Source organism: Enhydra lutris, unplaced genomic scaffold (genome assembly GCF_002288905.1).
Source record: "Enhydra lutris kenyoni isolate GAN:26980312 unplaced genomic scaffold, ASM228890v2 scaffoldscaffold10, whole genome shotgun sequence".
NCBI lineage: Eukaryota > Metazoa > Chordata > Mammalia > Carnivora > Mustelidae > Enhydra > Enhydra lutris.
This window is the reverse complement of record NW_019154094.1, coordinates 2,329,448-2,391,449: the sequence shown is the minus strand read 5'-3', so window position 1 is coordinate 2,391,449 and position 62,002 is coordinate 2,329,448. Positions and strand designations below refer to the sequence as shown.

The following is a 62,002-nucleotide window of genomic DNA, read 5'->3' as shown; positions in this document are numbered from 1 at the left end:
TGGGGCGCCTGGGTGACTCAGTGGGTTAAAGCCTCTGCCTTCAGCTCAGGTCATGATCCCAGGGTCCTGGGATCCAGCCCCACATTGGGCTTCTCTGCTCAACGGGGAGCCTGCTTCTCCCTCTCTCTCTGCCTGCCTCTCTGCCTACTTGTGATCTCTGTCAAATAAATAAATAAAATCTTAAAAAAAAAAAGACTTTATTTACTTATTTATTTTTTAAAGATTTTATTTATTTATTTGACAGAGAATACAAGTAGGCAGAGGCAGGCAGAGAGAGAGGAAGGGAAGCAGGCTCCCTGCTGAGCAGAGAGCCCAATGCGGGGCTCGATACCAGGACCCTGGGATCATGACCTGAGCTGAAGGCAGAGGCTTTAACCCACTGAGCCACCCAGGTGCCCCAAAGATTTTATTTATTTATTTGACAGCAAGAGAGGGAGCGCAAGCAGGGGGAGTGGGAGAGGGAGAAGCAGGCTCTGCTGAGCAGGGAGACCATGCGGGGCTCAAACCCAGGACCCTGGGATCATGACCTGAGCCGAAGGCAGACACTTAACTAAGCCATCCAGGCGCCCCCAACTCCCTTTTTAAACAGGAATAGGTATGGCTCTGGGCCAAAAAAAAACTTTATTTATTGGCACTGAAATCCAAGGGTCATGTAATTTTTAATATGTGTGCTGCCGAAGCAAGCACAGGGTCATGTAATTTTTACCTGCCATGAAATCTTCTTCTTCTTTTGATTCCCCCTGCGCCGTACCCCACCCCCCTGCCACAAACCATTTAAAAATGTAAAAACCATTCTTAGCTCTCAGGCTCTACAAAACCAGGCCAGATTTGGTCTGTGGCCCATCGTTTGCAGAGCCCTGGTCCAGAGTTTTGAGTATGAAAATTTGAGGGTACTCAGGTATGTGGGAGTCTGGGTTTGACGTGGAATTGACAGACTTCTCAGAGGAACACACCAGGAGCAGGAAGGTCAAAAGCCCCAGAAGTTCCCAGATCTTTCCAGCCGCTGCCATTCCCCCTCCACCTGGCTGCGCAGTGCCCCCCAGCACACACCTTTTTGTGCAATTTGAGCTGCTCCTCACTGTAGCGGAGCACATCCTTGATGAGGTCCTGTAGCTTCCGGGTCAGCTCCAGATGACAGAGTGCCAGCTTGTCTGAGGAGACGCGGAAGACCTCCCAGAGCGGGGCGAAGGTCCTGGAAACAGGGCACACCCAGGGTCCATCAGCCCCAACTCCCCAGGGTCCCCTCAGAGAGGCACCTACTGTGCCCAGACCCTGCTAAGCACCTGCACCACAACTACAAGGCAGGCCTGGGACGGATGGGGAAACAGAGGCATAGGAGCCTCCACAACTCACCCAAGGCCCCTTTGGAAATGAATTATCAGAGCTGGAATTTAAACCCAGGCCCCAAGGTCCTAGAGTCCTCACTCCGGACTCCAGGCCCTAGCTGATACTCAAGGGCACCCAGGCCCTGCAGCCATGCCAGCCTCTTTGCTCTTCCTTGAACATGCAGAATCTATGGATGCCTCAGGGCCTTTGCACTGGCTGAGCTGCCTTCCCAGGTCTCTGATCCAGATACCCCTGTAGCTGGCTCCATCTCATTACTAAGGTCTCAGCTCATGGAACCAAGCCTAATGCCAGAGGAAGCACCTGACCTCTCACGCTCCTATTTCATCCTCTTCCTGAAGCTTTTCACTCTAGGAAAGGACTTTTGTTCATGTTTGTAGTTAACACCTGTTTTGCCACACACCCCACAGGTAACATGGCATGAACATGGCATGAAGGGGACTGGGGGCTTTATCTGTCTTGATTGCTGCTGTGTCTCGAGTACCTGGAATGGCACCCGGCACATAGCAAGTACTCAGTAAATACGAGTTGAATGAATGAATGAGGTAGTAAGTGAATGAATGAATTACATTCCTCTGTCTATTGAGCCCCTTAAGTGGGGGAGGGTTGACTCCCTAGTCTACATATCATTTGTGTGAAGAGACGTCCACCCAAGAGTGGGCTCCTGATACCCCAGGACCCTGCAGCCTCGGTGACCTCCCCCCACAGCTCCAGCCTACTCACCCCATGGGGGTCCCATTGCTGGCTAGTTTGGAAAGTTTTGCCATTGCCTTTGAGTAGGTCTCCTCGATGGTGGCCCTGAGTAGAACAGAGAAAAGATGCAGAAGGTTCTGGGCCTCCTTGGGAGACACTCCATCCCCCTGGGTCTCAGTTTCCTCATCTCAAATGTCTGAGCAGTAGCTCTCAAAATGATGCCTCTGTCCTGTACAGCTTGGACAGGTCTTGCGAAACAGCCACAGAGAGAAAAACCTGGTTATAATCTTTTGAACTTTGCTTGGATTTAATGGGCGTTCAGCTAGTGAGCGGCCGGGATGCAGAAGGCTGTCTGACAGTTTGAATGTATTATGTTTTCTGGGATATGGATGTTGGAGCAGTTATGGGCCAGAATGGAGATGACTTCATCATACATGTGTTCTATCGTATGAAACTGAGTTTTCAAAATTCCCTTTGTAAGTAGGTCATATCATCTCTTTAGGAGGAGGCGTCAGAAACCTGAGAATGGTTGACAGGCGGGCATTGGGGCTGACAGTGCTGAGAACCCCTGGTTTCCAGGACGTTCAAGCAGGTTGGGTGTGGAGTGGCTGTAGTGGCTTGGGCAGGGGAGAGGTGTGGAGGAGCCAGGGCGGAGCCACGAGGTAGGGGAGGCTGCGGGGGACTATGGGGCGTGGCCAGGGGTGGGCGGAGCGTGGGGACCTCACCTCTCCCGGATGAAGTCGGCCAACTCCTTGGTGGAGATAGGCCCCTGCTTCACGCTGTGGTACAGGACCTCAAAGCCATGGTTCTTCTCACCCTGCAGGGGATGGGGGCGGAGGCTGAGTAAAGGGCTGGAGGAGACCTCACGGTTGCTTAGCAACGGGGGCGTGGCCGGAGGAGCCAACCAGCAGAAGCCCAACCCCTTGGCAGCAGGGATTGCTTCAGGCCTGAGCCAATCAGCCTGTGGCCTATCCCCTTGGTCACAAGGATTGGCTCATGGGCCTTACGTTGGCCCAATCAGAGAGAAGCCTGGAGGTTTTGTCCCATGGTTGAGGGAGAGATGTTCTCTTCCGCGGGTTGTCTCTGTTCCTTTGTTTCATTGTCTCTCTATGTTTCTCTGTGTCTTTCTGCCTCTGTTTCTGTCTCAGTCAATCTCTTACCCAGCTTTTCTGTCTGCGCCTTTCCATAAATGAGGAATTATGGGAGCATAGAAGATATTGGAAGCCACGTGGAAACCATGATACTGGGAAAGAAGCTGAACCTGATGGAGTCTGAATAAAAAGTACGCTGAGTCGAGTTACTGGAACAAACCAAGCCTGAAAGCCGCATTTCCCTACAACATTTCACCTTTGTGAGCCAATATAACCCTTCTTGGTTAAGTCGCTGTTTTGTGTTTCCCTTTAACATAGAAACACCCTCTCTGAGACCCCCTAGAGCACAGTCTGGGGCTGATGCCTCTCTCGGGACCCAGCAATGTCCAGTATAGGGTGAGGCCAAAAAGGGGATTGGAGTTTGTGGAATAAATGAACAAATGAGCTATTCTGCTGTCACCTAGGGCTTTTGGGAAGAGTGCCTCTATCCGGGTGCCTCCCACCAAACCTCTTTCCTCCCAGTCCTGGGGTCATCATGGTGGGGGACACAAGGACTGTGCTGTGTGATCTGAGCAAGTTACTGTCCCTCTCTGAAGTTTTAGTGGCTTCATGTTAAGATGGGACAGGGAAGTCATCCACCATTCATATGAAGATGAAGTAAACACCAAGGTGATCCACATCAGGGTTCCCCAAATTCCCAAAGGCAACCCTAGTTTTTGCTGATTAATGGTATTAGTTAACATTTTGTGTTAACTTTGCTCATTTCTTCTCCAAATATGTTGACTTAAAAAGGCAACTTTTACCACTATTCTAATTGGAAGCCCTGGACCTGATGCCATAATGAAAGGAATAGGGAAAAATAAGGCAACAACTGTTTTTATCCCAGCCAGATCCTGTGACATGTGAAAGGCATCACGTCTGAACACTGAGCTGTTCATCAAAAAGGGAGATCAGCTGGGGAACTGGAGACATCTTAGCACCAAACAGGGCCTTGTGAGTAGGACCAAAAGAAGATGCTTGTGGGGCAATCTAGCATTATTCAACGTCCAACACAAATCACTGAAGTGATTAATAGTGGTTTCCTCCATCTTCCTCCAACCTGCTGAGTTTACCCTCTCACTTACCTGGAAACCAGAAGGCTGAAACTAGAAGTCATAACAAGATAACGCCTCTTGCTGCATAAATGGAGAAACGAGGCTCAGACAGGCAGACCCAACCCAGCCTGAAGCTCAAATCTCCCAAAGGTCATGCCTCATTCTAGAATCGTTGATAGCTCCCTATTTCCCACCAGCTGCTTAAGTGTAAAGCCCTTAGCTTGAAATTGTCTTTCCAACCTCATCTCCCAGAGTCCTCTTGGCCTCGCCATAAAATGGCAAGGAGTGCAAAGACAGGCTGTGCCTTCCTACCACAGTACATTTGCCTAGGCTGTTCATGCAAACCAGCTCACCAGGCTACATCTCTTCCCACCCATCCAAATCCTTCCACCTCTCAAGGATCATTTCCAGGCCCACCCCCTTCAAGAATTATCTCAGACCCTCACTTTCCTGAATGTTCAGAGTTGTTCCTTCTAGCTCCCCAGGAATATGTTTCAGAGCCTCCTTTTATACATTGGGTCACTTTGAGCTGGTGACTTCCCCTCTCTGAGCCTCGGTCTCCTAACCTGACAAAGGGGGCCAATGACAGTACCCACCTCCGAAGGGTGTTGTGAGATGACGCTAGGACAGTGCTGAACCCAGGGCTTCCGGCACCATGGTGAGGGCTCAGCAAACAGACCCAGTGCCAATCCCCCCAACCCCACCCAGGGGATCCTCGGGTAAGGCTGCACCAGGCACTGCCGCCCAGGCCAGCATCTGGGTCTGACTTGGAGCCAACCACTGGCCTGTTTCCCAGACCTGGCAAGGCCCCCAGTGGTATCTGCCTCTCTCAGGCTGTGCTGGCAGCGAGGGTCTTAGGAGGGGCTGTCTTGGGTCTGTGTCTCTTATCAGAACCTCTGGACTCCAGTCTCGCCCCTATGTCAGCCCCAGAGGGATCTTTCTAACACAGCTTGATCGTATCCCTCTCCTGCTCATACTTCCCCCATGGCTCCCCAGTACCCTCAAGGTCTCCTGCCTTGGCCCAGCAGGATGCGGGCATCCCTATCCAGCTTGATGTCCCCTAACTGGAACCTCCTTCAGGCCAGCCAGGGCACCAGTGCCACCCAGCTAAAGAGTCACCAATACAAACAATTGATCAAAAGAAACATTGCCAGTGACAGACATCCCAGGATACTCCCTGAGACCTAGGGAAACAGGAAATTCATCCCCTTTCTCAGATGGGAAAACTGAGGCTTGCTGGCACAAAATCACTTGCCTAAGGGCTCTCAGTAGAGCCCAGATCAAATCCTCAACTCAAAGCCCTTATCCACTCCGCACCAGGCTATCTTTGGGTGGGGAGTGCGCTGTGGGTGGCTTCTATTTTCTCTCTGCTGATCTGAATTTTCTGCAGCAAGCTTGCATGCCTTATGCAATTAAAAAGAATTTAAAATAAATGTAGGTGCCTCACGCCATTAAACAGATTTTAAAATAAATGTAGGTGCCGTTGTCAGGGTTCCAAAACGTGGGCAACAAATTGATCATCGAATAGTCAACCCCTCTTACCTAGAGGCACCAAAAGGGGGCTCAGAGAGGAGCACCCCTTGCTGGGGTCACACATTCAGAGACAAATCCAGGGAATCTGACCCTTGGGCAGAAGATGGAGATCAGGCCCCATCCCCCCTCTGCCCTCACCCCACAGCCCTCCCTGCAGGTGGCAAGGGGGTGAGGCCCCTTTAAGAAAACAAGTGGCAGTAAGAGGAGCCCCAGCTGGGGAGGGAGAAAGGGAGGGAACAGGCCTGTTGCCAGGGGCAACCAGTTGCCTAGCAACAGGCTTCTTCTCATGCAAGCTCAGGGCCCAATTGGGGAAGGGGCTTACAGCCCTGGTCCTTCCTAGACCCTTCAGTTCATACATCCTCTGTGGCTCTCCATTCGCCTGCGCCTGTAAGAGGAGTCCTTGTGCCCTCAACTGGTCACTCGTGTCACACTTCTGGACTTTCGCTCAGGCTATTCCCCCTGCTGAAATGCCTTTCTTACATCTTGGAAAATCTCAGCCCTCAAAGCCCAGAGGAAACATAGCTCAGTTTCCTGACGCCTCCTCTGGTTGCCCCCAAGGCTGAGCCCAGCCCTGACCCTGGAAGGCTAAAGACTTCTGACTGGCTCTATGTCTCCCAGATTGCGAGCTCCTTGGGGTCAGAGTCAGCCTCTTGGGGGCTTCATGGCACCTTCCACAGTTGGTTGGGTGTGGAGTGGTAGTGGCAGGGAGGGAGGGAATGAATGAATGAATGAATGAAAACAAGTTTGTCTCAGCCCTCTTGGGTCACAGTATGTGTTCCTCAGACCAGAAGGCAGAGGGGTGAGGCGGCCACTAGGGGCCAAGTCAAGAAAACCCCCAACTCTCCAGTATGGGAAAGATGTGGAAAATCCCTGGCTGAAATGACCCTGGATCCTGGAAGTTCACTCTGGCCCAGCTTGGAGCCCTGATGCTGCATTGTCTCACCGGGCAATTTGAAATAAAAGAATCCTACTCTGGGCCTTAGTCTCCCCATTGTTCAAGCTGTGACTTGCTTAAGGTCACAAGGCCCATGAAGTGGGAGGGTGTAGATTCAAACCCAGCCTGACTCCTCCCACTTTAATTTCTATGAGTCACAGAACCTTCACCTGTCCAAGGCTCTGCCCCTGAGCCACCAAGTCCCCTCATCTCCATAAAAGGCCCCATAGCCCTTCCAGAAGCCCTCATCAAAATAAAAGTGGGTCTTACTTACCCAAAAATGCTCCCCAAAATACGACATCCTGATGCCCTCTGTGGAGACCCCCACAGGCTCCTGTTTAGTGCCTGTCCAAAGAGAGAAGCAAATCTAAAGCTATGGCCAGCTTGGGTCGAAGGAGGGGAAATTCCAGTTGTCCTCCCCATGGAGGAGGAAGAGAGAGGATGGAGGAGGAACTAAAAGCCCCAAAGTTGGGAGCATGCCAGGGCCCATGAGATGATTCATCCCCAGCCCTGGCCCCCAAGTAGCCCCCATTCTAGGGGGACAGATCTGGATATAGATGCCCCAAGTTCTATGGGGTCAGAGTTGGACTGGATAGAGGAATAGGGGCTGGGGAGCCTAGTCCAGAGGAAGGGGCATGGGAGTTGGGGTTTTCAAGCTCAAATAAGAGTTCACTGGGGGGCAGAGTACTGGATGAGCTCCAGCCTAAGCAGAAAATCTCACAGATGGGAAAACCAAGACCCTCCCCTCCACCCCCATAGAGGGGAAGCCACTTGCCAAGGTCACAGAGACAGGAAATGCCAGTAGATATGCACCCTGGGCAAGCTGAATCAAGACCGGAGCACTCAGCTCCACGCTGGGCAGCTCCTGTGGGGAAAGGGTCTGCTGAGAGATGGGCACTGGGACTGTGATCAGCCACATGGGGGCTGGGGTCCCTGAAGTGTCCCCAAGGATCCCTTGGGATCTCCCCGATCCCTCTACAACAGTCCCCGCCCCATGCACACTGCTGGAACGGAGAGCTTACCCCTCACCATGATGACCCATCTGGCAATGGTGACCCAATGAGTCCCAACCCTGACTCCCAGAAGCCAGTGTTCACCTGATATCTGAGTCACTCTATCCAGCTCTGTGCCTCAGTTTCCCCATCTGCAAAACAAGAGGGAATGCCTAGAAGGGGTCTTGCTGGGGGAATCCAGGCCTCCCTGCAGAGGGGGCTGGGCCAAGCCGCCCGGCAAGGGAGGGACACTTGGTGTCCTTGGCACGTTCTAGAGGCTGGGCTTGTCACAGAAGCCCACAGGCCTCATCCATAATTCATGACCCCTCAGGCAGCTCAGCAGCAGCTGGGAGCCCTGGAGGCACAGTGGCAGCAGGGACAGGACTGGTGACAGTAAATGGGAAAACTCCTTGGGTCTCACAAGGAAAGGACCAAGCAAGGACCTTGGACAAGGCTGCCTTCACTGAGCCTCCGTTTACCTAATCTTGAAAGTGAGTTTAATTTGAACCATTGTCCTCTAGCCCCAGGTTCGTTGACTTCTATAAGTTACCCAGCAACCACTATGTATCCATAAGACAAGGACAATGTCAGAGTCTGTGAGATGATTCACTCCTGGGTCTGGTCCCTGAGAAGCCCCCAGTCTAGGGGCATAGAGCTAGATGCAGACATACCAGCCTTGCAGGCTCAGGGCTGGGCCAAATGGAAGAAGGGGCTGTGGGAGCCTGGACCAAAGGAGTGGGCATGGGAGTTGGGGGGGTTGAAGCATGAATAGGAGTTCACCAGGCAAAAAATTATTTGATTCCACAAATATTCCCAATGACCACCCTGGGCAGTGTGATGTTGGGGCCCCTGAGAAAACTGTCACTGACCCTGTCCCTGAAGAAACTCTGGTGTGTGGGGGGAGGGCATGCTGTGCTGACAACCGAAGGGGGAAAAGCCCTCAATTCCCATCTCATGTCTTCATTTCTGGCCGGGATTTAGGCCCTAAGAATATCCAAATCCCTTAGAGCTGCGCTGACTGATATGGGAACCACTAATCTCATGTGCTGACTTAATTTTAAACTAAGTAAAATTAAATACCATGAACCCCCCACCTCCTCAGTGGGACCAACCTTGCTCCAGGGCTCAGTAGCCTCACGGGGCTGGTGGCTGCCATATTGGACCACACAGGTAAGGAAAGTTCTGCAGGAAGATGCTTCTTAGAGGATCTGAAGAGCCAGTGGGCCCAAGTTCCCCAGAAACCGGGGATCTCACTACAGTTTTCACAACTCTGGTAGACGGCCCCTCCCCCACTATATACTGAAAGTCAGTATGTGTGCGGCACTGTAGCCAACACCCCCCAACAGGTACCAGCTCATTTATCCTTCATAGCCACACCATGGGGTCTAGTCCCACCTTTACCAATGAGGAAACTGAGGCACAGAGAAGTAACTCACTGACCTGAGGTCACTGTGATTTTGTCCCTGGTCTGTCTGCCAAAGAACTTCTGTTTGGAACCACTGCAGGTGGCTCTGGGTCTCCGTGTCCCCTCTATTGCTCCACGGCCAGCCCCGTCACTCAGAACCGTAATGGAGGGCAGGGGGCCAGAGCCAAGAGTGGCTCCCCCCTCCGACCCCCCCCCGCCAGTTCCTGCCCGGCCCAGGAAATGACACCTGCTGCTTCCCTCCGAAACCCCAGCCAGGCAGGGGGTGGGGAGGGGGAGGCTTCTGTTCCTGAGAGGGGCAAGGAAGGGCAATGGGGGCCTCCAGACAGGGCTGGAACTCACCAGATGGGGCAGCGAGTAGAGCTGGGGCCCCTCACAGATGGGGTGGGCACCAGGAGATGGCCACGCGGCCCTTGCCACTTCCGTGAGCACCAACCCGGCGGAGGCCTGTGTGCGTGGGGGACAGGAAGCTTACCCTGCCCCGCCTACCGCCCAACTGCCATCTCACCTCCCCCACCAGGCCAGCACCCCTGGGACTTCCTGGGAACTGGGCTGGCCATGGATAGGTAAACTGAGGCACCTGAGCCTGGGGCCCCCAGCCTGGGACCCAGCAAATAATAATCATGATGACAATGATGAAAAAATAGCAGGCGACACACAGCGTCTGTCCCGGGCTAACCTTTTCCACATCCCACCACCCCTGGGGGTGGGTTAAGGATTCCTGCTTCACGGAGGGGGAACGGAGGCTCAGAGAGGGGAGTGGATAGGCTCATGTCTGTACAGCCGAGGCTCAAACCTAGGGCTGCATGAAAACTTTCATGGGCCCCCTTCCTCTAATTTAAAAAAAAAAAAAAAAAAGCATTTAAACTATATGTTACAAATTACATTGGCACAGAGATGAATATATTAATATTCTGTATTAAAATGTATTCCTTTACCCCAAAGCTCATCAGGGGCCTCTGAAAATGTTATGTCCAAGACACAGTCTCCTCTGTATCTGATGGAGAAAATCGTTTGGCTCGAACCCAGGACTCTGGGCCTCCAGAGCACCAGGGCAGAGCCCAAAGATGGACAGGGACTTGCCCTAGGTCACACAGCAGGCTATCAGCTGCCCAGAGCAGAGGAGAGTCCTCCAGGGGGTGCCTGACACCAGGCCCAGGCACTGCCTGGAGATCCTGCTTCCCCAGCACCAAATCCCAAAAACCCACAGCTCTGCACCGGGTGGAGCATGTGAGCAGGCCCAGGGAGCAGATAGAACAAGACAGGGATGGAGTCAGCAAAGACGGCAGAGCTCTCTGGCTCTAAGCCACCTGTCCAGAGCCCCTGACCTCGCGTGCTGTGACCTTGGGCCTCCCCTGACCTCGGCACCTCCAGGGTCCTGTGAAACAGTCCCTGACATTTTACTTCCCCCAGACTCCAGCCTGTGCACAGTGGGGCCAGTCTGAGATTTTTCTCTTCCTTCCCAGGCACTAGCCAGCCTCTTGGCCATGCTGTTTCAATGACCTGTCCTCTCATGAGCCTCCTCTCTTCTAGGCCCAGGTACCAGTGAGTGACCTTTACACAGTCTGGCTTGATTCTTACAGTGGCACTTTGAGGCAGTGTCTCATCTTGGCCCTCACCCCCATGGGGAAACTGAGGCACATGCCCCAGGTCACACAGTGACCAGGCTGTCAAGCTCAGGAATTTTTCCATTCTCCCCAACTAGGCACCTCCCTCTTTGTCATCTATTTGGCAAACACTTATTGAGCACCAACTGTGTACCTAATTGCCGGGCTCTAGAGACACGGCTGGCAACACCCTGGCCGACTACTCTCCTCCCTGCTCCCGGTCAGCTGTGACCCCATTTACGATCACTGATATTGTAATTACTGTTTTAATGACCATGTCTGTATTTACAGGGCACCCATCTTCCCACATCTCCTCTGATCTTCCGAGGGGGATCCAGCCCATTCCATAAAAGAATACACCAAGGCCGGGGGAGGCAAAGCCACACATGGGAAGAATCCATTTGAACCTGGGGGTGTCAGAACTCACCCCTGTGCCCACTGCAGAGTCGGGATAGGCTGGCCTGGTGGCTTCGACCTCCTCCTACCCGCGACCCCACCCAGGAACTGGCTCGCTCCTGGCGTGGGTGACAATATATGGGTCAGGGTGTGCCCCAGGCAGTCCCACTGGTAAGACCAGGGTAGTGGAGCCCCTGTTTCAACCATTGCAGCTTGGTCATGTGTCTTACTGTCTGGGAGAATAGCCTTTCCAGCAAGGCCAGAGTGACCACGAATCCATTTTGCAGTGCAGTAAACTGAGGCTCGGAGGCCAGCAAGGCAAGTCAGGGGGGTCTCCAAACCCACTGCCTTCTCACCCCCAAGCCACTGACAGTTTAAGCAAAGGGGGCAGTTAGAGTTTGGCATATGATGGGGTGTGTGGGTTTCAGAATCTGTAGAATACAGCTTCTGAAGCCCTCATCCCCATTTTCAAAGGAGAACACCGAGGCTCACAGAGGTGCTGTCACCTGCCCAAGGTCACCAGTGAGGCAGGTCCATCAAAGCTGCCTCCTGGTCCCCACTGCGGCTGGGGCAGGCAACTCCCAGCTTCGAGACAGATGGAGGGGCCGCCCACCCCACAACCCTCCTCCGCACCCCACTCGCAGCCAGCCTCCCGCAAGATCCTAATTTACCTCGATTTATTTTAATCCCCAAGAACAGATGCTGCTGCCCACCCCCCACTGAGGCAGGGACCACCCCCAAGTCCATGCTCTGGGCCCTTTCAGGCCTGGCCTGGCCAGGCCCTGTCAGGCAAGGGGCCCAACACTGGCCCCCTCCCCAGAATTCCAACTTTGGGGGTCCCTGCCGAAGATGCCAGTAAAACACCCCCCAACCTCATCCTGGCAGTAAGAAACTGGGACAGAGCAGTCTAGAAGAGGGGCCCGGGGACCCCCAGCTCCTCCTCCAGGCTGATCAGGGTTCACAGTGGAGAAAAAAGGGAAGGGGGTCCTTCCATCTCGGTCCTCAGGGGTCTGCAGACCAGAGCTGGAAAGAGGGAAATTGAGAGTGGTTTCCACTTCGGCTGTCCTGGGTCCCAGACTGGAGGGAGAGCGGCACCCCCATTTTTTGAACCCTGGAACCTACACCCAGATCCAGGCTTAGAATAAAGGGATTTGGGGAGGGGTCTCACGTCATAGCCACCCTCCTGCACGCTCTGGTTCTAGGCCAGGAGACGGGGGACGTGGAGAGGGGTCCCTATCTCCCTCCAAAGACCGTCGACGATGGCCGCTGGGAGGCCGGGGGGGCCCACCGCGCAGCCCCCCACCCCCAGTTTGCCATCCCTCGTGCCCCGCCGCGCCTTTGCCCCCAGTGGCCTCCGGGGCTACCGGGCGCGGTGTGCATGAAGGGCTGCGCGGACCAGGGTATGGGGGGGGGTCCCGGGGATAGCACTCACCTCCCGAGCTCTGGCCGAGCCCCGCGCCCGCCGCCACCTGCGGCTCGGTCTCTGACACCCGAGCCCGCCCCGCCCCTACCTCCGCGGTTGCGGCGCGGCTGCCGCCTGGCTCCGCCCTCGGGGCGTGGCGTCCAGAGTCCCCACCCACAAGACGCCTCCCGGAGGCAGGGGCGGGCTTGGAGTACGCGCGGCCAGCCATTGGGCCATTTAGAAGCTCCTTCAGTCCCGCGAGCTGATTGGTTGATCCAGAAACCAGGCAATTTATTACCCCTCCTTCCACCACCCGCAGTGTATTTGCATAAGTTAAAGTAGCAGGCTCATCTTCCGCCACCTGAGACCCAGAGGGAGGGGGAAGGGGTGATTACAGTTTATTGAGGTCCCACTGTGTGCCAGGCACTATACTGGGCTCATGTGCTGTCCCCCCCCACCCCAAAACTTGCGGGCGGGACGTTATCGATTCCCATTTTACAGGTGGAGAAACAGACACCGGAAAGACAAGAACTTGCCAGGAGGCCACACAGCAAGTCCACATCCTTGAAGGCAGTCTTGGGATCTGGCCCCAGGGCTGGGAAGAAATACCCCAAGAATGCTATCTTGTCACAAATCAGAAAAGCTTCCATCTCTCTCACCTGGGCCCCCATAAATGAGATTTATACAACGCTCCTGCCATTCAACCCTCCACTGGAACACTGGGGTGACCTCCCCGCCCCAGGCCTGCTTCTCCACTGTTGTCCACTGCTTAGCTAGGGCAGCCCAGGAGCATGGGCCTCTGGAGTCCCACAGTCTTCTTTTCCCGTCCTCCACGTTGGTCCTGCTGACGCCGTGTCTCCAAAACACCCCACTTTGTCCATTTTCCTGTATCCCCCTCCATGGCCCAAGGCCAGGCCTACAGGCTGTCTTGGCTTCTTAGTTGGACCTCTTGTTGCCTCCACCCCTGCCCAGAAAAGTCTCTGCTCCCATGGCAATTATAGACTTTTTTTTTTTTAATAAATGATTTATTTTAGAGCTGTTTTTGACTTACAGAATTATTGTGAAGATAGTACAGAATTCCTGTGTATCCCACACCTAACTTCCCCTATTATTAACACCTTACATTAATATGGAACATTTGTTACAATGAGTGAACTGATACTGGGACATTATATTTTATTTTTATTTTATTTATTTTTAAGATTTTATTTGACAGGAGGAGCAGCAGGCAGAGGGAGAAGCAGGCCCTCCGCGGAGCAGAGAGCGCGATGCGGGTCTCGATCCCAGGACCCCAGGATCATGATCTGAGCCGAAGGCAGAGGCTTTAACCCAGGAGCCCCCCAGGCCTTCCAGGACCCTGGGATCTTGACCTGAGCCAAAGGCAGACGCCCAACCGACTGAGCCCTCCAGGTGCTTCCAGGACATTGTTATTAAAGTCCATGCATTATTCAGATTTTCTCTGTTTTCCCTAATACCCTTTCTCTGCCTCCAGACTGCACGTTACATACAGTCCTCAGGCCTCCTGAGACTCCTCTGGGCGGAGAGTTTCTCGGATTTTCTTGCTGTTGATGACCGGGGCAATGTTGAGAACCGGTCAGGCGTGGGCAGAGAGACACAGTGAGAGAGGGAACACAAGCAGGGGGAGTGGGAGAGGGAGAAGCAGGCTTCCCGCCCAGCAGGGAGCCTGATGCGGGGCTAGATCCCAGGATTCTGGGATCGTGACCTGAACCGAAGGCAGACACTTAACTGCTGAGCCACCCAGGCGCCCCTGTCTCGTGTTTTTTCAAGGCTGGCTTGGGGGTGACAGCTTTAGGGAGGAACACAGAGGTGAAGCAGCCTGCTTGTCACACCAAGTCCAGGGCACATGCCATCAGCCTGACTCTTCACAGTGACGTTCACCTGGATCACCTGGCTGAGGTGGCCTCTGTCGGGTGTCTCCACCGCAAAGTCACTCTCTTCCCGGGGTTCTGGTGCTTTGCCTGGCGGAAGGAAGTTACCACGCACAGCCCATACATACTGAAGGGATGGGGAGTCAGGCTTCCCCCCTGCACAAATTATTTTTAATTCCTCTCATCTCCCTGTTATCCTTCACATCAGTATGGATTCGTGGATATTTATTTTATACTTTGGGTTAAAATCTGATCTCACTTTATTGATTTTCCTACTCAAGTGATTTCAGCTTTGGCCATCAGAGGCTACTGGGTTGGTTCTCAGGGCTCTTTGACACTCCCCCATCACATCCGTGGTTTTCCCCTCTTAGCACCTCCTTACTTTGTCTTTACGAAATGCTTCATGCTCGTCTCCTATATTTCCTGCTCCAGTCCTAGAATCAGCCTTTTCTCCAAGAAGCAGCCTTTTGCCGGAGAATACAGTTGTCTCCCCTTTTGCACAGTGTGGTCACCCGCACTCCAGACACAGATGATAGCGCTTCTGACATACGGTCAGAAGGTCAACAGCAGCCTCACGCTATGTCACAAAGCCCAAGTCATTCACCTCGCTCCATGTCCTCACGTAGGCATTTTATCATCTCCCATCATCACAAGAAGGGTGAGTACACAAGATGAGAATTTGAGAGACAGACCACATTCACATAACTTCTATTATAATATTAATGTCATAATGTGCCTAATTTATAAATTAAACTTTAGCATAGGTATGTATAGGAAAAATCATAGTATAAATACAGGGTTCAGGGCTCTCCCTGGTTTCAGGCATCCGCTGGGGATCTTTTTTTTTTTTTTTTCTCAGATTTTATTTACTGGGGCGCCTGGGTGGCTCAATTGGTTAGGCAGCTGTCTTCGGCCCGGATCACAATCCGGGGTCCTGGGATCGAGCCCCTTGTTGGGCTTCCTGCTCAGCAGTGGGGGCTGCTTCTCTCTCTGCCTCTGCCTGCTGCTCCCCTGGCCTGTGCTCTCCTGCTGTCAAATAAAATCTTTAAAAAAAAAAAAAAAAAAAGAAAGAAAAGATTTTGTTTATTTGAGAGAGAGTGCACAAGCACGAGGAGGGTCAGAGGGAGAAGCAGACTCCCCGCTGAGCAGAGAGCCTGGTGTGGGACTCGATCTTGGGACTCCGGGATCAGGACCTGAGCTGAAGGCAGACGCTTTATGACTGAGCCACCCAGGCACTCCTCCACCGGGGATGTTGGAACATATTCTGCACAGATCAGAGGAACACTGCTGCGCTAACACAAACTGAGATCGGGGCATTCGTGTGCTGCTTGCTACTTCGGATCATTGCTTCTAGGCCTCACAGCTGACAGCAAGGACACAAAATGTGTCTATTACCTGCATATATACACACACCTGTAAATAGCTCCACACCTAACGGTCTGCATCTGAATTAAGTTACACATGAATTCATGCAGACGTCTCTACACCTCATCCATTAGCAAATGGATTCTTCTAGCCTCCTCCCCTTGCCTGTCTAGAACCTCCACCCCAAAGTGAAAAACCTGGCTCCCATCCTCCACCCACCCCGTTAACTTAATTGCTCCATTCCAGTGCACACTACGGTGGATCCAGGATGTCTACCTGGGCCCGTGGTGAGGGTTTCAGACAGGGATGGATCAACTTCCTCCCTAGCTCCAAACCCTCCTGTAGGGCTTGGCACCCTCAGTAAAGACACCATGCCCTCCCACAGCCCTCCAGGCCTGTGCACCCGGACACTGTGTACAACCCTGTCCTCGTCTCTCCCTGCCGGCTCACTGCTGACCTGACAAAATCAATCCCACCTCAGGGCCTTTGCCCCTGTTGTTCCCTTGGCTGCGGTGCTCTCCTCCCAGCTCTACATCTGACCACTAACTCAACTCTTAGTTTCTACACAGAAGCCCTGGTCAGGCTTCCTTCCAGTCCAATGCTGAACCCCCCCACCCCACCCCGCCCCAGGGTTACGGCATGGCTGGGAGTCATCCCTTCCCCCAAAAGGCTGGAAGCCTCGTGGGGGCCCTGGCAACACTCATATGGACCAAGTGTATTTACACTCACCATACACATCTCCCCCAAGCCCCAGGCAGGGGGAAGGGGGTGGCGGTGGTGATTCTTTTATTTTATAGGACAGGGTACTGAGTCTTGGGGACAAGAAGCTACTCTCTGAAGTCACACACCAAAGATATGTCAGAGACAAGAATTAACTCAGGTTCACTGGTGCCAAAGCGCCCACCCACCTTGACCTCAGATCCTAAAACAATGCTGAGGGGATGGGGAGTACGGGATGCAGAACTCTTTGTTGCAGAAGGAAACCTGGGGGTCCAGGCCAGTTTTCTTATTTCTGAGATGGGGGGGAGGGAGGGTCTGGGAGCACACAGAGAGGATAAGTAACATCCCTCAGGTCACCAGCAGTACAACCATTTCCTGAGCACCTACTATGTGCCAGGTGGGGGAAGGCACATACTCTGTGTAGGTGGGTGCCGGCCTTGACCTGTCCTGGCAGTGACCCAGACTATTACAGACTAGAAGGAAAGAGGAGGGTGACTTGCTGGTGGACAGGGTGGCATTTTAAAGGGAGCAGTTCAGGAAGAGCCAAAAGTGGGGGTGGGGGGAGTAGGTCAGAACCAGAGGGAGAACAGGGAGGGCTTCTTGGAGGAGGGGCCTTAGCAGGTGGGGCCTGGAAGATGAGAGCTTATCGCACTGTTCTTACAGGGAGAGGCAACCCTCCCCTCCTCCACCATTACCTCCTAAGAGCCCCGTTCTTCCCAGAAAAGCCCCCCAGCCTCCCCTGCCCCCTCCCCAGCCCCTTGAAGGGAAAGTCCCAGCTGCTCAGCGGGGTGTCTAGGCAGCTAGAGGGCTAGCCCCATCCCGCAGCCTCCCCTTGGGGAGCTTCAATATTACCAGTCTTCTTTCAGTTCCTTTAGAAGACCAAGCCTGGGCCTCTGTGGGTCCCCTGCCAGGTGTGCTCTCCCTCTTCCCCCAACAGTGGCTTAATCCTCTGCTTCCTCATGGGGCCTTTTCTCACCCCCAAGCGGCACATGGATCCTCCTCTGGCACCGTGCTCCCCCCCCAATCCCCACCCGACACTGTGGGTTGTTGTAGCCTCCTGTGTGACTCCCCCACTTGCCCATTTGCCCCGTGAGGGCAGCACCTAGCATGCTGGCTGATGCGTGGCCGGCTGGTGGGCATCCCAGGGAGAGGACACCGTGGGTGCAGAGGCCTTAAGTGTGATCTAAATGTCGCAGGAACATGGCAAAATCAGGGGGCAGCTGTGGCTCCGGCTCGGGGTATCAGGGAGGGGCTGCCCGTGAGCTGGCTGCGCAGAGTGGGTGCCCGGGCCAAGGTCGCACAGCTGGCTCCCGGCGCATGCTCCAGGCAGGGCCCCCAGGTGCTTCGGCTGCTGTGGGGATATTTTTAGTGCGCACTCAGGCAGAGGCTGGGCCAGACAGCTGTCAGGAGGGATTGGGGGAGAGGGAGGAAGTAGACAGAGAGAGAGAGAGAAAAAAAAAAAAAAAAAACCAAAGAGGAGAAAGCAGGAGAGGAGAAGAGGGAGACCCTAGGGCCAAGGCCTTCCAGCTATAAATGCCCTAGACCGGGAGCCGAGCTGGCACGTCACAGCCCACAGTTCAAATTGAGCCTACAGCAGTAGTCGAGTAGCAGTAGGCTCGCGCAGTGTTACTGGAATCCAGTCTTTTCCATCTGTGTTCAGCTCCAACGGCAGAGTTGTCCGAACTGAGAGCACAGGATCCATGACACTGAAAAAAATTCACTGTCTGGCTCTACAGAAAAAGTTTGCCAAACCCTGACCGAGACAAAACTGTCTTTGCTGGGGGCACTTGTCAGTAATGAGCTGATTTTCACCATTTCTGATTCTTCTCCCTTCAGGTACAAGGGAGGAGTGCATCTCAGCTCCTGAATCAGGCAGTCACGTGACCTGCTTTGGTCAAAGAAATGAGAGAAATGGGATGTCACTTCCTGGTAGTTAAGCCCTTAAGAACCCCTGCCTGATTCACCCTGTTCCCATCCCGCCTCGCCACCTGACGTTCTAGGTGGTAGGAGCCCTGTAATGCTGAGCGGAGTGACAGTGTTGAGAAACACAGCAACATCAGAATCAGAAGGGCAGGGAAAGATCCACCTGGTATTAAGGGCAAAACCCAGACCCACCCCACCCCCGTTTATTAAAATAAAAATACAAAGTGGAGTTCTTCCTAGGAATGTAAGGATAAATCAGTGTTAGAAAACCTACTAATAGTGCTTAAAAAAAAAGACAAACTTATCCTCCAGTGGTTCTTAACTTTATTTTGAGGCCCCATTATTAGCTGCAAAGAAGTTTAGACTCTATCTTCCTTGTGAATTAAAAGCTCTAATTTGAGGGGCGCCTGGGTGGCTCAGTTGGTTAAGTGGCTGCTTTGGGCTCACATCATAATCTCAGGGTCCTGGAATTGAGCCCCATTTGGGGCTTCCTGCTCAGCGGGGAGTCTGCTTCTCCCTCTGCCCCCCTCCCCCGCTTATGCTATCTGTCTCTCTCTCTTTAATAAATAAATAAAATCTTTAAAAAAATAAAAGCTCTAGTTTGATAATCCTTATTTCTAAAAATATATAATATAATTTTATTAATGTAGATCAGCTTTCTTATTTGCCAGGTTTTTCTCATCCCTTAAAATTTTCAGCATCTAAGCATACATGTTTAGATATTTCCTATAGATAGCTTCAAATTTTGAATTAAAAAAAGGTAACAGTCTACCTTTTGTCCTTTAGCTTGACCATTTACATTTATTGTAATTGCTGGCAAATTGTATGTATTTCCATGATCTTATTTTGGGCTACTGGAACCTCCTTTGCTATGGAAGAATTATTCTGGATTATTTTTCACTCCAATTTTTGCCCCCTAACAGTTTGGAAGTTATAGACTAGTTCTATTCTCTTAGTATTTACCATGACTATTAATATCTTCTACTCCACTCAACCGAGTACTATGTCCCACTCTCCTCAAACAATATAGGCACAGCTCAGAGATACTGTGGGTTCAGGTCCAGATACTGACCACAATAAAGCAAATATTCCAATAAAGCCAAACAAATGAATTTGTGGCCTCCCAGTGACTGTAAAAGTTACATTTGCACCATATGTAGTCCATTAACCATGCAATAGTGTTACGTCTAAACAACGCACATACCTTAATTAAAAATACTTTATTGCTAACAAATGCTAAACGTCATTTGAGCTTTCAGAGTTGTAGCCACGGATCACTAACAAATAGAATAAGAGTTTGAAATATTGCCAAGAATTACCAAAATGTGACAGAGACAGAGTGAGCATCTGCTGTTTGAAAAATGGCACTGGTAGACGTGCTCAACAGAGTTGCCTTCGATTTGTAGAAACGCAGTAAAATGAGACTGGCCTATACACAGATTTTAAAACCTTACTCAACTATTTTTTGCCCTTGTTGTCTCATGTAATTGGGACTTTAATCCTACACAGTGGACTTTACAGTTCTTGCTAATGAAGGTGATGTTCCTTCAGTTGCATTTCCCACCTTTCTGCTGTCTCCTCCTGCATGTCAACCCACCTCCCTGGTTCATTTTCTTTCTGCCCTAAACAGCTCCCTCAGCATTTTGTTCAGCGAGGGCCTTCCCTTCTCTGTCCTTCTCAAAAGATATTTCTGTTGTGTAAGCATCTCTGGGCTGCAGTTTTCTCTCAGAGCCTCTCCCAGCCTCCCTGGGTCCTGAGTTCTGGGCCGTGGGACTGAGAAGGCTCTCCAACGTCATTCTCGATTTCCTTGCTGCCTGTGGTTTTCAGTCCTGAATCAGCTGTTTTTTTATATACCTTGCTTATGTGGCTGGCTTTCTGAAACCTGGTAAATTGGTGTCTCTCATCCATTCTGGAAAGTTCTCCACCTTCATCCTCTTCAGAGTTTGCCTCTGCTCTCTCTCCATCTCTTAACCTCCCTTTTCTTCCCGTGTTTGGGAAATTCACCGCACTCCATCTTCTAGCTCACCAGTTTTCTCTTCGGCTAGCTCAAATCCACTGTCGGCCATGTCCAGTGTTCAAAGTCTCCACCATCTGCTAATTTCTCTTATTTCTATTTGGCTCTTCCACTAATGTCTTGTTCTTCACACTTCAGGATTAAACACACCAGTTCTGGGTCTGATGATGCCGACATTGGAGGTCTCTGCTGCCTTGTGTCCCCTGGCTCCCACACACAAGGACACACTATGACTTTGATGCTGGCTCATTCGCAGTTCCTGGGATGGGACTGGGGGAGTTCAAGGCTGGGGCTGAGGGCTCATCCAGCAGACCTCCACGGTCATCACCACCCTGGACAGCTTTAGACCGTTTTGTTCAATCAAGGCCTCTGGCCACGCAAGGAACGCTGGGAGTTGCACACTCCAGCAAGGTCACCATACACCAGGCTAGATTCTACCCCCTCTTCCTCCCTACAGCCAGGCTAGAGATAACCAAGTTTCCTTTCCATTCCTGGGAAAATCTTATTTTGATTTTGACTTCACCCTCTGAGGTCTTAACAGAGCCACCATACTGAAGGCCCAAGAAGACAGAAGACCAAACCCGCCTTGTCTAACACAGAAGCTGCTTCCTTCCTGGGGCTCCTGCCTAGGCTGACATTCTGGTCTCTGACAGCTCCTTACCCTCTGGTTGCTCACAGACACAGTAATCAAGACTTAACTCATTTTTATCCAGCAATTTTCATTGATTTTCTGGGAGGATCAGTTTGAGAATCTAGTCTACTATCCGGCCAAAAGCAGAAATTTTTTTTTTTAGGATTTTTTTTTACGTAATCTCCACACCCAACGTGGGGCTCAAACTCACAACCCTGAGATCAAGAGCCACGCGCTCTACCAACTAACCCAGCCAGGCGCCCCTGAACGTTTCTTACAGCATGTGTTTGGGCCCCCTCCGTGGACAATTTAGAACTCCAAAAAGAGTGAGCATGTGAAAACAGCTGGGAATTTAAGAAGGGAAAAAATAAAATTAAGGAGAAAGAACCTGCTGAGCAGCTATTAAGACACACAGGACTACACCAGGGAAATAGCCAGGAGAGGACCAGAAAAGCCGGTGACGGATTAGAGCAGATGCAAAAAACAGACGCCAGCACACTAGGGTCTTAACTCAATAGGGAGGAGGGAGCATTTCAAATCTGTACCCAGCCTGGGGACCATCCACTGGCTCTTTGGGCTGGGGCAACCCCTCCATCTCTCTTCATCCCTAAATAAGGCCTAGATGGATAAAAATAAAAGTTAAAATTATAAGCAGAGAGAAAAAAAAACAAACACGGGAGAATTTGTGCCAGCTGCAAGAACAGCCTCTCAAAGCATGAAAAGAAAGACATTTAAAAACGGTGGTTTGAAAACCATAAAAATAAAATGTTTACAGAAAAAGTGCTCATGAAATTGAGAGGTCGATCTGGTAAAAAAAGAAAAAAAAGCTCACCACAAAAAGCTTAATGGTTAAGATGGTAAATGTTAAGATGTTTTTTAATACAACTGAAAAAATTTTAAAGTGTGTTTTTTTAAAAGATTTATTTATTTGACAGACAGAGATCACAAGTAGGCAGAGAGGCAGGCGGAGAGAGAGGGAGAAGCAGGCTCCCCGCTGAGCAGAGAGCCCGATGTGGGGCTGGATCCCAGGACCCTGGGATCATGACCTGAGCTGAAGGCAGAGGCTTTAACCCACTGAGCCACTGAGGCGCCCCTTTTTAAAAGACTTTATTTGTCAGAGAGAGAGCGAGCACACGCACAAGCAGGGGGAGCAGCAGGCAGGAGGAGAAGCAGGCTCCCCACTGAGCAAGAAGCCCGATGCAGGGCTCGATCCCAGGACCTTGGAATCAGGACCTGAGCTGCAGGCAGACGCTTAACCAACTAAGCCACCCAGTCGTTCCTAAAAAGTATGTTTAAAAAACAGAATTATGATATATAAATGAGAAAAAGATACACATGTAAGAAAACAGTCGAAGCAGCCAATTACAGATAAACACATTTTAGAAAACCTGGTAATAAAACAAATGAAATGAGAAGGGGAGGCAGCACCTGTCACTCAACATTTGGCCGCAGTGAAACCTCTGGCCACGTGGCCTCACATATGCACAGTGACCCACCCTATGACCCGGGGCTGAGAAGTGCCCCCCTTACCTAGCAACAGGAAAAAGCCGGCAAGGGGCCATAGCCTGCGTGCCTGGCAGCAGAAGCAGCAGGTCTGACTGTCCCCACACCACATACCGGCTGGGCGCGACACCCGTACCCCCTTTCCTGTGAGTGGGTGATAGGCGGGTTCAGCAACAACCAAGTGGGTGCAGGGTCGCAGATCCAGGTCCCAGGTGCTGAGCAGCTCCCCGCAGACCGCTGCTCCCCCTTTCCCGGGGATGCAGCACTCTGAGCTGGGCCCTGACATCACCCACGGCACCCTGCTGAGTCCTGACCCCTCTCTGGGCTCTGGGGTGGGCTCTCCTGATGCCCTCTGCATTTCTCGACGGCCTGGCCCCGTCAAGTCCCAATATCCCACACGAGGACAGCCTGACAGCAGTTCAGCGGCTCCCACAAGGACAGTCAGGTCCCCCACACCAACCCGCCTGCTGCCACGCTGCCCGCTCTGGAATGAACCGTGTGCCCTCTGGGGCGTCTGGAATAAACCTATTTGCCGGCCACACGGGTAGATAAAGAGCCAGGCAGGCCTCCCTGCACTGAAGCTCCCTTGTTTGACAGGTCTTGGTTTCCCTTTCTTTCTTTAAGATTTTATTTATTTATTTGTTTATTTGACAGAAAGAAGCCGGCTCCCAGCTGAGCAAGCAGCCCAACACAGGGCTCGATCCCAGGACCCCAGGGTCATGGCCCGAGCTGAAGCAGACGCTGAACCCACTGAGCCACCCAGGCGTCCCTTGGTTGGTTTTAAGAACTGGCCTTTGGGACCACTTGTTTTTTTCCCTTCTGGCGCTTTAAATTCCCACTCCCGTGGTTTATGGTTAGCACTAAGCAACGAGCCCTGGGAACCCCAGGCTCCCATCCTGGACCCCAACAGAAGCAGAGCCCAACCAGTGACCACATGGCCCCGTGTCTGTTCCCCGCCCTCTCACTGTGTGGCGCGGGGGGTGAGGGGGGTGTCACCCTGCGGTCTCCAGGTCCTGTCAGTAAGAAACCTTTATTTTTTTCAGTTTTCTGATGGTTGTTGCTGAAGGGGGAGCAACCACAAGGGCCAGGCCAACCAGACACTGGACACTGGCCAGCTGAGATCTAACCAGTTCAAGCCCCCTCCCCCCAATTCCAATGTTTAAGCCCGACTCCCCATCCTGATGGTGTCTGCGAATACGGGGGTTCTGGGGGAGTATCAGGTAGTGGAAGGGGGGGCTCGCAATGGGATTCATGCTCTCCTAAGAAGGGGGTATGAGAGAACATGCCCCCAAACCCCCTCCCTCTCCACATGAGCACAGGGCCAGGAGGCGGCCAGGAGTCCTAGCCAGGACGCCTCCTCACCAGAGCCCGACCGAGCCGGCACCCCGACTCCCGGCTCCAGGGCTGTGAGAAACAAGCGAGTCCTCGGTGGAAGACCCACCACAGCCGCAAGTGGTGTCTCGGGCCACCGCAGCCAGGGAAGGGAGCCCCGTGCTGACCGCCTCCTCCAGGGCCGCCATCACAAAGCACAACAGCAGTTCCTTCTCATGCACTTCTGGAGGCTGAACTCTGAAATCAATGTTCCTTTAGAAAATTCTAGGGGGGGACCACCCCTCACCACTCCCAACTTCGGGAGGCTCCAGTGAGGGCCACAGGCTCTGCCTCCATCTCCATGTGGCCTTCCTCTCTCAGTGTCACCTCTTTTGTCTCTTACGAGGACAACTGTCATTGGATTTAGGGCCCATCCAGATAATCCCAAGATCCTTCACTTAATTCCATCTCTCTACTCAGTCCCACTCATGAACATCGGGTGACAGGACAGATGCATGCTTTCTAGGTTGCTGTCTAAGCCAGTGCACGTGGCACCTTCTCTAACGTTAAGTTCTAGGTCTCCCCACACGGGCAGGGGGTGGGCAAGGAAGGGGGATCTTTCAGGAATTGATGTCTTGTAACCTTTGGGTTTCCAATTCTTAAGACCTCTCTGTCGCGTGGGACTCTCTTGCCATGACATCGACCATCTCTAGAAATGGAGAGGAAACTGTTTTCCCAGGTTTGGAGCTTAGAGCCTTGGATTCAAATCTCACCCAGTCACAGACCCACGCGTGTGATGGAGGTCCAGCAGCTACCCAGGGGAACCAGCTTCCCCACTGGGAAAATCAGCCCCTCACGGTCAGCAGCACACAGCAGCCGCTGGTGGTCCCTGCCCAAGAGGCCCACCCACCCCTGGGCCTGTGTCCTTCCATCCGCAACATGGAGGCCGGAGCGTGCCTCACCTGGGGGCTCCTGCAGCTGCCCCTGAACTGGGAGGCCAGCAGAGTGGCAATGACACCCCCGGACGCCACCAAGTCTCCTGTCAGCAGAAGGAATGAAGGCTACAGCCGAGTGGGGTACCTGGTTTATTTCTGATGCGGGGGACTCTCAGGCAGTGGTCGACTCCGGGCTGAGGGGCTGGGTGGCGGGCACGGGGCTAGAACTCCACCTTGCAGGCGGGGAAGGCCTCGTCCTGCATGGACACGGTGCTGTTGCTGCCCAGCACGGTGATGCCCAGAGCCTGGTGCCGTGCGTGCGTCTCCTCATACCACTCGTGCATTGCCACCGAGTCGAAGGTGGGGATCAGGGTCACCTGCGGGTGGGACAGACGGCCCGGAGGTGAGGGAAAGCACCCTTGGCCCTCCTGGCCCGGAGCCCCAGCTCCACTCCTGGGACCTCAGGCCCTCCTCCTCTGAGCATGTTTGCTCAGCTTTCCCTCTCCCCCACCCAGATGTCTGTAGCTGGGGGCCAGCCCAGCCCTGAAGTCCCTCCTCTTCTCTGCAGCACCCAGGGGAAGGGAGCCTCTCACGACACAAGACGCCAGGCCTCCCTCCAGCTCCTCCCCTGCACCAGCCAGGTTTGCTCCACCGCCCTGCCCTGCGCCTGGGACCCTCCCTCCAGGCTCCCTCCAGTCTGCGGGGCTCCCGCGAGGCTGGGTGCCAGCCCGCTCACAGGCAGCACGAGGGCCAGGAAGCTCCTGCTTCCACCCAAACTTGTCTCCTGCTCCAAGGCTCTGCCTCAAGGCTTCCTCTGAGGACAAACGCAGCCCAAAGGCTCCACATTCCAATCTGTCAGCCGCAGGGACACCCCGCCTGTTCCTCCCGACCTAGCGCCGCCCCCAGGCTGCTGCTGACAGACCAGGTGGATGCAGCAGGAACAGAGTCCTGGGAGCAGGGGGGCCTCCGCGCCTGCGTTCACTTCCGTGGCCCTGGGGGCACAGCTGAGTCTCTCTGAGCCCCACTCCCTCTGCAGATGGCTGAGGGTCGCACAAACCTCATAAGATGACGTTCAACGGGAAGGTTGCAGGAGGCGTGGACCCAACCTTCTGCCAAGACTGCCTGAGGCCCTGGAGTAGTCACGCACCTGGAGGTCACGGTCCCACTGCTGCTTGCCAGCCAGGAGGGCGTCCAGGACAGCCCGCATGCCCTCTTCCTTACGCTGGTCCTGGCCACTGATGACGTAGCAGAGCGCACGAACCCGCCGGAAGAACTCCTCGTCCAGCAGCCGGGCGCTGCTCCCGCTGGGCAGGTAGGCCAGGTCAAGGTAGACGGGGGAGCCAGGAGGGGCTGCCGACCCACCTGGTCGGCTGCCAGCTGACCCTGCAGGTGAGAAGGACGATGTCAGTCCTGAGCTCCTGGATCCAGGAAGGAGCCGAGCCCCAGCTCCCCCTACACCTCTCCAAGTGGTTCCCTCCTCAGAAGAAGGCCTGTTCTCACTATCTTATAGTTGATAAGCTCTCTCTGGTGTGGACAGTTACTCAGTGAGCTCTGCAGATACCCCTGGTCATATCCTCAGGGGCTAGTCCCTGGGTGCAGATACCCAGGGCCAAAGGTAAGGAGGGTAGGACGGGGCAACCAGGGATGGCTTCCTGGAAGAGGAGGTATTAGAGCTTTGGCTCCCAAAGCAACCGATACCTAGAACAATGTGCTGCTTCTGCAGCATCCACCTGTTCAACTACTCAAGTGGCCTTTATCGAGCCTTCCTGGCCAATATGCACTGAGGACATAGCAGTAAGCAAGAGAGACGAAAATCCCTGCCGCCAAGGGCAATGGGAAGACAGAGTGGGTGTGGGAGGGACAGAACTACAAGAGAAAGAGCCAGGACGTGGCATGGCTCTCAGAGCCTCATCCATGGTCTTGAATCCAGAGTCTCGGTGAAGGGGGATGAGGCCCCCAGTCCTCAGTGTGTCTCATAAGCAACTGACTGAGGACACACCTGGATGTGAGGCCCAGGAAAGCAGCCAGATGCTTGGCACCCTATGATCACACACACCGCCCAGCTCAGCGTGTGGGTCCAGAGGGCTGCCAAGGCATTTGCAGAATGAATGACTCCCCCAGCTCTGGGCACGCAGCACACCTCACTCACTGCTGGGAACAGCGGCGGTGAGGATCTTAAGACTCAGGAAGAGAAGCCCCTATGGCGACGGGAGGCTCACGGGAGAGAGGAGCCATGGAGGCAGAAGAGCGAAGGGAAGCCGCAGGGGAGCGGGACAGGGGCAGAGCGGGGCCCTCCGCACCGCCTGCTGTCGTCCATGCAGTTCTACCAGACGCCCGTCCGGTTACATCCTCGGCTGTTCTTCTGCCACGGCGCAGAGTCGAGTTGTTGGGACAGAGGCCATCTGGCCTGCAGAGCTGAAAACGTTCATATTCTGGCTCTTTTGAGGCGCAGTTCACGGACACTAGCACAGAGGGTCCGTCTGTCCAAGGTGGTAGGAGAAGGAGACCCCAAGTGGCCAAATGGCCCGGCAGACCGGGCCCTGGAGGACTCCCAGCCTCCAGGTGCTAGCCCAGCCCCACAGGCCCGGGGAGCCACCTGCCACCGTGCTGGGGACCCTTGACCTTCCAAATCTCACAAGGGCTCCTCAGGTGCCTCCCTTGGAATGTGCCCAACAAGGGTAAGAAGTGGCAGCTCAGGTGGGCACTGAGGCTAGGAGCCAACGAAAGGCCACGGGTCGAGAGAAGCCAGAGCCATGGTCAGGGACACCCAGGCACCTGGAACAGGTGAGCAAGCATGCAGGGACACGAGCTTGAGCTATGATCACTGCCAGCCATCATCACTGCTCTCCCATGAGCCCCTGGGTCCTTCTGCGGTGTCACCAACCACTGCAACGTGACGGGCACGCGCTGAGATGAGCAGGGGCTGCAGAACACATGTGAGCACCCAGGGCTTTTTTTTTTTTTTTAAAGACTTATTTATTTTGGAGAGAGAAAGAGAGAGAGCACAAGCATGAGTAGAGGGAGTGGCAGGCAGAGGCAGAGGGAGTGGCAGGCGAAGCAGGCTCCCAGCTGAGCAAGGAGCCCCATATGGGACTCGATCCCAGGACCCCAAGATCATGACCTGAGCCGAAGACACGCTTAACTGAGCCACCCAGGCGCCCCCAGGCATCCAGGACCTGGTGTGGCAACAGGAAGCAGAACTAGCTAGTAATTTTTCATATCGATGACACGCTGGAATATTCTGATAGAGCGGTAGGTAGGACAGAGTGAACTCAGCAGGATTCGGGGATGACGATGCAGCAGGAAACGGCGGGAATTTGCCTTTTGACCCAGAGGACAGGACAGTCGCGCCGGCAGCCCCTCCCCAACTTACATTGCCCGACTTACATGAGACTGAGAGACTGGGAACATTTTCTCTCCTTTTCTCCCTCCCACCTCCCTTCCTTTTTCGCTTTTTTCTTTCCCCCTTTTGGGAGCCAGACATGCAAGGACTAAGTCATTCAAAAGCCACTGCGCTGAATCACTGTTATCGTACACCTGAAACTGATGTAACACCAAATGTTAACTAGATTGGCATTAAAATAAAAAACTTAATAAAAAAAAAAAAGCCACTCTGTATACAGGGGATTTAGCGTAGTCCTCACAAACGCAGGAGAAAGGTACAGGCTCAGAGAGGACTTGAGAAGACTCTCCATTCCCCTGCAGACTGACCTCCAGCACGGAAGCAGCACCCAGCATCAACCAGAGAAGCCATGTAAACCTCCCCCTGGGGAAGGGGGAGATCTGGATCTCTGGAGTTAACACACTATTAAATCTGAATGTCCAGTTTCCAGCAACAGCAACAACCACAAGGCATAAAAAGAAACAGGAGAAGTACAGCCTATTCAAAGGGAAAAAAAGAAAAAAAAAGTCAACGGAAACCAGAAAGGCCTGATGGCAGGCTTACTGGACAAGAACTTGAAAGCAACGGTCTTAAAGATGCTCTCAGAAAGAAAGGAAGACATGCAAGACAACGTTGCACAAACGAAACAAATGTCACCGAGGACACAGAAAACACAGAAATAAACCCAAAAGAAATTCTGTAGCTGAAAAGTACAATAACTGAAATGAAAATTCACCAGAGGAATTCAATTCATGATTCCAACAGTGATTTTTGATGATAGGATGAGAGCAATTATCAAGTCCGAGGAACGCGGAGAGATGACGGAAGAAAGTGAGCAGCAGCTTCGGGGACTTTTAGGACCCCATTAAAAGGGCCAACACGCACATGGAGTCCCAGGACAGAAAAGAGCAGAATGAATTTTTGAAGAAATAACGGCCCCAAACTTTCCACAGTTGATCAAAGGTGTTAATATAAACGTCCAAAAAGCTCAACAAATTCCAAGTGGGATGACCTCAAAGAGATCCACAGTGAGACCCACTATAATCTGACTGCTGAAAGACAAAGAGGGAATCCCTTTGAGGGAAAGCAGAGATAAAGGGAAAGTTTATACCTAAAAATGTTTATATTAAAAAAGAAGGGGTCACCTGGGTGGCTCAGTGGGTTAAGCCTCTGCCTTCGGCTCAGGTCATGATCTCAGGGTCCTGGGATCGAGCCCCGCATCGGGCTCTCTGCTCACCGGTGAGCCTGGTTCCCCCTCACTCTGCCTGCCTCTCTGCCCACCTGTGATCCCCACCCCTCCCCTTAAAAATAAAAAAAAATAAAAAAAAAAAAAAAAAAAGATCTTTTGGGGTGCCTGGGTGGCTCAGTGGGTTGAGCCTCTGTCTTTAGCTCAGGTCATGATTCTCAGGGTCCTGGGATCAATCCCCGCACCGGGCTCTCCGCTCGGCGGGGAGACTGCTTCCCCCACTCTCTGCCTGCCTCTCTGCCCACTTGTGATCTCTCTCTCTCTCTCTGCCAAATAAATAAAATCTTTAAAAAAAAAAAAAAAAAAAGATCTCAACATGACAACCTTTCACCCCAAGGAACTAGAAAAAGAACAAAAGGAAAGCTAGCCAAAAAAAACAAAATGATAAAGAGAAGAGCAGAGATTTTAAAAATTGAGACTAGAAAAACACAAAAGATAATCAACAAAAGCAAAAGTTGGTTCTTGACAGCCCTTTAGCTAGACTAAGAAAAAAGAGCAAAGACTCAGAAGTAAAAGTGGGGACACTACTACCGACTCTACAGATATAAAAAGCATTATGAGAGTATTGTGAACAGCTGTACAACCAACAAACTGGATGACCTAGAGAAAATTACACAGATTCCTAGAAACACGAAACCTACCAAGACCAAATCACAAAGAAACAGAAAAGCTGAACAGATTATTGTTAGTAAGGAGACCGAATCAGTAATTAAAACCCTTCTTGGCTTCACTAAGTTTCCACCAAACATTTAAAGGAGAACTAACATCGATCCTTCTCAAACTTTACCAAAACCACTAAAGAACAGGGAACACATCTAATTCATCCATGAGGCCAGTGATACCAAGGTCAAAGACATTATGAAGAAAATTACAGACCAATATCTCTTATTAACCTTGATGCAAAAATCTTAGCAAGCAAATATTAGCAAGCCAAATTCAGCAGCATATTAAAAGGATCAGACACTGTGATCACGCAGGATTTATCCCTGGGATGCATGGTTCAACACATCAAAAAGGAAAAAAAAAAAAAAGAAGAAAGAAAAGAAAAGAAAAATCAATGTAGGCCCATGTTGGGTGTAGAGATTACTTGAAAATAAAATCTTTTTTTGTTTGTTTTTAAGAATTTATTTATTTTTTTGAGAGAGTGAGAGTGAAAAAGCACAGCAGGGGTGGGGCGCGCAGCCCCCCACCCCCAGTTTGCCATCCCTCGTGCCCCGCCGCGCCTTTGCCCCCAGTGGCCTCCGGGGCTACCGGGCGCGGTGTGCATGAAGGGCTGCGCGGACCAGGGTATGGGGGGGGGTCCCGGGGATAGCACTCACCTCCCGAGCTCTGGCCGAGCCCCGCGCCCGCCGCCACCTGCGGCTCGGTCTCTGACACCCGAGCCCGCCCCGCCCCTACCTCCGCGGTTGCGGCGCGGCTGCCGCCTGGCTCCGCCCTCGGGGCGTGGCGTCCAGAGTCCCCACCCACAAGACGCCTCCCGGAGGCAGGGGCGGGCTTGGAGTACGCGCGGCCAGCCATTGGGCCATTTAGAAGCTCCTTCAGTCCCGCGAGCTGATTGGTTGATCCAGAAACCAGGCAATTTATTACCCCTCCTTCCACCACCCGCAGTGTATTTGCATAAGTTAAAGTAGCAGGCTCATCTTCCGCCACCTGAGACCCAGAGGGAGGGGGAAGGGGTGATTACAGTTTATTGAGGTCCCACTGTGTGCCAGGCACTATACTGGGCTCATGTGCTGTCCCCCCCCACCCCAAAACTTGCGGGCGGGACGTTATCGATTCCCATTTTACAGGTGGAGAAACAGACACCGGAAAGACAAGAACTTGCCAGGAGGCCACACAGCAAGTCCACATCCTTGAAGGCAGTCTTGGGATCTGGCCCCAGGGCTGGGAAGAAATACCCCAAGAATGCTATCTTGTCACAAATCAGAAAAGCTTCCATCTCTCTCACCTGGGCCCCCATAAATGAGATTTATACAACGCTCCTGCCATTCAACCCTCCACTGGAACACTGGGGTGACCTCCCCGCCCCAGGCCTGCTTCTCCACTGTTGTCCACTGCTTAGCTAGGGCAGCCCAGGAGCATGGGCCTCTGGAGTCCCACAGTCTTCTTTTCCCGTCCTCCACGTTGGTCCTGCTGACGCCGTGTCTCCAAAACACCCCACTTTGTCCATTTTCCTGTATCCCCCTCCATGGCCCAAGGCCAGGCCTACAGGCTGTCTTGGCTTCTTAGTTGGACCTCTTGTTGCCTCCACCCCTGCCCAGAAAAGTCTCTGCTCCCATGGCAATTATAGACTTTTTTTTTTTTAATAAATGATTTATTTTAGAGCTGTTTTTGACTTACAGAATTATTGTGAAGATAGTACAGAATTCCTGTGTATCCCACACCTAACTTCCCCTATTATTAACACCTTACATTAATATGGAACATTTGTTACAATGAGTGAACTGATACTGGGACATTATATTTTATTTTTATTTTATTTATTTTTAAGATTTTATTTATTTGACAGGAGGAGCAGCAGGCAGAGGGAGAAGCAGGCCCTCCGCGGAGCAGAGAGCGCGATGCGGGTCTCGATCCCAGGACCCCAGGATCATGATCTGAGCCGAAGGCAGAGGCTTTAACCCAGGAGCCCCCCAGGCCTTCCAGGACCCTGGGATCTTGACCTGAGCCAAAGGCAGACGCCCAACCGACTGAGCCCTCCAGGTGCTTCCAGGACATTGTTATTAAAGTCCATGCATTATTCAGATTTTCTCTGTTTTCCCTAATACCCTTTCTCTGCCTCCAGACTGCACGTTACATACAGTCCTCAGGCCTCCTGAGACTCCTCTGGGCGGAGAGTTTCTCGGATTTTCTTGCTGTTGATGACCGGGGCAATGTTGAGAACCGGTCAGGCGTGGGCAGAGAGACACAGTGAGAGAGGGAACACAAGCAGGGGGAGTGGGAGAGGGAGAAGCAGGCTTCCCGCCCAGCAGGGAGCCTGATGCGGGGCTAGATCCCAGGATTCTGGGATCGTGACCTGAACCGAAGGCAGACACTTAACTGCTGAGCCACCCAGGCGCCCCTGTCTCGTGTTTTTTCAAGGCTGGCTTGGGGGTGACAGCTTTAGGGAGGAACACAGAGGTGAAGCAGCCTGCTTGTCACACCAAGTCCAGGGCACATGCCATCAGCCTGACTCTTCACAGTGACGTTCACCTGGATCACCTGGCTGAGGTGGCCTCTGTCGGGTGTCTCCACCGCAAAGTCACTCTCTTCCCGGGGTTCTGGTGCTTTGCCTGGCGGAAGGAAGTTACCACGCACAGCCCATACATACTGAAGGGATGGGGAGTCAGGCTTCCCCCCTGCACAAATTATTTTTAATTCCTCTCATCTCCCTGTTATCCTTCACATCAGTATGGATTCGTGGATATTTATTTTATACTTTGGGTTAAAATCTGATCTCACTTTATTGATTTTCCTACTCAAGTGATTTCAGCTTTGGCCATCAGAGGCTACTGGGTTGGTTCTCAGGGCTCTTTGACACTCCCCCATCACATCCGTGGTTTTCCCCTCTTAGCACCTCCTTACTTTGTCTTTACGAAATGCTTCATGCTCGTCTCCTATATTTCCTGCTCCAGTCCTAGAATCAGCCTTTTCTCCAAGAAGCAGCCTTTTGCCGGAGAATACAGTTGTCTCCCCTTTTGCACAGTGTGGTCACCCGCACTCCAGACACAGATGATAGCGCTTCTGACATACGGTCAGAAGGTCAACAGCAGCCTCACGCTATGTCACAAAGCCCAAGTCATTCACCTCGCTCCATGTCCTCACGTAGGCATTTTATCATCTCCCATCATCACAAGAAGGGTGAGTACACAAGATGAGAATTTGAGAGACAGACCACATTCACATAACTTCTATTATAATATTAATGTCATAATGTGCCTAATTTATAAATTAAACTTTAGCATAGGTATGTATAGGAAAAATCATAGTATAAATACAGGGTTCAGGGCTCTCCCTGGTTTCAGGCATCCGCTGGGGATCTTTTTTTTTTTTTTTTCTCAGATTTTATTTACTGGGGCGCCTGGGTGGCTCAATTGGTTAGGCAGCTGTCTTCGGCCCGGATCACAATCCGGGGTCCTGGGATCGAGCCCCTTGTTGGGCTTCCTGCTCAGCAGTGGGGGCTGCTTCTCTCTCTGCCTCTGCCTGCTGCTCCCCTGGCCTGTGCTCTCCTGCTGTCAAATAAAATCTTTAAAAAAAAAAAAAAAAAAAGAAAGAAAAGATTTTGTTTATTTGAGAGAGAGTGCACAAGCACGAGGAGGGTCAGAGGGAGAAGCAGACTCCCCGCTGAGCAGAGAGCCTGGTGTGGGACTCGATCTTGGGACTCCGGGATCAGGACCTGAGCTGAAGGCAGACGCTTTATGACTGAGCCACCCAGGCACTCCTCCACCGGGGATGTTGGAACATATTCTGCACAGATCAGAGGAACACTGCTGCGCTAACACAAACTGAGATCGGGGCATTCGTGTGCTGCTTGCTACTTCGGATCATTGCTTCTAGGCCTCACAGCTGACAGCAAGGACACAAAATGTGTCTATTACCTGCATATATACACACACCTGTAAATAGCTCCACACCTAACGGTCTGCATCTGAATTAAGTTACACATGAATTCATGCAGACGTCTCTACACCTCATCCATTAGCAAATGGATTCTTCTAGCCTCCTCCCCTTGCCTGTCTAGAACCTCCACCCCAAAGTGAAAAACCTGGCTCCCATCCTCCACCCACCCCGTTAACTTAATTGCTCCATTCCAGTGCACACTACGGTGGATCCAGGATGTCTACCTGGGCCCGTGGTGAGGGTTTCAGACAGGGATGGATCAACTTCCTCCCTAGCTCCAAACCCTCCTGTAGGGCTTGGCACCCTCAGTAAAGACACCATGCCCTCCCACAGCCCTCCAGGCCTGTGCACCCGGACACTGTGTACAACCCTGTCCTCGTCTCTCCCTGCCGGCTCACTGCTGACCTGACAAAATCAATCCCACCTCAGGGCCTTTGCCCCTGTTGTTCCCTTGGCTGCGGTGCTCTCCTCCCAGCTCTACATCTGACCACTAACTCAACTCTTAGTTTCTACACAGAAGCCCTGGTCAGGCTTCCTTCCAGTCCAATGCTGAACCCCCCCACCCCACCCCGCCCCAGGGTTACGGCATGGCTGGGAGTCATCCCTTCCCCCAAAAGGCTGGAAGCCTCGTGGGGGCCCTGGCAACACTCATATGGACCAAGTGTATTTACACTCACCATACACATCTCCCCCAAGCCCCAGGCAGGGGGAAGGGGGTGGCGGTGGTGATTCTCTTATTTTATAGGACAGGGTACTGAGTCTTGGGGACAAGAAGCTACTCTCTGAAGTCACACACCAAAGATATGTCAGAGACAAGAATTAACTCAGGTTCACTGGTGCCAAAGCGCCCACCCACCTTGACCTCAGATCCTAAAACAATGCTGAGGGGATGGGGAGTACGGGATGCAGAACTCTTTGTTGCAGAAGGAAACCTGGGGGTCCAGGCCAGTTTTCTTATTTCTGAGATGGGGGGGAGGGAGGGTCTGGGAGCACACAGAGAGGATAAGTAACATCCCTCAGGTCACCAGCAGTACAACCATTTCCTGAGCACCTACTATGTGCCAGGTGGGGGAAGGCACATACTCTGTGTAGGTGGGTGCCGGCCTTGACCTGTCCTGGCAGTGACCCAGACTATTACAGACTAGAAGGAAAGAGGAGGGTGACTTGCTGGTGGACAGGGTGGCATTTTAAAGGGAGCAGTTCAGGAAGAGCCAAAAGTGGGGGTGGGGGGAGTAGGTCAGAACCAGAGGGAGAACAGGGAGGGCTTCTTGGAGGAGGGGCCTTAGCAGGTGGGGCCTGGAAGATGAGAGCTTATCGCACTGTTCTTACAGGGAGAGGCAACCCTCCCCTCCTCCACCATTACCTCCTAAGAGCCCCGTTCTTCCCAGAAAAGCCCCCCAGCCTCCCCTGCCCCATCCCCAGCCCCTTGAAGGGAAAGTCCCAGCTGCTCAGCGGGGTGTCTAGGCAGCTAGAGGGCTAGCCCCATCCCGCAGCCTCCCCTTGGGGAGCTTCAATATTACCAGTCTTCTTTCAGTTCCTTTAGAAGACCAAGCCTGGGCCTCTGTGGGTCCCCTGCCAGGTGTGCTCTCCCTCTTCCCCCAACAGTGGCTTAATCCTCTGCTTCCTCATGGGGCCTTTTCTCACCCCCAAGCGGCACATGGATCCTCCTCTGGCACCGTGCTCCCCCCCAATCCCCACCCGACACTGTGGGTTGTTGTAGCCTCCTGTGTGACTCCCCCACTTGCCCATTTGCCCCGTGAGGGCAGCACCTAGCATGCTGGCTGATGCGTGGCCGGCTGGTGGGCATCCCAGGGAGAGGACACCGTGGGTGCAGAGGCCTTAAGTGTGATCTAAATGTCGCAGGAACATGGCAAAATCAGGGGGCAGCTGTGGCTCCGGCTCGGGGTATCAGGGAGGGGCTGCCCGTGAGCTGGCTGCGCAGAGTGGGTGCCCGGGCCAAGGTCGCACAGCCGGCTCCCGGCGCATGCTCCAGGCAGGGCCCCCAGGTGCTTCGGCTGCTGTGGGGATATTTTTAGTGCGCACTCAGGCAGAGGCTGGGCCAGACAGCTGTCAGGAGGGATTGGGGGAGAGGGAGGAAGTAGACAGAGAGAGAGAGAGAAAAAAAAAAAAAAAAAACCAAAGAGGAGAAAGCAGGAGAGGAGAAGAGGGAGACCCTAGGGCCAAGGCCTTCCAGCTATAAATGCCCTAGACCGGGAGCCGAGCTGGCACGTCACAGCCCACAGTTCAAATTGAGCCTACAGCAGTAGTCGAGTAGCAGTAGGCTCGCGCAGTGTTACTGGAATCCAGTCTTTTCCATCTGTGTTCAGCTCCAACGGCAGAGTTGTCCGAACTGAGAGCACAGGATCCATGACACTGAAAAAAATTCACTGTCTGGCTCTACAGAAAAAGTTTGCCAAACCCTGACCGAGACAAAACTGTCTTTGCTGGGGGCACTTGTCAGTAATGAGCTGATTTTCACCATTTCTGATTCTTCTCCCTTCAGGTACAAGGGAGGAGTGCATCTCAGCTCCTGAATCAGGCAGTCACGTGACCTGCTTTGGTCAAAGAAATGAGAGAAATGGGATGTCACTTCCTGGTAGTTAAGCCCTTAAGAACCCCTGCCTGATTCACCCTGTTCCCATCCCGCCTCGCCACCTGACGTTCTAGGTGGTAGGAGCCCTGTAATGCTGAGCGGAGTGACAGTGTTGAGAAACACAGCAACATCAGAATCAGAAGGGCAGGGAAAGATCCACCTGGTATTAAGGGCAAAACCCAGACCCACCCCACCCCCGTTTATTAAAATAAAAATACAAAGTGGAGTTCTTCCTAGGAATGTAAGGATAAATCAGTGTTAGAAAACCTACTAATAGTGCTTAAAAAAAAAGACAAACTTATCCTCCAGTGGTTCTTAACTTTATTTTGAGGCCCCATTATTAGCTGCAAAGAAGTTTAGACTCTATCTTCCTTGTGAATTAAAAGCTCTAATTTGAGGGGCGCCTGGGTGGCTCAGTTGGTTAAGTGGCTGCTTTGGGCTCACATCATAATCTCAGGGTCCTGGAATTGAGCCCCATTTGGGGCTTCCTGCTCAGCGGGGAGTCTGCTTCTCCCTCTGCCCCCCTCCCCCGCTTATGCTATCTGTCTCTCTCTCTTTAATAAATAAATAAAATCTTTAAAAAAATAAAAGCTCTAGTTTGATAATCCTTATTTCTAAAAATATATAATATAATTTTATTAATGTAGATCAGCTTTCTTATTTGCCAGGTTTTTCTCATCCCTTAAAATTTTCAGCATCTAAGCATACATGTTTAGATATTTCCTATAGATAGCTTCAAATTTTGAATTAAAAAAAGGTAACAGTCTACCTTTTGTCCTTTAGCTTGACCATTTACATTTATTGTAATTGCTGGCAAATTGTATGTATTTCCATGATCTTATTTTGGGCTACTGGAACCTCCTTTGCTATGGAAGAATTATTCTGGATTATTTTTCACTCCAATTTTTGCCCCCTAACAGTTTGGAAGTTATAGACTAGTTCTATTCTCTTAGTATTTACCATGACTATTAATATCTTCTACTCCACTCAACCGAGTACTATGTCCCACTCTCCTCAAACAATATAGGCACAGCTCAGAGATACTGTGGGTTCAGGTCCAGATACTGACCACAATAAAGCAAATATTCCAATAAAGCCAAACAAATGAATTTGTGGCCTCCCAGTGACTGTAAAAGTTACATTTGCACCATATGTAGTCCATTAACCATGCAATAGTGTTACGTCTAAACAACGCACATACCTTAATTAAAAATACTTTATTGCTAACAAATGCTAAACGTCATTTGAGCTTTCAGAGTTGTAGCCACGGATCACTAACAAATAGAATAAGAGTTTGAAATATTGCCAAGAATTACCAAAATGTGACAGAGACAGAGTGAGCATCTGCTGTTTGAAAAATGGCACTGGTAGACGTGCTCAACAGAGTTGCCTTCGATTTGTAGAAACGCAGTAAAATGAGACTGGCCTATACACAGATTTTAAAACCTTACTCAACTATTTTTTGCCCTTGTTGTCTCATGTAATTGGGACTTTAATCCTACACAGTGGACTTTACAGTTCTTGCTAATGAAGGTGATGTTCCTTCAGTTGCATTTCCCACCTTTCTGCTGTCTCCTCCTGCATGTCAACCCACCTCCCTGGTTCATTTTCTTTCTGCCCTAAACAGCTCCCTCAGCATTTTGTTCAGCGAGGGCCTTCCCTTCTCTGTCCTTCTCAAAAGATATTTCTGTTGTGTAAGCATCTCTGGGCTGCAGTTTTCTCTCAGAGCCTCTCCCAGCCTCCCTGGGTCCTGAGTTCTGGGCCGTGGGACTGAGAAGGCTCTCCAACGTCATTCTCGATTTCCTTGCTGCCTGTGGTTTTCAGTCCTGAATCAGCTGTTTTTTTATATACCTTGCTTATGTGGCTGGCTTTCTGAAACCTGGTAAATTGGTGTCTCTCATCCATTCTGGAAAGTTCTCCACCTTCATCCTCTTCAGAGTTTGCCTCTGCTCTCTCTCCATCTCTTAACCTCCCTTTTCTTCCCGTGTTTGGGAAATTCACCGCACTCCATCTTCTAGCTCACCAGTTTTCTCTTCGGCTAGCTCAAATCCACTGTCGGCCATGTCCAGTGTTCAAAGTCTCCACCATCTGCTAATTTCTCTTATTTCTATTTGGCTCTTCCACTAATGTCTTGTTCTTCACACTTCAGGATTAAACACACCAGTTCTGGGTCTGATGATGCCGACATTGGAGGTCTCTGCTGCCTTGTGTCCCCTGGCTCCCACACACAAGGACACACTATGACTTTGATGCTGGCTCATTCGCAGTTCCTGGGATGGGACTGGGGGAGTTCAAGGCTGGGGCTGAGGGCTCATCCAGCAGACCTCCACGGTCATCACCACCCTGGACAGCTTTAGACCGTTTTGTTCAATCAAGGCCTCTGGCCACGCAAGGAACGCTGGGAGTTGCACACTCCAGCAAGGTCACCATACACCAGGCTAGATTCTACCCCCTCTTCCTCCCTACAGCCAGGCTAGAGATAACCAAGTTTCCTTTCCATTCCTGGGAAAATCTTATTTTGATTTTGACTTCACCCTCTGAGGTCTTAACAGAGCCACCATACTGAAGGCCCAAGAAGACAGAAGACCAAACCCGCCTTGTCTAACACAGAAGCTGCTTCCTTCCTGGGGCTCCTGCCTAGGCTGACATTCTGGTCTCTGACAGCTCCTTACCCTCTGGTTGCTCACAGACACAGTAATCAAGACTTAACTCATTTTTATCCAGCAATTTTCATTGATTTTCTGGGAGGATCAGTTTGAGAATCTAGTCTACTATCCGGCCAAAAGCAGAAATTTTTTTTTTTAGGATTTTTTTTTACGTAATCTCCACACCCAACGTGGGGCTCAAACTCACAACCCTGAGATCAAGAGCCACGCGCTCTACCAACTAACCCAGCCAGGCGCCCCTGAACGTTTCTTACAGCATGTGTTTGGGCCCCCTCCGTGGACAATTTAGAACTCCAAAAAGAGTGAGCATGTGAAAACAGCTGGGAATTTAAGAAGGGAAAAAATAAAATTAAGGAGAAAGAACCTGCTGAGCAGCTATTAAGACACACAGGACTACACCAGGGAAATAGCCAGGAGAGGACCAGAAAAGCCGGTGACGGATTAGAGCAGATGCAAAAAACAGACGCCAGCACACTAGGGTCTTAACTCAATAGGGAGGAGGGAGCATTTCAAATCTGTACCCAGCCTGGGGACCATCCACTGGCTCTTTGGGCTGGGGCAACCCCTCCATCTCTCTTCATCCCTAAATAAGGCCTAGATGGATAAAAATAAAAGTTAAAATTATAAGCAGAGAGAAAAAAAAACAAACACGGGAGAATTTGTGCCAGCTGCAAGAACAGCCTCTCAAAGCATGAAAAGAAAGACATTTAAAAACGGTGGTTTGAAAACCATAAAAATAAAATGTTTACAGAAAAAGTGCTCATGAAATTGAGAGGTCGATCTGGTAAAAAAAGAAAAAAAAGCTCACCACAAAAAGCTTAATGGTTAAGATGGTAAATGTTAAGATGTTTTTTAATACAACTGAAAAAATTTTAAAGTGTGTTTTTTTAAAAGATTTATTTATTTGACAGACAGAGATCACAAGTAGGCAGAGAGGCAGGCGGAGAGAGAGGGAGAAGCAGGCTCCCCGCTGAGCAGAGAGCCCGATGTGGGGCTGGATCCCAGGACCCTGGGATCATGACCTGAGCTGAAGGCAGAGGCTTTAACCCACTGAGCCACTGAGGCGCCCCTTTTTAAAAGACTTTATTTGTCAGAGAGAGAGCGAGCACACGCACAAGCAGGGGGAGCAGCAGGCAGGAGGAGAAGCAGGCTCCCCACTGAGCAAGAAGCCCGATGCAGGGCTCGATCCCAGGACCTTGGAATCAGGACCTGAGCTGCAGGCAGACGCTTAACCAACTAAGCCACCCAGTCGTTCCTAAAAAGTATGTTTAAAAAACAGAATTATGATATATAAATGAGAAAAAGATACACATGTAAGAAAACAGTCGAAGCAGCCAATTACAGATAAACACATTTTAGAAAACCTGGTAATAAAACAAATGAAATGAGAAGGGGAGGCAGCACCTGTCACTCAACATTTGGCCGCAGTGAAACCTCTGGCCACGTGGCCTCACATATGCACAGTGACCCACCCTATGACCCGGGGCTGAGAAGTGCCCCCCTTACCTAGCAACAGGAAAAAGCCGGCAAGGGGCCATAGCCTGCGTGCCTGGCAGCAGAAGCAGCAGGTCTGACTGTCCCCACACCACATACCGGCTGGGCGCGACACCCGTACCCCCTTTCCTGTGAGTGGGTGATAGGCGGGTTCAGCAACAACCAAGTGGGTGCAGGGTCGCAGATCCAGGTCCCAGGTGCTGAGCAGCTCCCCGCAGACCGCTGCTCCCCCTTTCCCGGGGATGCAGCACTCTGAGCTGGGCCCTGACATCACCCACGGCACCCTGCTGAGTCCTGACCCCTCTCTGGGCTCTGGGGTGGGCTCTCCTGATGCCCTCTGCATTTCTCGACGGCCTGGCCCCGTCAAGTCCCAATATCCCACACGAGGACAGCCTGACAGCAGTTCAGCGGCTCCCACAAGGACAGTCAGGTCCCCCACACCAACCCGCCTGCTGCCACGCTGCCCGCTCTGGAATGAACCGTGTGCCCTCTGGGGCGTCTGGAATAAACCTATTTGCCGGCCACACGGGTAGATAAAGAGCCAGGCAGGCCTCCCTGCACTGAAGCTCCCTTGTTTGACAGGTCTTGGTTTCCCTTTCTTTCTTTAAGATTTTATTTATTTATTTGTTTATTTGACAGAAAGAAGCCGGCTCCCAGCTGAGCAAGCAGCCCAACACAGGGCTCGATCCCAGGACCCCAGGGTCATGGCCCGAGCTGAAGCAGACGCTGAACCCACTGAGCCACCCAGGCGTCCCTTGGTTGGTTTTAAGAACTGGCCTTTGGGACCACTTGTTTTTTTCCCTTCTGGCACTTTAAATTCCCACTCCCGTGGTTTATGGTTAGCACTAAGCAACGAGCCCTGGGAACCCCAGGCTCCCATCCTGGACCCCAACAGAAGCAGAGCCCAACCAGTGACCACATGGCCCCGTGTCTGTTCCCCGCCCTCTCACTGTGTGGCGCGGGGGGTGAGGGGGGTGTCACCCTGCGGTCTCCAGGTCCTGTCAGTAAGAAACCTTTATTTTTTTCAGTTTTCTGATGGTTGTTGCTGAAGGGGGAGCAACCACAAGGGCCAGGCCAACCAGACACTGGACACTGGCCAGCTGAGATCTAACCAGTTCAAGCCCCCTCCCCCCAATTCCAATGTTTAAGCCCGACTCCCCATCCTGATGGTGTCTGCGAATACGGGGGTTCTGGGGGAGTATCAGGTAGTGGAAGGGGGGGCTCGCAATGGGATTCATGCTCTCCTAAGAAGGGGGTATGAGAGAACATGCCCCCAAACCCCCTCCCTCTCCACATGAGCACAGGGCCAGGAGGCGGCCAGGAGTCCTAGCCAGGACGCCTCCTCACCAGAGCCCGACCGAGCCGGCACCCCGACTCCCGGCTCCAGGGCTGTGAGAAACAAGCGAGTCCTCGGTGGAAGACCCACCACAGCCGCAAGTGGTGTCTCGGGCCACCGCAGCCAGGGAAGGGAGCCCCGTGCTGACCGCCTCCTCCAGGGCCGCCATCACAAAGCACAACAGCAGTTCCTTCTCATGCACTTCTGGAGGCTGAACTCTGAAATCAATGTTCCTTTAGAAAATTCTAGGGGGGGACCACCCCTCACCACTCCCAACTTCGGGAGGCTCCAGTGAGGGCCACAGGCTCTGCCTCCATCTCCATGTGGCCTTCCTCTCTCAGTGTCACCTCTTTTGTCTCTTACGAGGACAACTGTCATTGGATTTAGGGCCCATCCAGATAATCCCAAGATCCTTCACTTAATTCCATCTCTCTACTCAGTCCCACTCATGAACATCGGGTGACAGGACAGATGCATGCTTTCTAGGTTGCTGTCTAAGCCAGTGCACGTGGCACCTTCTCTAACGTTAAGTTCTAGGTCTCCCCACACGGGCAGGGGGTGGGCAAGGAAGGGGGATCTTTCAGGAATTGATGTCTTGTAACCTTTGGGTTTCCAATTCTTAAGACCTCTCTGTCGCGTGGGACTCTCTTGCCATGACATCGACCATCTCTAGAAATGGAGAGGAAACTGTTTTCCCAGGTTTGGAGCTTAGAGCCTTGGATTCAAATCTCACCCAGTCACAGACCCACGCGTGTGATGGAGGTCCAGCAGCTACCCAGGGGAACCAGCTTCCCCACTGGGAAAATCAGCCCCTCACGGTCAGCAGCACACAGCAGCCGCTGGTGGTCCCTGCCCAAGAGGCCCACCCACCCCTGGGCCTGTGTCCTTCCATCCGCAACATGGAGGCCGGAGCGTGCCTCACCTGGGGGCTCCTGCAGCTGCCCCTGAACTGGGAGGCCAGCAGAGTGGCAATGACACCCCCGGACGCCACCAAGTCTCCTGTCAGCAGAAGGAATGAAGGCTACAGCCGAGTGGGGTACCTGGTTTATTTCTGATGCGGGGGACTCTCAGGCAGTGGTCGACTCCGGGCTGAGGGGCTGGGTGGCGGGCACGGGGCTAGAACTCCACCTTGCAGGCGGGGAAGGCCTCGTCCTGCATGGACACGGTGCTGTTGCTGCCCAGCACGGTGATGCCCAGAGCCTGGTGCCGTGCGTGCGTCTCCTCATACCACTCGTGCATTGCCACCGAGTCGAAGGTGGGGATCAGGGTCACCTGCGGGTGGGACAGACGGCCCGGAGGTGAGGGAAAGCACCCTTGGCCCTCCTGGCCCGGAGCCCCAGCTCCACTCCTGGGACCTCAGGCCCTCCTCCTCTGAGCATGTTTGCTCAGCTTTCCCTCTCCCCCACCCAGATGTCTGTAGCTGGGGGCCAGCCCAGCCCTGAAGTCCCTCCTCTTCTCTGCAGCACCCAGGGGAAGGGAGCCTCTCACGACACAAGACGCCAGGCCTCCCTCCAGCTCCTCCCCTGCACCAGCCAGGTTTGCTCCACCGCCCTGCCCTGCGCCTGGGACCCTCCCTCCAGGCTCCCTCCAGTCTGCGGGGCTCCCGCGAGGCTGGGTGCCAGCCCGCTCACAGGCAGCACGAGGGCCAGGAAGCTCCTGCTTCCACCCAAACTTGTCTCCTGCTCCAAGGCTCTGCCTCAAGGCTTCCTCTGAGGACAAACGCAGCCCAAAGGCTCCACATTCCAATCTGTCAGCCGCAGGGACACCCCGCCTGTTCCTCCCGACCTAGCGCCGCCCCCAGGCTGCTGCTGACAGACCAGGTGGATGCAGCAGGAACAGAGTCCTGGGAGCAGGGGGGCCTCCGCGCCTGCGTTCACTTCCGTGGCCCTGGGGGCACAGCTGAGTCTCTCTGAGCCCCACTCCCTCTGCAGATGGCTGAGGGTCGCACAAACCTCATAAGATGACGTTCAACGGGAAGGTTGCAGGAGGCGTGGACCCAACCTTCTGCCAAGACTGCCTGAGGCCCTGGAGTAGTCACGCACCTGGAGGTCACGGTCCCACTGCTGCTTGCCAGCCAGGAGGGCGTCCAGGACAGCCCGCATGCCCTCTTCCTTACGCTGGTCCTGGCCACTGATGACGTAGCAGAGCGCACGAACCCGCCGGAAGAACTCCTCGTCCAGCAGCCGGGCGCTGCTCCCGCTGGGCAGGTAGGCCAGGTCAAGGTAGACGGGGGAGCCAGGAGGGGCTGCCGACCCACCTGGTCGGCTGCCAGCTGACCCTGCAGGTGAGAAGGACGATGTCAGTCCTGAGCTCCTGGATCCAGGAAGGAGCCGAGCCCCAGCTCCCCCTACACCTCTCCAAGTGGTTCCCTCCTCAGAAGAAGGCCTGTTCTCACTATCTTATAGTTGATAAGCTCTCTCTGGTGTGGACAGTTACTCAGTGAGCTCTGCAGATACCCCTGGTCATATCCTCAGGGGCTAGTCCCTGGGTGCAGATACCCAGGGCCAAAGGTAAGGAGGGTAGGACGGGGCAACCAGGGATGGCTTCCTGGAAGAGGAGGTATTAGAGCTTTGGCTCCCAAAGCAACCGATACCTAGAACAATGTGCTGCTTCTGCAGCATCCACCTGTTCAACTACTCAAGTGGCCTTTATCGAGCCTTCCTGGCCAATATGCACTGAGGACATAGCAGTAAGCAAGAGAGACGAAAATCCCTGCCGCCAAGGGCAATGGGAAGACAGAGTGGGTGTGGGAGGGACAGAACTACAAGAGAAAGAGCCAGGACGTGGCATGGCTCTCAGAGCCTCATCCATGGTCTTGAATCCAGAGTCTCGGTGAAGGGGGATGAGGCCCCCAGTCCTCAGTGTGTCTCATAAGCAACTGACTGAGGACACACCTGGATGTGAGGCCCAGGAAAGCAGCCAGATGCTTGGCACCCTATGATCACACACACCGCCCAGCTCAGCGTGTGGGTCCAGAGGGCTGCCAAGGCATTTGCAGAATGAATGACTCCCCCAGCTCTGGGCACGCAGCACACCTCACTCACTGCTGGGAACAGCGGCGGTGAGGATCTTAAGACTCAGGAAGAGAAGCCCCTATGGCGACGGGAGGCTCACGGGAGAGAGGAGCCATGGAGGCAGAAGAGCGAAGGGAAGCCGCAGGGGAGCGGGACAGGGGCAGAGCGGGGCCCTCCGCACCGCCTGCTGTCGTCCATGCAGTTCTACCAGACGCCCGTCCGGTTACATCCTCGGCTGTTCTTCTGCCACGGCGCAGAGTCGAGTTGTTGGGACAGAGGCCATCTGGCCTGCAGAGCTGAAAACGTTCATATTCTGGCTCTTTTGAGGCGCAGTTCACGGACACTAGCACAGAGGGTCCGTCTGTCCAAGGTGGTAGGAGAAGGAGACCCCAAGTGGCCAAATGGCCCGGCAGACCGGGCCCTGGAGGACTCCCAGCCTCCAGGTGCTAGCCCAGCCCCACAGGCCCGGGGAGCCACCTGCCACCGTGCTGGGGACCCTTGACCTTCCAAATCTCACAAGGGCTCCTCAGGTGCCTCCCTTGGAATGTGCCCAACAAGGGTAAGAAGTGGCAGCTCAGGTGGGCACTGAGGCTAGGAGCCAACGAAAGGCCACGGGTCGAGAGAAGCCAGAGCCATGGTCAGGGACACCCAGGCACCTGGAACAGGTGAGCAAGCATGCAGGGACACGAGCTTGAGCTATGATCACTGCCAGCCATCATCACTGCTCTCCCATGAGCCCCTGGGTCCTTCTGCGGTGTCACCAACCACTGCAACGTGACGGGCACGCGCTGAGATGAGCAGGGGCTGCAGAACACATGTGAGCACCCAGGGCTTTTTTTTTTTTTTTAAAGACTTATTTATTTTGGAGAGAGAAAGAGAGAGAGCACAAGCATGAGTAGAGGGAGTGGCAGGCAGAGGCAGAGGGAGTGGCAGGCGAAGCAGGCTCCCAGCTGAGCAAGGAGCCCCATATGGGACTCGATCCCAGGACCCCAAGATCATGACCTGAGCCGAAGACACGCTTAACTGAGCCACCCAGGCGCCCCCAGGCATCCAGGACCTGGTGTGGCAACAGGAAGCAGAACTAGCTAGTAATTTTTCATATCGATGACACGCTGGAATATTCTGATAGAGCGGTAGGTAGGACAGAGTGAACTCAGCAGGATTCGGGGATGACGATGCAGCAGGAAACGGCGGGAATTTGCCTTTTGACCCAGAGGACAGGACAGTCGCGCCGGCAGCCCCTCCCCAACTTACATTGCCCGACTTACATGAGACTGAGAGACTGGGAACATTTTCTCTCCTTTTCTCCCTCCCACCTCCCTTCCTTTTTCGCTTTTTTCTTTCCCCCTTTTGGGAGCCAGACATGCAAGGACTAAGTCATTCAAAAGCCACTGCGCTGAATCACTGTTATCGTACACCTGAAACTGATGTAACACCAAATGTTAACTAGATTGGCATTAAAATAAAAAACTTAATAAAAAAAAAAAAGCCACTCTGTATACAGGGGATTTAGCGTAGTCCTCACAAACGCAGGAGAAAGGTACAGGCTCAGAGAGGACTTGAGAAGACTCTCCATTCCCCTGCAGACTGACCTCCAGCACGGAAGCAGCACCCAGCATCAACCAGAGAAGCCATGTAAACCTCCCCCTGGGGAAGGGGGAGATCTGGATCTCTGGAGTTAACACACTATTAAATCTGAATGTCCAGTTTCCAGCAACAGCAACAACCACAAGGCATAAAAAGAAACAGGAGAAGTACAGCCTATTCAAAGGGAAAAAAAGAAAAAAAAAGTCAACGGAAACCAGAAAGGCCTGATGGCAGGCTTACTGGACAAGAACTTGAAAGCAACGGTCTTAAAGATGCTCTCAGAAAGAAAGGAAGACATGCAAGACAACGTTGCACAAACGAAACAAATGTCACCGAGGACACAGAAAACACAGAAATAAACCCAAAAGAAATTCTGTAGCTGAAAAGTACAATAACTGAAATGAAAATTCACCAGAGGAATTCAATTCATGATTCCAACAGTGATTTTTGATGATAGGATGAGAGCAATTATCAAGTCCGAGGAACGCGGAGAGATGACGGAAGAAAGTGAGCAGCAGCTTCGGGGACTTTTAGGACCCCATTAAAAGGGCCAACACGCACATGGAGTCCCAGGACAGAAAAGAGCAGAATGAATTTTTGAAGAAATAACGGCCCCAAACTTTCCACAGTTGATCAAAGGTGTTAATATAAACGTCCAAAAAGCTCAACAAATTCCAAGTGGGATGACCTCAAAGAGATCCACAGTGAGACCCACTATAATCTGACTGCTGAAAGACAAAGAGGGAATCCCTTTGAGGGAAAGCAGAGATAAAGGGAAAGTTTATACCTAAAAATGTTTATATTAAAAAAGAAGGGGTCACCTGGGTGGCTCAGTGGGTTAAGCCTCTGCCTTCGGCTCAGGTCATGATCTCAGGGTCCTGGGATCGAGCCCCGCATCGGGCTCTCTGCTCAACGGTGAGCCTGCTTCCCTCTCTCTCTGCCTGCCTCTCTGCCTACCTGTGATCTCTCTCTCTCTCTGTCAAATGAATAAAAATTAAAAAAAAAAAAAAAAAAAGATCTTTTGGGGTGCCTGGGTGGCTCAGTGGGTTGAGCCTCTGTCTTTAGCTCAGGTCATGATTCTCAGGGTCCTGGGATCAATCCCCGCACCGGGCTCTCCGCTCGGCGGGGAGACTGCTTCCCCCACTCTCTGCCTGCCTCTCTGCCCACTTGTGATCTCTCTCTCTCTCTCTGCCAAATAAATAAAATCTTTAAAAAAAAAAAAAAAAAAAGATCTCAACATGACAACCTTTCACCCCAAGGAACTAGAAAAAGAACAAAAGGAAAGCTAGCCAAAAAAAACAAAATGATAAAGAGAAGAGCAGAGATTTTAAAAATTGAGACTAGAAAAACACAAAAGATAATCAACAAAAGCAAAAGTTGGTTCTTGACAGCCCTTTAGCTAGACTAAGAAAAAAGAGCAAAGACTCAGAAGTAAAAGTGGGGACACTACTACCGACTCTACAGATATAAAAAGCATTATGAGAGTATTGTGAACAGCTGTACAACCAACAAACTGGATGACCTAGAGAAAATTACACAGATTCCTAGAAACACGAAACCTACCAAGACCAAATCACAAAGAAACAGAAAAGCTGAACAGATTATTGTTAGTAAGGAGACCGAATCAGTAATTAAAACCCTTCTTGGCTTCACTAAGTTTCCACCAAACATTTAAAGGAGAACTAACATCGATCCTTCTCAAACTTTACCAAAACCACTAAAGAACAGGGAACACATCTAATTCATCCATGAGGCCAGTGATACCAAGGTCAAAGACATTATGAAGAAAATTACAGACCAATATCTCTTATTAACCTTGATGCAAAAATCTTAGCAAGCAAATATTAGCAAGCCAAATTCAGCAGCATATTAAAAGGATCAGACACTGTGATCACGCAGGATTTATCCCTGGGATGCATGGTTCAACACATCAAAAAGGAAAAAAAAAAAAAAGAAGAAAGAAAAGAAAAGAAAAATCAATGTAGGCCCATGTTGGGTGTAGAGATTACTTGAAAATAAAATCTTTTTTTGTTTGTTTTTAAGAATTTATTTATTTTTTTGAGAGAGTGAGAGTGAAAAAGCACAGCAGGGGTGGGGGAGCAGCAGAGGAAGTGAGAAGCAGGCTCCTGCTGAGCACGGGATCCTGGACCCTGGGATGATGACCTGAGCAGCAGAGGAAGTGAGAAGCAGGCTCCTGCTGAGCACGGGATCCCAGGACCCTGGGATGATGACCTGAGCCAAAGACAGGTGCTTAACTGACTGAGCCACCCAGGTGCCCCTTAAAAACAAAATCTTAAAATAAGAGAAAAATCAACACAGTACATCAGATTAACAGAATGAACCAAAAAAAAAAAAAAATACACAATAATTTCAATTGCTACAGAAAAGGCATTAAACAAAATTCAACACCCTTTCATGATAAAAACCCTCAGCAAATTAGGAGTAGCAAGAAACTGTCTCAACGTAATACAAGCTATACATGAGAAACCCACAGCTCATGTCACACTTGGTGAAAGACTATAAGCTTTTTTTCCTAAGAGCAACGACATGACAAGAAATGTTGGCTTTTGCCACTTCTAGTCAACACAGTGCTGGATACCTTAAAGTTATCTCTGTTCACAGAGGATATGCTCTTATGTGTAGAAAACTCAACTGATGCGTGAGCGCACACGTGCGCGCGTGCGCGCACACACACACACACACACACACACCCCATCTACTAGAATAAACAAATCCAGCAAAGTAGCTGGATAACAAAATCAACACAGAAATCAGTTATGCTCCTATATGCTAATAGTGAACAACCTAAAAAGGAAATTAACAATTCCATTTACAATAGTATCAAGAAAGAATAAATACTTAGAAATTAACTTAACCAAGAAAATAAAATATACAAAAACTACAAAACACTTCTGAAAGAAATGAAAAAAGTCATAGAAATTCACAGAAAGACATACCGTATTTGTAGACTGGGAGACTTACTATCCACTGAGCTGCTGGCACTACCTAAAATGACCTATGGATTCAATGCTGTCACGGGCCAAGTGCCAGTGATGGCCTTTCAGAGAAATAGACAAATTTACCCTAAAACTCCTATGGAATCTTAAGGGATTCCAGAAGGCAAGACAATACTGAAGAATGAAGTTTGGAGGACTCACACTTCCTGATTTGTAAATTCACGGAAAAGGGATACCAATCAAGACAGTGTGGTACTGACGAAAGACAGATACGTAACAGGCCAGGGGAACGGAGAGCCCAGAAATAGAGCCTCATATATATGGTGAAATGATGTTTGACAAGAATGCCAAGACTGGTGCTAGCAAAACTGGATGTCCAGATGGAAGAGAATGAAGTTGAACCCTTATTTAGCACTACAGGCAAAAAATTAACTCAAATCATCAAGGAGCAAGATATAAGAACTAAAACCATAGAACTCTTAGAATAAAGCAAAAGCTTCACGAGACTGAATTTGGCAATGATTTTTTTGGATAGGACACCAAAAGCACAGAGGGGAAAAAAGAAAAGGCAAACCGGACTTCATGAAAATTATAAACTTCCGTGCAAAGAGCACTGTCAACAAAATAAAAAAGCAACACACAGAATGGAAGAAAATATTTGCAAATCATATATCTGATAAAGGATTACCGTACAGAACATATGCAGAACTCCCATAACCCAACAACAACAAGACAACCAGATTCAAAAAGGGGCAAAAGACCTGAACAGGGGTGCCTGGGTGGCTCAGTGTGTTAAAGCCTATGCCTCCGGCTCGGGTCATGGTCTCAGGGTCCTGGGATTGAGCCCCACATCGGGCTCCGCTCGGCAGGGAGCCTGCTTCCTCTGTGTCTCTGCCTACTTGTGATCTCTGTCTGTCAAATAAATAAATAAAATCTTTAAAGAAAAAAAAAAAAAAAAAAGACCTGAACAGAACAGACATTTCTCCAAAAAAGATATATAAGTGGCATGGCTGACAGTACGGGAAAAAGGTGCTCACTAATTAGGGAAATGCAAATCAAAACCACCGTGAGATACCACCTCACACCCATCACGCCGCCACGATCAGAAAATTACAGAAAGCAGTGTTGGCAAGGATGTGGCGAAACTGGAACTTTTCTGCACCGTTGGTGGGAGTCTAACATGGTGCAGCTGCTGTGGAAAACAGTATGGCAGTTCCTCGGAAAATAAATGAATAAATAAATAAATAAATAAATAAATAAATAAATAAATAAAACTGCCATATAATCCAACAATCCTTCTTCCGGGAATATACCCAAAAGAGTTGCAAGCAAGATCTCCAAAAGATATCCGTCCAACCGTGTTCACGGCAACATGATTCCACAGTAGCCAAAAAGCGGAAACAACTCAGGTGTCCATCAGCAGGTAAATGAATAAACAAAATATGGTACAACCACGTAGCAGAATAATATTCAACCTTAAAAAGAAAGGAAATTCTTAACCAAAAAAAAAAAAAAAGGGAAGAAAGTTATAACCCAGGCTACAGCACAGATGAACCACGGAGACACTCTACTAAGTGAAGTAAGATAAATACTGTATGATTTTCCTTACGCGAGATCCCTAGTGTCGTTGGAGCCATAGAAACAGAAAATAGAACGAATGAGTGGTGGGTGCCGGGGACTGGGAGAGGAGGAACGGGAGTTAGTATTTAATAGGGACAAAGTTTCGGTTTTGCAAGATAAACAGGGACCCTGGTGATGGTTGCACAACAACGCGAATGTGCTTGACCCTGAACTGTGCACTTTGGCACGGCTAAGGTGGTCACGTCGCGTACATTTCACAACTAAGGAAAACTGGGAGAAAAGTTACCAGGGCGTACACAAGACTGCTGGCCTCAGAGGTGACTTACAGGGTGGCCCCTGGCTGGAGTCTGGGGAAAACAGATCTCAGAAAGGTCCCCACTGCCTGTGCGACAAGAGTGGCCCGCTGCGCCCACGGGTCTTGCAGCACCGCAGCTCCTGAACCCCTGCTTCCCCCTCCCTGAGGAGCCCGGAATTTGGGTGTGTGTCAGGCAGAGGGGGCCAACGTGACCAGCCCCCGTCAGAAACCCTGGGCACTCCGTCTCTAATGAGCCTCCCGGGGAGGCGCCAACTCCCACGGGTCACCGAGGCTCGCTGCTCCGGCATTAAGGCACCTGGTGTGACTACTACGCTAGGAGGCAGCTCTAGAAGCCTATGTCTGGTTTTGCCCCCAAGGAACCCCACGCCCTTACCCTCGCTGATTCTGTTTTGCATTAATATAGTTCAGCCACAAGGAAGTCTGTATATTGAGTCCTCCCAGCCCAGCATTGAATCTGGTGGTTCGATGGGCTTGGAAATCTCCGTACAAAGGGGTTAAATGTGCTATTAAAATTAATTTCAGCTGTTTCTTCTTACTCACCGTGGCCCCAGCAAGTTCATGAGGACAGATCCGCTCACTTCTGTTTGCACCAACGGCACTGCTTAAATGCCTCGGAAGTAGACATGCCTCAACAGCGAGCCAGAACTTCCGTGTTATATGAGAATCAGAGGCCCAGAGAGGGGGTAGGTGTGGCTAAGGCCACACAGCAGGGAGGGAACAAAGACTTAGGCTACTAACCCGCTGTAGGACCCTGGGTCTTGGGTACTTACCAGATGGGCCCCGAGTGGCCGCCTTGGGGACTGAGGACTTTCTGGATAGGGGTGCCCGACCTCCCTTGTCACTGGGCTCGCTCCGGGCGCTGAGCGGCCGACTGGCTCGGTCTCCACCAGCCGGTCCCTTGGTCTTGGCAGTGGCAGCTGGAGTGGCTTTGGAGGCGGCCGTGCTGGGGTTAGTGCGAGCCAGGGACTTCCGGGTACGGCTGAGGCCCTCTGCCGGCCGGGCCTGTTCGGGGGGCAGCATCTCGGGGTCCACCATGCAGATGCTGGGTGGGGTGGGCAGCGGCGGGGGGAACTTGAGGGGCTCGGGCAGCGGGTCACGGCGAGGGACCCCAAAGCCCTCCATGTCCTCGTCTGAGTCTGCGGTCCCAGGGGCGGCAGGCAGGGGGTCCGAGTCGGACAGGGTGGGCAGGGACTCGCTGACGGATGTGGGGGGCGTCTCCTCTGCCCCTGGTGCTCCAGCCCGCTCCTGGGACCGAGCACTGCTATCAGAGCTTCCGGGGGAGGCAGGTGCCGGCGCCACGGGCACAGCCTTCCGGTGCTCAAACTCGCAGGGTGACACCAGGCACAGGTCCACGTCGTGCGGGGAGGCTGATCGCCGGACCCGGGGGCCTCGGAGTGGGAGGCTCAGCCCAGCCTCGCCTGCACTGGCAGGTGGCGGTGGAGGCAACACCTGCTCGAAGGACACGGACAGGGACTCGTCTACCTCCGTGGAGTGTGGAGAGCCCACCTCGGCGGGCAGCGAGGGCGTGGTCACGGTGGGTGAGGCGTCCGGCCCCGCCTCCCCACCACGCAGCGGGCTCAGCGACAGCCGCCCGCTGCTCTCGGCTGGGCCCTGCTGGGCTGCAGTAGGCGAGGGTGTACGTGGCCGGGGGGTGCTGGCATCCAGCAGAAGCTCCAGCGTCTTCTCCTCCAAGGCGCTGCCGTCCTCCCCAGCTGGGCTCAACCCCAGCTCCAGCTCCAGGCTGCTCTCCTGGCTGGGTGTAGCCACCAGCTGGGGCGCTGGGGAACTGCAGGGCTCTGTCGGGGGGCTGGCCTCTCCACACCGGAAGCTGGGGGGGCTGCGGGGCCCATTCACCACCGGTGGGACACCTGGGCGAGGGATATTGGGTGCTTGGCGGGGTCGGGGAGCGGCTGGGGCCCCTGCCTTCTTCACGCTGACTGAAGCAGAGGCCACCCGGCGGACCTCCCGGGGCTGGGTCCGAGGGGCACTTGGCTTAGGGTCCTTCTTCACCTCTCGGGGGACCCTGGCTTCTTTCTCTGCCTTGCGGGGGGCCTCAACCCGAGGCGGGTCCTTCCGGGCCACCCCAGGGCGCTCCTGGGCTGGCCTGCTGGGTGCTGTTGTCCGGCCTTCTCTTCTCGAGCTGTCCCGGGAGCCCACGCTTTCCTTGCTCTCGGCTCGTCGAGGTCCCAGCAAGTCCTGGGGGGTCACCACGGGCTCCCGCAGGAACCCCAAGTGCTGCAGGCGGACCAGGCCGTCCAGGAGGCGGGTGGGCGGGGTGCAGCCAGGGAAGAGCACACGCACCACCTTCTCTGTGGGGCCGGCAGGGTGCCACACCAGCAGGGCGCACACGGAGGCCAGTGTGCGCTCGGCCCCGGCCGCAGGCGGGTGCAGCACATACATGTCCAGCCGTCCCACACCCATCTTCTGAAAGAGCACGGTGGGCTCGGCCGGGAGCGGCCCGCGGTTCAGAGTCAGGGGTGTGATGCCCAGCCGGGCCAAGAGGCTAAGGGCCAGCTCCGCCTCGTCCTCACCACTCACCAGCCGCGAGGCGGCAACACGGGCATTGAGGAACACGACCCCTAGGTTGGGGGAGATGAGCCTGCGAAGCCGGTCGTCCCCCGAGCCCCCGTCGGCCGCCGCCTCCTCGCGCTCTGCCAGCTTGCGCCGCAGCAGACTGTTGAGGCCTGGGAGGCTGTCAGCGCCCGCGTGGGTCACCAGTACCGCGTCCACCCGGTCCAGGTGCCTCACCAGCTTCCAAAAACTTGACTTGGGGTTGGAGCCCCCATTGACCAACACGGTGAAGCCGTTGACGGCGAAGAAGGCGGCGTCACCGAGGCCGCCGGGGAAGATATAGCAGCAGGGCCGGGCGAGCCTGAGGAAGCCCACAGATGCGGGTGGCTCGAGTAGGTCAAAGGGAGACGGCGGCTCCAGGGACTCAGCCACATACTCCAGGAACTCGCGCAGGCCCTCAGATGCCGGCAGCTGCACAGGTGGGTTCCATCGCAGCTGGAGCGCGCTGTGGAGGCCAAGCACTTCAGGCGCCAGCTGGGCCCAGTCGCCAAAGGTCGGGCAGGTGATGGTGAGCTTGGGCAGGTCTGCAGGTGGGGGTGTAGATGCCAGGAGATCCCGGATCTGCGAAAGCGGGTAACAGTTAGAAGCAGCCCCTGGGAAAACTAAGCCAGGACACTCCCATCCTGCATCCTGGGCCTGGGAGAATCCCTTGCCCAACCCGGTCACCCTTGGGACAAAACCCAGCCCTTCCCATGGTCGAAAGAAATGTATGGTCTTGCCTTACCACCTGCTTCCCTCTCCCACCCTTTCTCTTACTCTCCCTACCCCAGGGCCTTTGTACTTGTTCTTTTCCTACAGCACAGCTTCCTCCAACAAGACCTTCTGTGCCCTCTACCTCCATATCTGCTTCTTATCTCAACCATTGTTACATCACTCTCATAATGTGAAAAGGTGGTTTACCAGATAGTTTTGCTCATTTGTCCCATCCAGACTAATGACTCTAGAAAGGACCCTACCCTCCCGGGACCTAGCACCTCGGGTGTCACTTGAAGTCTCTGGGAGGTCTGCTGATCTACAGGCCTAGCCTCAAATCACACACTGTAGTGGGTGGCGGGAACACGTCACTAGAGCCACAGAGCCCGATGGGGACGAGCCAGGGGAAGCAGGATGAGGAGGAAGTGGCTTACCTCTTTGTCCCCTAGGACCTGGAGGAAGTGGCGGAGTGAAAATCCCCCCGTTTGGAGCAGCAGTTCCCCTGTCTCTTCCAAGCAGGGCCCAGCCAGCACCAGCAGCTTGTGAGGGGCAGGGTCAAGCAGAAGATTCCGGAGCTGAGGAAGGGGAGATGGTTAAAGCCCCTACTCTGTGCAGTGACAAAGCCTGCACACCCCACCCCCCCAACCGAATGGCCTCCAACCCCAAATCTGCATCTAACCACTGCACCCCGTCCCTGCCCTGGTGCTCAACGGGAAGCTGGAGCCCTGCACCCCACCCCAACTCCTGTCGCTCAACCTAAAGCCAGGCTCCAGTGCCTCCTCTTCCAAGAAGCCCACCTTTCTGGACTCCCTCCAGCCCACTTCTCTCTCTGGCCCAGCCCCAGTGCCAAGGGAAGGAGGATTTCTTTTTTTTTTTTTTTTAAAGATTTTATTTATTTATTTGACAGAGAGAGATCACAAGTAGACAGAGAGGCAGGCAGAGAGAGAGAGAGAGAGAGAGAGGGAAGCAGGCTCCCTGCCGAGCAGAGAGCCCGATGCGGGACTCGATCCCAGGACCCTGAGATCATGACCTGAGCCGAAGGCAGCGGCTTAACCCACTGAGCCACCCAGGCGCCCCGGGAAGGAGGATTTCTGTGTCTGACTCTATCTCCTTCAGAACTCAAGGGAACAAAATGGAGCGTTTTTGATCAGAAGAATGAACCTGTACAAGGGTCTCTAGAGGAGTGTCCTGGGGCTCCATCTTGTTCATCTTTCCCATGGATAACGAGAGAAAGACACAGACGTCCATAAGCTGGAGGTATTAAGAAGTCAATTCAGACAACTCTGGGGGCCCAGCCAGGAGGGAGGCACGAGACGCAAGCACCAGTCAAGTCCTACCTTCCTGCCCCCAGACGTTCCCTGCTCATTCCTTCCTCCCAAACTCCAGTCTTTCCTGACTTCACCCACTCCCACCAACACCCCTGAGGAAGGAATAAGCTACAGCCGAGGCCTTCCAGGGAGGCTTCCTAGAGGAGGGGGTGATGCTAGTGGGTGTCAAGAGGATTTCAAACAGCATAAAGCCAGGGCCACAGGAAGGCAGGACTTGGGATGGCGCCAGTCCCAGCAGATTCCCAGACTGTTCCCTACCTCGTCACACAGAGACTTGTCTGATGGGTTCAGGAGGACCAGGGTCTCCAGGGTGTCTCCGCGGTGGTGCAGGCTCCGCTGGCCTGTGGGAGAATTGGGCGCAGTGAGTTTGGGGCTGCGCAATGTGTGCGGGGCCAGGCTGTCCTGGGGTCGAACCCTGCCTCCCTGTGTGACTCTAGGCAGCCACAAGCCCCTCCAGGACTCTGCTTCCCAGGAACCCTAGCCAGCGGTTCATCTGAGGATCAACAGGCACATGGTCGAGCTGCAGGTCAGGATGAGGTAAGAACAGGAAACCTGCCTTGGCAGGCCTCACACTGGAAACAACAGTGACAACAGGCCTCCACTGCTCGCCGGCCCCAATTCACAGCAGTCAGCCCTATGGGGGATAGGGCTGTCACCCCCATTTTATAGGCAAGAAGCCTGAGCCCAGCGAAGGCCAAGGAGGTACACAAGGAAGAGGGCAGACACGTGTAAGGGCTCTGAGGCAGGACTGTCTGAAGATCAGGAAGTGGCAGGTGAGGCCAGAGTGAGGGGAGCATAGGGAAGCATAGAGGAGCGTGGGGGAGCATGGGGGCAGGGAGGCCTCCTGGGCCATGAAGAGGGAAGTGGAGGTGATTCTGGAATCTGAACCCTGGTCTGCCCCCCAGATCCCAGATGTTTCAAAAATGGAGCACCAGGCCTGAGGCTGGGGACCTTGTGGCACTGGTCAACCTTTTATCAGTTTATCACAGGCTTATCATCATGTACGGATATTGCCCCATTCCAGTGGGGAAACCAAGGCATAGAGGGAGGAAGTAGCTGCCGCAGTCACACAGAGCAGATGGGATTTCCAGCCCCCGCCCCCCTCAGTCCTGCGAGCGGTCAGGAAGCCACCAGGAACGGCCAGGACAATGAGGCGAAGGACACTTCCTTCCCCTCCTGCAGCAGCCTGGGGCTGACTCAATGGGCTGGCTGAGGCAAGAGGGGCCGCGGGTGACACCTGGAACCTGGCCATCAGCTGCTCCGTGTGATGGGTCACCCGGGCTCTGTGGGGCTAGCCCGGGCACCTCACCCTTTCCTTGATCTTGCTCCTTTCCCAGCTTCCCATCTATTGCGCACCTACTGTGCATTCAGCCCTGTATGGGGGACATGGCCATGAGCCAGGCACAGTCCCTGCCACAGGGGGGCCCACACTCCACCTTCCAAGCCCATTTTGCAGCCCCTCGCTTCCCAAGTATCTTCTCACTTTGCCTGGGCCCTTCCCTCCCCTTGACACATCAGTCCCAGATGCCTCTGATCCAAAGAACCCACCCTTGGAGGTCGCCCTGTCCCCCACCCCTCAACTGCTTCATCTGCAAAATGGGAACAAAAATACAAGCTCCTGCCTGGTGCACAGCTGGAGTAAGCTGGCTGGAGCCGGGTCAGGGCCCACCCCGCTCTGCATGCTATAGATTGCAGCTGTATTATTACTGCTCTTTATAGCCATACCTGCCCCCCCCAAAGCCTGGCACATAGCTGGCACTCAGAGAACACGTGACTAGCTCATGCGTGGAAGGGGAGCAACTCCGGCATGCAGGGTCTCCAGTCTCACCTTTCACAATGCTGGAGAAGGTGGCAGAGTGCCGGGACACAAAAACCTTGAGCTGCTCATCAAGGCTGCAAATGCCAGGGTCAATGTCCCAGGACCGGATGCCTGTTGCGGAGGAGGGGGGGTAGGAGAAGTGAGGTAGGACTCAGCTGGGCTCCCAGGCTCTGAGAACAGTTTAATAACCAGTATCTGGGAAGTGGGAACAATCCCAGCCCCTCCCCTCCACTTGCCCCCCAATGCAAGAGCCTGGAGACTCAGAACCACTCAAAGTGCCCTTGGATTTTCTGCATCGTTTCAAGGAACCCAAAGCATAACTCAGCATTTCAAAGAGAAGAATCAACATCAACAAGAATGCTCCCACCTCCTAAACAGTCACTTGGTCCCCTCCATCATCGCCCTCACCCCCACCACTGGTCTCACAGCTTCTACAACCGTCCAGACACACTCCCCAGACACACTCCCACTGCTTGGCCTTTGCACCAGCTGCTCCCACTCTCAGGAGGCCTTTCCCTCTGCTTCTACCCTTCAGGTCCTCAGCCGTTCGCACCGTTCTGAACACTCCTGACAGCAGGTGAGCTTAAAACTTGTTCCACCTCCTCGCCCACTTTGGGTCCATCCCCCTACCAGACTGTTGGCCCTGTGAGAGCAGAGCTGAACCTGCCTGTGGTCCCCACACTATCCCAGCACATGGGTCGGGGGGAGAGGGGGCAGGAGGACCCAGGCATAGAGGACGACATTCCCAAGCATGAGAACCGAAGTGTGTGCTGCCCTCCCATTTTACAGGAGCCAGACCGCAAGCCCTGTCCATCTGATTGGGTGGGGGGGGGGGAATGAATGCCCTCCAAACACGGTGTGGGGTGCACCACGCCCGCCGGTTCCACCGTGCCAAGTGGCTGCAGGTGAACTTTGCAGGTGCACCTATGACTCACCTCCCCAGATGCCAAATCCCCTGGGCAGGCCGCGACCGCCCACACCCCAATTAGCAAGCTCCTTGTGGTGCAACGGAAAGTGGGCCCCGGGGCTCCTGGCCCAGCCTCCGCACCCCTGTTCCTCCTTCCAGAACGTCCAGGATACTAAGACCGGGGACTTCGAGGTGACCCCACCCTCCCTTCGGCCTGCCAGTCTGGCGGGAAGCAGAGCCGTCGTCCGTTGTTGCCCAATCACGCAAGTCCCAAAGCCCCGGCCCGGCGTCCAGTCCCTGGGCTGCACCCCGGTCGGGGCGGGGCAGCCCAGCCCAACCCAGGCCCGGGCACCGCCTTCTCCGTGGGCACCGAAGGCCTCAACCCGCGCCATACGCCTAACGGTGAGGAGGACCGAGCCTCCCGGCCCCAGGATCCCGCCGCCCCCCAATCCTATCCCCTCCCCGCCCCCAACCCGGCCGCCCCACCCCCCGGCCCTCGGGCCGAGACGATCGACCGCGCCCGCCTCCCGCACCCCGCGCCCCCAGGCCGGCCCGACCTCGTTCGAGCTCCTCCAGCACATAGGCAAGCAGCCCCGAGCACCCGCACTCGCCGCCCACCACGAGCAGCAGCGAGCTCGGCGACTGAGTCGCCCCGGGACCCACCACCGCCGCCGCCATCTTCGCGCCGCACTGACGCTCCGAGCGCCCACCCCGCTGACCCCGCCCCTTAAAGGGGCCAAACCGGAAGAACTGAAGACCCCGCCCGGAAGCCTCCTCGCCCCTCATCTGCCACGGTCGACCCCTTCAGGTTTCCGGAGCTGGGGACCGAGCCCTGAAGTGGTTGGCTGACTCTTGGATCGCCACCATGGCCACCCCTTCCCAAGTGATCATTCCTTCGTCCGTCTGTCCATCCATCCATCCATTCATTCAACAAGCTTTGACTGCATGCCTACCACGTGCTCTATGAGAACTTACCACATCACAGTGGGCCCAGTCAGAACCAGGTCCCATACATGCTTATAGGTCCCTGGGTCAGGGCTTGAACAGAGAAAAGAAAGTTATCTTATAGCTAGGGCTTTAAGGGATGTGTAGGAGTTTGCCAGGTATGAGTGGTGGGGCAAGAGCATATGAAGCAGAAATCAGAGCATGTGTAGAATTTTGGAGGTAGGAAAGTACGTTTGTGTTTGCAACACATTCCGGAGCCCACTGGGTCCTGAAGCAGGGTAACATGCTGGCACCTATGTGCCAAACATTTTACTCCATTAGCTCATCGAATAAATCTATGAGGTAGGTAATGTTATTATGGTCACTTCAGAGAGGAAACTGAGGCTTGGAGAAATGAGGTTATCAGCCCCTTAAGTGATAGAACAGAATTGAACCCAAGTGAGTCTGATTCTAGGTCCAGCCTGTGGCAGGCACGGACTGCCAGTCTCACATGCGTACCCCTCCTTCCCCAAACAATCTCATTCAACGCTTTTCTTTTTTAAACGATTTTATTTATTTATTTGAGAAAGAGAAAGAGTGTGTGCACAGGCAGGGGGAGGGGCAGAGGGAGAGGGAGAAGCAGACTCCCCACTGAGCAGGGACCCCCCCCCCCCACCTCCCCCAAGCAGGGCTTGATCCCAGAACCTGGGATCATGACCTGAGCCGAAGGCACATGCTTTAACTAACTGAGCCACCCAGGCATCATCCCTCATTCAACCCTTTAAACTATGGTGGCCGCTACTTTAAAAATTACATTGCATCAAACTTTTTGACGGTTGCCTGTGCCCAGGAAGGGCTGGCTTGTCTCTCTTGGGAGTGAGGTCTCTATATCTGGAGGCATACAAGACAGAAATGAAAAGTCCTGGGAAACAGGATTGGCCTCCTGCTATCCTTCATTATCTAGGGTTGTTCAGCCCAACTTCCTCCCTGGCCACGTGCTAACGTCCTAGTACTCCACTTCCTCTCTCCCTTTCTAGCCCTGGCATTCTTCCTCTATCCCGGTCCCTCCTTTTTAGCTCTCTCCCCTGTGTCCTGGCTGCATGTGATTTCTTGCATTATTGCTATGAGCAATAACAGGAATGGGAATGTCAGTGTCAGGTTCTATCTCACCTATCAGTCTGGGAGCTCAGTTGGAGGCAGGGCCAGGCAGAGGCTTCTCTGGAGCCCTGACCTTTTGTAACACATGGCTGAGTATCCTGGAAATGCATGATAAAGGCTTGTGAAATGAGGGTGAAAAGCCCATTTGTCCACCATTCATTTATTCATTGATTCTTTCATGTGTATTTATTGGTTGAGTGGACTTGAATCCAGGACCTTCTGACCAAAATCTGGTCTCTTCCTTCCTGCCCAAGGCTGTGAGTTATGATTGTGGCTATTAATTCTAGTTTGTCTTAAAGGGCCCTGAAGTGTGAGCATGTTCTCCACCAGGCTGTCTGATTTGGGAGGAAAGGTCATCCCCAAGGACTCTGGGGGCTGATGTTCTCAGCATTCTGGAGTCCTGAGGTTTTTCTGTCCCAGAGTGTCACCCAGGTGGATGACCCCCAAATGGGAAATGTGAGGAGTGTCTCCCCAGCTATGAAGCATCTGGGGCATCATTTCTGAGATCCCAGGCACCAGACTTAGGTCACTGTCCTTCTGCCTTTGTCTACACCCAGCTCCATGCCTCTTTCAAGGTCATCCATCCCTAGAGGGATCAGATGACAGCATTTGTGGGGGGAAATGGAAACCTTAGCCCTCAAGACTGCTGGACACCTTTGTTTTCCTACCCTGGCAATTCTTTTCTTTTCTTTTCTTTTTTTAACGTTTTTCTTGAGGTTTAACATAAGGCATGGGCAAGTTCACAAATGTCTAACATGGAAATTGACAAGGACGATGACCCTTTGGTCAGGATCTAGGACATGCCCAGCTCCTGGCAGTCGCTTGGACTTCCCAGCTGACGCTCCCCTCCCTCAAGCCAACCACTGCCCCGACCTCTATCATTATAGGTGAGTTTTACCTGGTTCTGAACTTCGCATAAATGGGATCACAGAGGGTGTCCACCCTTGGAGCCTGCTTCTCTTATGGCGAGGAGCAGGTGTTACTCCTTTTCATGGTGAGGTAGTAGTCTCTGGTTCCATTTTTTTAATGTT

General features: G+C 52.8%; 2 protein-coding genes and 1 long non-coding RNA gene across 14 annotated transcripts in view; all 3 read right to left on the bottom strand.

The window, feature by feature from the left end:
• LOC111143871 (FCH domain only 1) overlaps positions 1-12,045 on the bottom strand; it is a 26,902-nt gene extending 14,857 nt beyond the window's left edge. For 3 of the 10 annotated variants that reach the window (XM_022497866.1, XM_022497867.1, XM_022497865.1), the window contains exons 1-6: positions 7,712-7,777; positions 7,465-7,554; positions 6,964-7,034; positions 2,763-2,854; positions 2,068-2,142; positions 1,051-1,192 (exon numbers count right to left, since the gene is read on the bottom strand). In XM_022497866.1, coding sequence (XP_022353574.1) covers positions 1,051-1,192; positions 2,068-2,142; positions 2,763-2,854; positions 6,964-7,034; positions 7,465-7,554; positions 7,712-7,721 — 480 coding nt within the window. In that variant the 5' untranslated portion in view covers positions 7,722-7,777. The other 7 variants (XM_022497869.1, XM_022497868.1, XM_022497871.1 and 4 more) reach the window with 7 other exon arrangements.
• Positions 12,046-24,936: 12,891 nt separating this feature from the next.
• On the bottom strand, positions 24,937-26,178 carry LOC111144157. Its single transcript, XR_002640364.1, has 2 exons — positions 25,948-26,178; positions 24,937-25,177 (listed from the first exon to the last, which is right to left on the bottom strand). It is a non-coding gene; the product is annotated as an uncharacterized LOC111144157 (long non-coding RNA).
• Positions 26,179-36,532: 10,354 nt separating this feature from the next.
• On the bottom strand, positions 36,533-59,567 carry LOC111144231 (microtubule associated protein 1S). 3 transcript variants are annotated; one of them, XR_002640375.1, is made up of 8 exons: positions 58,918-59,322; positions 57,992-58,093; positions 56,422-56,504; positions 55,270-55,410; positions 52,342-54,703; positions 44,159-44,394; positions 43,157-43,388; positions 36,533-36,579 (listed from the first exon to the last, which is right to left on the bottom strand). XR_002640375.1 is itself a non-coding variant. In XM_022498445.1 (7 exons), the coding sequence occupies exons 1-7, from the start codon at positions 59,565-59,567 to the stop codon at positions 43,233-43,235; spliced, it is 3,201 nt and encodes a 1,066-aa protein (XP_022354153.1). In that variant the 3' UTR covers positions 43,149-43,232. The 3 variants fall into 3 exon arrangements, 2 of the variants coding, with proteins under 2 accessions (XP_022354153.1, XP_022354151.1); XM_022498445.1 differs by lacking the exons at positions 36,533-36,579; positions 58,918-59,322 and adding an exon at positions 59,447-59,567 and having other exon boundaries at positions 43,149-43,388; XM_022498443.1 differs by lacking the exon at positions 36,533-36,579 and having other exon boundaries at positions 43,149-43,388.
• Between the last annotated feature and the right edge of the window lie 2,435 nt (positions 59,568-62,002).

Coding starts and splice junctions, on each gene's coding strand:
- LOC111144231 (XM_022498443.1), bottom strand. CDS start 59,281: ATGGCGCGGGTTGAGGCCTTCGGTGCCCACGGAGAAGGCGGTGCCCGG. Junction 55,411..56,421: donor ACAAGTCTCTGTGTGACGAG/GTAGGGAACAGT, acceptor CCCCTTCCTCAG/CTCCGGAATCTTCTGCTTGA. Junction 54,704..55,269: donor AGGTCCTAGGGGACAAAGAG/GTAAGCCACTTC, acceptor CCGCTTTCGCAG/ATCCGGGATCTCCTGGCATC.